Source organism: Bubalus bubalis, chromosome 4, assembly GCF_019923935.1.
Source record: "Bubalus bubalis isolate 160015118507 breed Murrah chromosome 4, NDDB_SH_1, whole genome shotgun sequence".
In the NCBI taxonomy this organism is placed as follows: domain Eukaryota; kingdom Metazoa; phylum Chordata; class Mammalia; order Artiodactyla; family Bovidae; genus Bubalus; species Bubalus bubalis.
In genome coordinates, this window is record NC_059160.1 from 13,950,998 (window position 1) to 14,023,086 (window position 72,089).

Consider the following 72,089-nt stretch of genomic DNA (forward strand, 5'->3'; position numbering starts at 1 on the left):
TTGTGTCAGTTTCCTGTGTACAGCTTCAGATTCTTACCCATTCTAGGTTATTATAAGATATTGACTAGAGTTCCATGTACTGTACAGTAAATCCTTGTTGTCTATCTAGCCTCTTGGGTTTCCATCATGTCTCCATGAAGGACCCAAGGCATCTAGGAGTACCACCAATTCATATGGAGAATATGAAATTCAGAGAGGTTGTAGGACTGCTTCCTCCGTGACATAAAGAGGACTGTGGTTTCAGGTTCATCTGAAGACATCTGAGAAGCCTTCTCCCATGCTATGGGGAGGGTCCAGCATCCCAAGAGAGAGTCTATGCCCTAACATGTGTGGTGTGTGTCAGTCGCTCAGTCATGTCCAACTCTTTGCAACCCTATGGACTGTAGCCCTCCAGGCTCCTCTGTCCCTGGGATTTCCCAGGGAAGAATACTGGAGTGGGTTGCCATTCCCTTCTGCAAGGGATCTTCCTGACCCAGGGATCAAACCCACATCTCCTGTGTCTCCTGCATTGCAGGTGGACTCTTTAGTCACTGAGCCATCAGGGAAGCCCTGAATCCCTGACAGTCTGAAGCAATGCAAGGAAGGCTGAGGGACCAACCACTCTTTCCCCTTCTCTGCCCTCTTCACACAAAAGCGTTCCTCCCACTTAGATGCCTGAAGTGATTCATTCCTTGGAGGAGTCCAACCACAGGTCCAAGGATGCTCCGGGGCTGGCTGCACAATGATGCCCCGGGAGGCATCTTTGTTCAACGCTCCCCACGTGGTCCACAGCCAGGTTTTAACTCAGTTTGCTTTGAGTCTTGCTTTCCTAGCTGTCCTAATCTGAAAAGGAAGGACACCTCAGAAGAATGAGCCCCAGGAGGCTGGAACCTTAATGCAAAACTGTCCTGGTTCTGAGAGATGGCCCTCGATGAAGGGGCTTCCTGATCAAATATGTGTGGCAGTGCTAACCACACTTTTCGCTTTCTTGCAGATTTGCTGTTCATATTAGTATGGGAAAAGCTCTCAGAATACTTTCTTTAAATGTTTATGTATTTATTTACTTGTCTGCACTGGGCTTTAGTTGGGGCATGCGGGAACCTTTCGTTAGGACACATGGACTCTCTAGTTACTGAACTCAGGCTCAGTAGCTCAGCAGTGCATGGGTTTAGTTTCTCCAGGTCTGCAGGATCTTAGTTCCTCAACCAGGGTTCGAACCTGAGTCCCCTGCATTGCAAGGTGGATTCTTAACGACTGGGCCACCAGGGAAGTTCCCAGAATTCTTAGTAAAACTGGGTCAGCACCATTTCCCAAATGGAGTTGATCCAGAAACCTCTGCTGTTTCTCCCCTAACACCTGTTAGTGTTCCATGGGACACACTTTGGGAAACATTGACTTTGTGTAAACTGCTTTCACAGCTTCCTCTGTGGGTAATCCAGAAAAGTGAAAGATTAAATACATGACCAAGTAAAAAGTTCAACAGCTTTATAGTTGTGCTTGGGACCAGCTTAAGGCCTGGTGCAAATATCATGCAGGAAAGATTCCCACAGACTTGGGTGCAAGTTTTCTATATTTTCCCTATAAAGTAAGTTTTTATGCATCAAAATTGTTTCCTATAAATATTGATATTATTTGTAGGCAGTTTTACAGTTTATGAAGTCCTTGATATGTTGATACAATATATGACTTGGAAGAAGAATATTAATATCTCCATTTTATGACAAGAATATTGACCTTCTATAAACAGGGAATACTCCTGAGGGTCCCTTGGACAGCAAAGAGATCAAACCAATCAATCCTAAAGGAAATCGACCCTGAATATTCATTGGAAGGACTGATGCTGAAGCTGAAGCTCCAATACTTTGGCCACCTTATAGGAAAACTTAACTCATTGGAAAAGACCCGGATTCTAAGAAAGATCAAGGGCAGGAGGAGAAGAGGGTGACAGGATGAGATGGTTGGATGGCATCACCAACTCAATGGACATGAATTTGAGCAAACTCCAGGAGATAGTGAAGGACGGGGAAGCCTGGCGTGCTGTAGTTCATGAGGTCGCAAAGAGTCAGACATGACTTAGCGACTGAACAACAACAAAGCATAAGCAACTCATTTGCTGGAAGCACTCAAAAATAATCTAGTCCAGTGTTCCTAAGCCCGATTCTGTGTCATGAATCCCCTGGAAAATCTCTTGCAATAGTTCCTGGGTGAGGACCAGGAGCTGTAGTTCTCAATGAGCCCAGGTGCTGCTGATGCTGTCTGCCTGTGGACCCACCTTTGGGTTTAATCCTCTCTTTCTTCATCAAGAAAACTGAGACCCAGAAAGATAAATGGAAGGATCCCAAATCACAGAGCCAGGACTCAAACATGGATTTTTCTCCTTCTAAGCGTACTGTTGTTGCTTCTGAATCCTTGATGCTTCACTTTGGAGCAGAGGAAGTCAGGGCCGACTGCGGTGGGTGAATCACAGTAGGCTGTGTAAGACACTCAGCACATCTGGGGATGAGAGGGAAAGGCACCTGGGGAGTGGGGGGTCAACTGCTCTTTGATAGGAATCCTATCTGTGCAAAATAGTTTTCTTAAATGAATAAAGTAAGATTTTCACATTCGACATTTAATTATTTTTCCCTTTAAAAGTGACTCGGGGACTTCCCTTGTGGTCCAGTTGGTTGAGAATCTACCTGCCAATGCAGGGAACACAAGTTCGATTCCTGGTCCAGGAAGATTCCACTGAGTTGCCTCGAGTCATCTTAGTTCGTGTGCCACAACTCCTGAAGCCTGTGCACCCTAGGGCCTGTGCTCTGCAACAAGAGAAGCCATCACAATGAGAAGTCCGTACATCACAACTAGAGACTAGCTCCCACTCACTGCAACCCAGGGCAGTCAAAAATAAATATATATATTTTTTAAATGTTTGCCAGTATCAAAAAAAAAAAGTGACTCAGCACAGACAGAACAGACTGGTGGCTGCCAAGGGGAGGGGTTGGGGGAGGAATGGATTGAAAGGTTGGGGTTAGGAGATATAAGCTTCTATATACAGAATGGATAAACAACCATGTCCTCCTATATAGCACAGAGAATTATATTCAATATATTGAGATGAGCCATAATGGAAAAGACTGTTTTAAAAGATTGTATATGCTGCTGCTACTGCTGCTGCTGCTGCTAAGTTACTTCAGTCGTGTCCGACTCTGTGCGACCCCATAGACGGCAGCCCACCAGGCTCCCCATCCCTGGGATTCTCCAGGCAAGAACACTGGAGTGGGTTGCCATTTCCTTCTCCAATGCATGAAAGGAAAAGTGAAAGTGAAGTCGCTCAGTCGTGTCCAACTCTGCGACCCCATGAACTGCAGCCTACCAGGCTCCTCCGTCCATGGGATTTTCCAGGTGAGAGTACTGGAGTGGGTTGCCATATATAATATATAAATGACTTTGCTACACAGCAGAAGTTAGTGCAACACAGTAAATCAGCTATACTTCAATAAAAAACTAAAAGGGAGAAAGAAAGAAAAGTGATTCAGGCTCTCAAAATCTGTCTCCACACTTCTGTCTTTCAGAAACCCTTCTTAGAATCCTACAACCCAACTCACAGCCCTGCCTTTGATCTCAGCCACTAGACATCCTACAGCCCTTGAAGACACACATTTGCTGACCTGTTGAATGCAAATACTCCCCAGACCTTTTCATGACCTGGGTTCGGCCGGAGGTAAAATCTGTCTTCCCACACCCTGAGTCCCCTCCGGGTCTATACCACGTTAAAGAACACCGTCAGTCAGGCGTGGAAGAAGGAAATAGCTGAGGGTCCGGAAGACTGGGTTGTCTGCCCGGCTTTGCCGCTAACTGGCTGGCTGCCCCCAGGCAGTTCCTTTCTCACTGAGTGCTTCGGTTCTCCTGTTAAAAAGCGAACACCTTGGACTTGATTAATATTTCCCAGGAGATGTTCTGAAGGACACTTCCTCAGGAGGTTAACGATTGTTACACGAGCACAGGCCCTCTGTGGTTAAGAACCTTTCAGAAACATCAGGACACGTGGGTCTCTACTGCAGGACACCTTGACCATGCCTCACAGGATGATGGCTTGTACAGAACCCTTGCTCAGGGGGCCATCCCGTGAGGTTAATGTTCTACAAAACTTTGGCTCGAGTCTGGAAGGATGAGCTCTGGGGTCCCTTCCAGGATGAACAGATGTGAAAAGAGGACTAAGAACTGGGCCAGAAGCCAGGAGACTTGGGTTCAAATCTCCTCCACTTACGAGTTGTGCGATGGCACCTGTCTGAGCCTGTGTTCTCCAGCACACCTCAGGAGGGCTGCGGTGAAATTATGCATGACACCTAACACCTGCCTAGGGATTCCCCGACGGCTCAGTGCTAAAGAATCTGCCTGCAATGCAGGAGACACAGGATTCATGGGTTCGATCCCTGGGTCAGAAAGATCCCCTGGAAAAGGGCATGGCAACACACTCCAGTATTTTTGCCTGGAGCATCCTATGGTCGGAGGAGCCTGGCGGGCTACAGTTCAGAGGACTGTAAAGAGTCGGACACGAATGTGCATGCACGTACACAGCACATGAAACACCGCCTGGGATGAAATAAAGGCTGGAATGTTACTGGGACTTGGCTTTCTCACCCAGGTCTTCGTCAACAGCTCCACGGGACTTCCTTCTGAAACCGTTCTATGCATCAGCCATAAAACTGCAGTTTTTTTAAGATTTTTTTTTTAATGTGGACTATTTTCAAAAGTCTTCATTGAATTTCTTACAATAGTGCTTCTGTTTTATGTTTTGGATTTTTGGCCACAAGGCACGTGGGACTTAGCTCCCCAACCAGGAATCGAACCTGTACCCCTTGCCTTGGAAGACAATGTCTTAACCACTGGACCACCAGGGAAGTCCCTGAAACTGCATATTTTCAAGAAGAGTTTGGAGATGACCCTGACCACTGACTCACCCACTCGAGGCCATGAGCTTCGCCTGTTCTCTGGAAGGGGGTATTATAAGCAAAGCTGGCATTGCACGTAGACAGGCATGTCATGTAACTCCAGGCTGGACAGTATATGCCCAAAGTGCCCGCAGCTCCTCTAGCCAAGCCAGGGGCCTTGGGGAGCTGGCAAGGATGCCCCGGTCACCTGACACAGGGTTCTCGGCAGGAGCAGGCCGGATTGCACTCGAGCCCCAGGAATGTTATCGCCTGGCCTCCCCGGAAGGCAGATGTTTGCCTAGGCTGACCCAGGGTCAGGCACACCTGGGCTGAAGACAGCCTGTCTTTCCCCAGGGCTGAGCCTCCACATTGTGACCGGGTCAGGGTCAGGGGGTCACTGGAGATAAAGGTTCAAGGGATGATGATGGTAGGGAGGAGGTGGATGTGGATGTTCAGTATATCTTGCATTCTGGGAAGACCCAGAAAAAGTGTCTCTGTTAACAGGTGTGTCAGCTCGGCTTGTCGAGAAGCAGGACCTCAGTAACTTAGGATCGAACGATGCTGTTCTGAGCACAGATGTTTTCATCGGGGTGGGCGAGCACAGCTGGGCACTATTCAGAGAGACTTATGTGAGCTCCGTCCTTCAAACCTCCTATTCTAGGAGGCAGCTTCTAACCTTTTCCTCTTTTGCTCATGCATAGAGAGGTTAAGTAACTTGCTCATGTTCCCGCAGCCATTTAGTGATGACTCAGGTGAATCTAAGAAGTGGGTTCTAAAACCTGAGAGCCCACCCACCTTGATAGCCTGCCTCTTGAAACTTAACGAGGGGCTCACTCTTTGAAGTCCAAAACGAGGCTGTAAAAAAGCATGTTTGTTCCAACTAGTATTTCACAGGGCAAGGTCCTGTGATGGGCCAAGAAAACAGAAAAGGGGACCTAAGGGTTAGCAGCCCAGTGAAGTCCATTCACCTAAACTGCCCCCCATGGCTTTACTTCCTGGACTTCCGTCCCCTGGGGCACTGCATCCTCAGCCAGGCTGCAAAGTCAACACCAACACCAGTTAAAGAGCTTAAGGGCTTCCCTGGTGGCTCAGACGGTAAAGCAGCTTCCTGCGATGCGGGAGATTTGGGTTCGATCCCTGGATTGGGAAGATCCTCTAGAAGATGGCACGGCAACCTACTCCAGTATTCTTGCCTGGAGAATTCTACAGGCAGAGGAGGCTGACGGGCAACAGGCCGTGGGGTCGCAAATAGTCAGACACGACTGAGCAACTAAGCGCATGGCACAGACAGCAAGCAGTGCAAGCATGAGACAACAAAAGGAGAGTGTTAAGTGTTCCAAAGGAATTTTAAAAAAGCTCCCTAGGACTTGGAAAAGGAGCACCCGACTGGGTAACTCCAGAACGCTTCCTGGAGGAAGTGAGATTGGAACATCTGCCATCACCAAGCAGCTGTTCTAAGCTCCAGAGCCAGTCACCAACCCTCCTGGAATTCCTGGCAGGATGCGTCACAAAGTTCCAGCTCCCAGCTGAGAAACAGCAGCCCCCAGGGGCTGAGGCAGCCCCGAGGAGCACCGGCCAGCCGCAGGCCCTGGCCACAACTCCCAGAGGCGTATCAGAACTTCCTGAAGCAACAGCTGCCCTAAAGCAGGGCATGAGGAAGAGCTCTGCAAGTTAATCCACCGCGCTTAGCCCACCTCTCCTCTGCACCCCACAGGCCCAGCCCCTAGGAGACAGCCTAACTGTGCAGGAAGTACAGTGCATGCCATCTGGAGACTGGACAGCGGGGAGGGAGACCAAGGGGCCTTCTCGGGCCTCACTGCCTTAGGCTGACTTGTCCAGTTCATTCTTCCTTCGTCATCCTCTTCTTCTGTTGCTGTTCCGTGGCTAAGTCATGTCTGACTCTCTGCCCGCTTGTGGACTGCAGCACACCAGTCTTCCTTGTCCTTCATTATCTCCCAGCGCTTGCTCAAACTCATGTCCATTGAGTCGGTGATGCCATCCAACCATCTCATCCTCTGTGTCCCTCTTCTCCTCCTGCCCTCTATCTTTCCCAGCATCTGCATCCTCTTCTTTCCCCCTCCCTCAACTCCGCTTATTCTAAAGGCCCCAGAAAGCTATGCAGTCATGTTCACATGAGATTGCTCAGGGAGGCTGCTGAAGGCAAATGCAATGAGGCCAAGTTCCAAGTTCTAGATCTTTGTAAGAAGACATGGAGATGGGGAATTGTGGAACTTCATGACTCAGACTGGGGACAGGGGGGTGGAGGCAGAGAAGGTAAGGGGCATGGCTAAGACCACATGGCACACTGGTACGCAGACCCCTGAGAAGTCCCCACACCCCACCAGCTCGAATAAGCACTGTTCCCATCCCTGATGGCTAACTTGACATTCGTCCGTTTCTCCATCCCACAGAAACCCATCCAGCACCTAACAAAATACAGACGCTACAACCAAGTCACGTTTTGTCAGGGGCCAGAGCCCTTTCCCAAATAGGAGTCTCCCTAAAACTAACTCAAAATAAAACAGAGCATTCTGGTACTTTTTAAAGCCCAAGTCCACTGTTTTAGGGTATTGTCTCAAGTTCAATGCCTCATGACCCAGGGATGCTTTAGAATCACGGAACTGGTTCAATCCCTGAGGACAGACATCCACGTGTATTTGCTGCCACTAGCGATGTGCTTCCTCATTTATTCACTTATTCCTTTGGAAAACATTTTTCACGTGTTTCATGCATTCAGTCTGGTGGAGAGGAGGACCAACACAGGCTGCAAAACAGAGAACGACTATCTTATTGTTCTCATTCGCATTGGACACCTGCCCTGCCCTGTGGGCCGCTCCCCCCAGCGCCAGGAGGGGCTGCTGGGGGCCTCTTTGTGCAGCTCAGAGGATCTGGGTACCTGGCCCAGGGTCCAGTGCTGCCAGTGACAGGCACCAGGGAAGAGACTCGCATGTGGACAAGCCCGGGAGCCACCCGCTGAGGAAGAAGGGGAGGAAGTGAAGACAGCTGCTTTCCCGAGTGGGCGGCCGTTCAAGGCCCTGGAGAGAAAGGCAGGAAGCCATTCGACTGGAGCAAGGAAGGAAGACCAGGATGATGCGGCCCTCACGAAGGTGTGCGCCTGACCTCTCGGTGGCTCTGCTCACCATCCTTGGAGGGAGACTTGCACAAACACTCAGAAGAAGGTAACTGGAGGCCGTAGGGCTCCCCAGAGCAGCCCCATCTCTTTCTTCTGTGTAACCAAAACAGTTTGGAGGAGGAAAGCCTTTGGAATAACTTTCATAAATGCCTCAAACCAAAGTATTTAGGTGAAGGGGATGAGGGGCTCACAGGGAGGGATAGTAGCCAGGGGGGAATAAAGAGGAAATAGACCCAGGCCTTGGCCTGTCCAGGTCCAGAAACCTCAAGGTCATCCCAGAGGTCTGCCCAGGGCCACACACAGGCGAGGCTCCCATTACTCATTAGCCAGCCCGGGCGCTGGTCCCCGGGGTCCCTGTCCTTGGCCACAAACAGAGATGAAAGCCGAGCCGCCAGCTCAGGGAGCAGTGGGCCTGATAGCTCAGTAGCTGTCTCAGCCACCGGCATTATCAGAGCCTGGGGCAGCCAAGCCCCCAGGGGTGGGGGAGGCTGGGCTCCCAAACACTCATCGCCTGCCCTTCAACCCGCCTCACCCAAACATACGGGCAAAACAGCCACCGGGAGTGGAGGGGGCATTGTAACAGACTCCTGGAGCCAGCTCTGTAAGGACTGATGACAGGGAAGAAATCCTTCCCACGTCCTCTCACCAGACACGCAGATGGAGGTCTCTCCTTTCACCCCCAGGCTGAGATAAAAGGCACCTGGATTCAGGTTCAGGGAGCAGCTGTGCCCATCCTGAAGCCCTGGTCCTGTCCAAGCTCTCTGCACACCATGCCTCCCCTCACTAAGCGGTGGGGGAAAGTGCCCGTGGGGCCATGCCCACCCACCGATGCCTCACCAGCTGAGACCACGGAAGTCCAGAAAGCAGCAGGTTGCTCCCACGACCTTGTCTGAGAGACGCAGCTGGCCCCATAAGCCCCCAACTACCCTCTGTCCGACTTGAAACTGGCATCAAGCACATGGCTGAGCTGCTGTCACGGCCCCATCAATGGAAACTGGAGGCTGATATTCTAGGCAGAGAAACCCAAGCAGAGAGCAGGAAGGGGTTCGATCCCTGGTCTGGGAAGATCCCACATGCCGAGGAGCAACTAAGCCAACACATTTGAGCCTGTGCTCTAGAATCCGGGAACTGCAACTACTGAGCCCAGAAACTGCAAGTAACTGAAGCCCAAGTACTCTAGAGCCTGTGCTCCACAAGAGAAGCCACGACAATGAGAAGCCTGTGCACCACAAGTAGAGAGGAGCCCCCACTCGCCACAACTAGAGAAAAGCCCGCACGGGAACGAAGACCCAGCACAGCCAACGATTACTTAATTAATTAGAAAGAAAAAAACAAGAATCTGCCTTCCAGTGCAGCGGACGGGGGTTTGATCCTTGGTCGGAAAACTAAGATCCCATATGCCTCAGAGCAACTAAGCTCGCTCCCCACAACTACTGGAGCCTCCAGAGCCCTGCACGCTGGGGCCTGTGTCACACAGCTGCAGAGGCCCATGCACCGCAACAAAAGATCCTGAGTGCGGCAACTAAGACCTGGAGCAGCCAGACAGATAGATCGATTAAAAATAGTAACAACGAATGACTGACGGGCCGGGTGTCGACTGGGGTTGATACAAAGATCCGATCCCTGATCTTGAGGAGGTCCTGAACTTGGGAAAGAACAGGTAACTAGACAGCACTCAGCACCACACGAGCTGCCCTTGGCTGAGCCCCAAGAAGGTGCTCTGCTTCTCCAGCATTACGTACCTTTCACAAAAGAGGATGTGAGCTCCGAGTGCCAGACACATGTCAGGGCTCCAAGTCACAGCCCAGCCTGGTGGCTGTGTCTTAGGTCGGAACCAGACAGGGTTGACGGAGGCAGTCCCCTGGGAACTGAATTTCTACCCTTCCCAGCCACCCACATAGTTTCTTTTCCATCTCCATTGCTTCTCTGACCTTTGTGACAAGACCTCTCTTGTCTTCTGTTACCCTTGTTGCTTAAATCCATTTCTAGGGTTTCAAGGATCAATTTTTGAAAGTATTTTTATTTATTTGTTTGGCTGCACTGGGTTTTCGTTGCAGCATGCAGGATCTTTCGCTGCAGCATGTGAGATCTAGTTCCCTGACCAGGGGTCAAACCCAGGCTGGCTGCATTGGGAAGCACAGTTTTAGCCACTGGATCACCAGGGAAGTCCGCTCAAGCATTACCTTCACTTGCCTTCTCCACACCTGAAGCTCCAGTTCACACCTCGCCTCATGCTCCAGACCCCCATTCTACCCCAAATCATTTCAGACACTTAACACCATCCTGCCATTCTTGGGCTACTCTGTTCTACATCTCTTTGGCCCATGCTGGAATTTCAACAACCTGAGTCTCCTGTTGTCATTTATTCTCTCCTCATCCCAAGACCCCTTACCAATGTCTTGTTGAGTTCTCACATCACTGTCTTATTCAAACACATTCCCTGGTCCCCTAACACCTACAGAACATGTCCTGGTGCCTCCAGAGCCTTGTGTGTTCTAGTGCCAACCTAGGCTCTGTTTTCTTCTTCTCAGATCCTAAACCCCAAGATTATACCTGAGCAGGACCCTGTGATCTTGAAAAATCCCATGGACAGAGGAGCCTGGTGAGCTACAGTCCATGGGGTCATGAAGAGTCAGATACAACTGAGCTTGCGCGCACACACACACAGGACACTATGGGGCCTTCCCAGGGCCAAATCCCTCCCCCATATCCTCTGCTGTAGCTCCTCTCTGAAGGACCTAGATAATAGTATCTGATGCACATTTCCTGAGTTTTTCTTATAAATACAAAAACCACCATCAAATGGAAGACAACTACTTGATGACCATGAGCACATAGCCCCCAGGCCTCCTGGAACTTAAGGCTTGATCATGTGAATGCCTTGTGACACTCTCCTGTCCCCTCACCATCAACAAGTCAGACAACAGTGCACTAGCTGATCACAGATCCCGGGATGCCCCTGCCTCACCTGGCCTTTAAAGATGCTGAACCCTATCAGGAAGTCTGAGTGGTTCAAACACTAACTACATGGACTCCTTGCTTGGCAACTGCAATAGACACTTCACTTTCCTTCCCCACAGCCTGGGGTCGGTAGATTGGCTTTACACAGGGGAGAGAACCCAAGTTTGGTTCAGTACTGTTGCAGGAAGGGGGAGCCCTCCCAGGGCCCGAGAGTGAGCTCTTGTCTAACACTCAGAAATGAATCGTCCGAGTAGACACATGTGCTGACAAAGAGAGAGACTTTATTGGGAAGGGACGCCTGGGCAGAGAGCAGTAGGGTAAGGGAACTCAGGAGGACTGCTCCGCCACGTGGCTTGCAGTCTCGGGTTTTAAGGTCATGGGATTAGTCTCCGCGTTGTCTTTGGCAAATCATTCTGACTCAGGGTCCTTCCTGGTGGCACACGCATTGCTTAGCCAAGATGGACACCAGCAAGAAGGATTCTGGGAGGTGGTTGGACACGTTTCGTCTCCTTTTGACTTTTTCCGAACTCTTGCAGTTGGTGGTAGCTTATTAGTTCTGTGTTCCTTATCAGACCTCCTATTGTAAAATAACTCATGCAAATGATAACCATGGTGCCTGGCCAGGGTGGACGGTTTCAATCAATGTGCTTCCCCTAACAGTTAATAGGATGACTCACTATTTCTTGGTCATCTCAGAGCTTCTACACCTCATGTCCTCCACCCCTCTGGGATGCAGTTCCTATCCCCACGGTGGGATAGAGGCCCTGCTTCCCAAGATTCCCCTGAATATGGTTATTTCACATCCTGGGGTACTTGGGTCCAGCCTTGTCTTGCACTTCGGTGCCAGGGAAGGAGTCTGGGCTGTGAACTTGGAATGGGTGTTAAATTCTGGCTCAACAATGTCCAAGTTGTATGACCTTGGACCCTTTAATAGGAACCTTTTCCCCCATCTGTGAAATTGGCACCAGAATACAACCTTGCTGTGAAAGTTAGAAATAATATACATAGAAACATCCCACACAAGCAAGTGATCCATGTGTGCTAAGTTGCTTCAGTCATGTCTGACTCCGTGACCCCATGGACTGTAGCCCACCAGGCTCCCACCAGGATTCTCCAGGCAAAAATACTGGACTGGGTTGCCATGCCTTCCTTCAGCGGATCTTCCTGACCCAGGGACCAGACCTGCGTCTCTCACGTCTCCTGCATTGGCAGGCAGGTTCTTTACCACTAGTACCACCTGGGAAGCACAGGTGATCCATAGGCAGTAATTATTAATATTATGATGCACTTGCTTATTTCCCACATAAATACCTGGAGTTTTAGACTGACCAAGCTCTATTTTCTTTTCCTTTTTTTTTGCATCAACCTCAGTCACCAACACAGAGACAGGATCACAGAACCCTTCCCAGCAATGCGATTTGAATCCTGACAAAACTGGAGGAATCAAGATTTCCTCTTGTCTCCTCTGCTGCTGTCCTGGCTGGGCCCCCTGGCGCCCTGGAGTCACAATTGTTCAGGATTACACTGCCCCCCCACCCACCCCACCGCCCCCACTGTCTGCCTCTGTTTCCCCAGTCCAAGTACCTCCATATCCACACCCCCTGGCCCCACGCCATACATATAAGATGCTGTGTAGGGTTCCTGCATGAAATAACTGAGTTGTAGGTGGAAAGGGAGAGCTTCTCAAAGGAACAGGAGTCATGAATCACTCTGAAGCTGGGAGGCAACCCCAGGAAGCCGTGCCATGCAAACCACAATTCCCCAAACCTTGGTAAGAAGTGGCCTCCAACCCCCCAGAGACCTGGCAGGAGAGACCTGGCAGGAGACTCCTTTCTCTCTGTTGCTTGGCACTTGGCCGTTGTCATTCTGGCCGAACCCCAGCAGCCCAGAGGCACAGAAAAACTGAAAGCCCCAACACCCCTGCCCTAGATGCAAAGCCAGCCTGGGCCCTGTCACTTTTTCGCCTTCATTCAAACCCAGAGGGTCTTCAGGTTGTGTGTGTGTGTGTGTGTGTGTGTGTGTGACTCAGTCATGTCCAATTCTTTGAGATCCCATGGACTGTAGCCCCCCAGGCTCCTCTGTCCATGGGATTTTCCAGGCAAGAATACTGGAGTGGGTTGCCATTTCCTTCTTCAGGGAATCTTCCAGATTCAGGGACCGTACCAGTGTCTCCTGCATTGGCAGACTCTTGACTGACTGAGCCACCAGGAAAGCCTGCGTCTTCAGGCTACAGACAGAGAAAGGTGGGCCGACAAGGCATCTTTATCCCAGCCTGTGGCTTTTCCTAGAATCAAGGCCCTGGATGGTTTGTATCTCAGGTGGGTGTCCTGGCTAGGGGTGATGCCGCAAACCCCAGTCCCTGGCTTCCCAGTCATGTTACGGAATGCTGGAGGCCAGGCCTTGGAGCCTGGGAGGAGAGAACACTGCTTGCAGATGCGAGCTTGCAAGAAGCTTTGATGTTCCGAGAGGGGTTGGGAGGCGTGGGAAGTGAGACTTCTGTTCCCCGGTGCTCCTGCCGGCAGAGGCTCCAGTTATCGGAAAGGCCCCAGCATAGCCTAAAGGTGCTGGCTACATACAGTCTGTCTTGGCCCAGAGTATATATCAGGGCCGGAACCAAAGAATGCGCTTGAATCAAAGTGGAAAATGAGCTGCTGTGCAACAGAAAGCACTCCTCTCCAAAATATATAGGCATCAAAGTGTACCCCTGTCTAGCTGGGACAGGAGCCATCAAAATGCAAATGCGGGTTTTGAGAATGCTAATGTTGAAATTGGAGAACAATACCGAGACAGACTTCTTGGGGCCGGGGAGAGGGCCCCGGGGCAGGATGTGGGAGCCGAGTAGGGGGCAGGGATGAAAGGGGCAAAGGAAGCCGAATGAGAGAGCCGGAGAGGAGAAAACAGCAGGAGTCAATTGAGGTTGAAAGACTGCTGGGCCGGCTGGGGAAAAGGGGAGTGCTGCAGGGGACGGGTCAGAGGACCTGACCGCTGACCACTGACCTGAGGCTGCGCGCCCAGGAAAGGGGAGGGGGCGGGTCGGAGCGGCAGGATGCGCCTGGAGTCTGGGCTTGGACTTGAGGTCAAGGCCTGGGGAAAGAGACAGAGGGACCCGTGTTTCTGAAAGGCCGGTGATGCCAGGAGACGTGCTCTGCTTGGGTGCAGCTGGCCTGCGAGGCGGAGAGCGAGGGGGCCTGGGAAGGGGCCCGAGAGCAGGGCGCAGGCCAGAGGCAGGCCTGGGGTGGGAGCGGCTTCCCAGGGTTGGAAGTCGGCTCCTGCCCCTATGGATGGCCTGCTTCCTCCCTGAGCCTCACTTTCTTATCTGGAAACCCGAGACCGGCCGTGTGAGAGGACCCAATAAGTCAAAACTGAGCGTTCCACAGGGAAATGGTTTGTGATGTTGGCTGTCAGCTTCGTAGGTTAAGAAACTGAGGCTCAGGACATCCCAGCCAGTCCATTGGTTAAGATTTCACCTTCCTTTGCAGGGGTTGAGGTTCGATCCCTGGTTGGGGAACTAAGATCTATATGCCTTGAGGCCAAAACACAAAGCAGAAGCAATATTTTAGCAGATTCAATAAAGACTTTGAAAATGGTCCACATTAAAAAAAAAAAAAGTCTTTTTTAAAAAGAGAAAGAAACTGAGGCTCAAGAAGGCTTGAGATCACATGCAATCAGACAGCAGGGGATGGGGGCATGGAAAATTCATCTCAACTCCAATGTCAGACCTGTGCCCACCTCTATGAAGAAAGCAGGCCACAGACATGGGCCGTGGGACCCCAGGGAGGCCGAAGAGTGGCCAAGACTTGAATCCCGTTGCTGGAATCAGTGAGGTCTGAGAAGGGCTCATCTGGACAGTGGAGTCCCCGGATGGTTGGAGGGCCTGTTTTCAGGCCATTCCTCAGCACGGTCACCGCCAGCCCTGCACAGTTACAGCTCAGGCCATCACTGTGCCACCGCTGACCCCCAGGCTGAATTCGAGAAGGCAAGGATCGTGTCCTGTGCCCACCTTGGTTCCTCCAGGGCCACGCATGGCATGGGGTGGATAGATGCCAAATGGGCTCACTCACTGAACAGGCACTGTGCTCCAAGGCAGGAATTCACAGATACATATAGCAGTGTGACCCTGCTTTTGCATAACTCCTTCCAGCCTGCTGAGTGGATGAAGGAAAGAATGAATGGAACCTTGGAAGGGCCAGGCTATCTTGCTTGCTGCTTTCTGATTGGGTCAAGCCTGTTTTCCCATTTTCTGATCAGAGTCATCCCACTGTCTCTGCAGCACAGACCAGAGCCATGCCCGCACCCTGCCTGTTGGTTAAGTGGCTGGTATAGGGGTCTCAGGGCTCTCAATCAGTGCTGCCTTTATCAAAAAGAGGATGCTTGCCCTTCTATACACACCGCAGGCAGGAGCGCCTAGAGCTGCTCACATCCTCTCCCTTAGACTCTCCCGGGACCAGGGACTGCCACGGCCCCAGGCAGCAGGAGGCCAGGGGAACCGGGATGATGTTCTCTGGTGTGGAGCTCCTGGTCCCCAAGGCGGTACGCTGGGACATCACTGGGACTCCCACAGGAGGAACTGAGGGCTTGGCTACCTTTTCAGGTGCTGTCAGAGGAAGGAATCCAAGAAAATGCTGACAAAAGGGGCAGCTTTGTGAAATACTCAGGAGCCAAGAACACACATATTTTCTCATGTTGTTATTGTTCAGTCACTCAGTCATGTCCAACTCTTTGTCCCCATGGACTGCAGCATACCAGACCACCCTGTCCTTCACTATTTTCCGGAGTTTGCTCAAACTCATGTCCATTGAGTCGATGATGTTATCCAACCATCTCATCCTCTGTCACCCTCTTCTCCTCCTGCCCTCAGTCTTTCCCAGAATCAGGGTCTTTTCCAATGAATGGGCTCTTCTCATCAGGTGGCCAAAGTATTGGAGCTTCAGCTTCAGCATCAGTCCTTCCAATGAATATTCAGGGTTGATTTCCTTTAGAATTGACTGGTTTGATCTCCTTGCTGTCCAAGGGGCTCTCAAGAGTCTTCTCCAGCGCCACAATTTGAAAGTATAAATTCTTTGGCGCTCAGCCTTCTTTATGTTCCAACTCTCACGTCCATACATGACTACTGGAATCTATACACAACCACTTGTCTCATGTAGAAAAGACTCATTTTGTACAGGATGAACAACAGGGAGCACTGATGTGTTTACCCTTCAGTGGAAATACCACAGCCTGAGGCTGTGTATGTGTTTGTGAGAGAGAGATAAAAAGAGAGGGAGAGAAAGGACTGGAAACTTAGAGTGCATCAGGCCAGGGGCCTTTCTGGGGCTCACAGGAAGGATGAACAGAAGGGAAAGATGGGCTGGAGCAGGGACTGACTGACTTCAGGGAAGCGGCTCTGTCCAGGGCCAAGTGTGACCGTGGAAACGGACCTGCTCGCCATGCCCTTCCCCACCAGCTCTGCCCACAGAGGAGTCCACTCGGCAGGCTCTCAACCTCCCCCGTGTTGCCTGCAGGAGTCAAAGATCAGTAGTGATACTTGTGCTGGAAGCCAGTCCAAGGGAAAGGAAGAGATTCCCCTCCCAAGGAGCCACAGGGGCCAGAATGCATGGTCACCACCCCACACCAGTTCACAGCCGAGGGGACAGTGAGAGAAGATACAGACACATTTGCAGATGTTCGGACCTAGGATCCACACTGGGTGTCCAGATTCAAGAGTGAATGGGAACCAGTGCGAGCACAAAAAGACCAAGTCTGATGCAATGTTAGGCATGGGAAGGGCTGCGTTTTACAATCTCACATGCAGTTTTTACTGGGAGAAAATGGAAAAAAAAAATAAAGAACTGGGCTTTGAAGAGTGACCAATGTTGATAGACTCTCTCCGATTTAACAGCTTCTTGTTCTTCCTCACCATCATCACCTCTTTCCCACCATCATCACCATCTCTTTTCTACCATCATCTCTTCCCCACATCATCTCTTCTCCATCCTCCTCATCACCTCTTCCCCACCATCATCACCTCTTCCCCACCATCATCACCTCTTCCCCACCATCATCACCTCTTCTCCATCATCACCATCTCTTCTCCACCATCATCATCATCTCTTCCCCACATCATCTCTTCTCCATCCTCCTCATTGCCTCTTCTCCACTATCATCACTTCTTCTCCACCATCATCTCTTCTCCATCCTCATCATCTCTTCTCCATCACCATCATCTCTTTCCCACCATCATCACCTCTTCTCCATCATCACCATCTCTTCTCCATCATCTCTTCTCCAACATCATCTCTTCTCCATCCTCATCATCTCTTCTCCACCACCATCATCATCTCTTCTCCACCATCATCTCTTCTCCATCCTCAACTCTTCACCATCATCACCTCTTCCTCATCATTATTTCTTCTCCATCCTCCTCCTCATCTCTTCTCCACTCTGCAGGAGCCTTCCTGTCACCTGGGTTGGTGCACACACTAATGTGATCACCCTGAGGCATTCGGTTCAGTTTTCTATGTGTGTGGTGGTTGTTTGATCAGTGACTGTTTAATTGATGGTTGGTACCCTCATTGGACCATAAACTCTCTGAGGACAGAGACTTTGGTTAGTTTTACTCCCTGTTGTAGTCCCCGTACTGGACAGAATGCCTGGTGTATGATTAATAAATGTTTACTGAATAAGTAAAAGAATAAAGTAATGGAGCCAGTTCATTTCATAGATGCCTCAGAGCTGGAAAGTGTTGGGATCAGAGGAGGAGCCTGGAGCTTGGAAGGGCAGACACTAGATAGAGGTCACATGGCTTGGCTATTGTGAGGAGCTGGGACTTGGCCTGAGTATTATCTCCTCTCCCCTTTATGTCATTTTGACTCAGCAATTTGGTGGCAGCAACAACAGTGCTGGCCGTGGCGGTGATGGTGGTGCTGATGCGTGTGTGTGTCTTAGGTGGAGACACAGAGCAGAGCCTGCTTCTAGAGCACAGTTAAGGGAATGGTATCCAGAAAAGTCTCTTGACATGTGTACACTTCTCTACTGTGGCATCTTTCTCCTTTAGAAATAACCATGGTTGGTCCCCAGACCTCACTGCCAATCCAAAGAAACAATAGGATTAATTTAAAAATATATATTCCAGGCATGGAGATGCATTTTTTAGGTAAATTAAAAATACAGGCTAATCCTACTGCATACTAGAACAGACACTGAGATCAACAAAATATCAGGAGAATATCCGAATTTTTTAATAAATGAACACAGTGGATTCTGCTCTTTAGTAGATAGCTTGTGGTCTCTTTAATAGACAGCTTGTGGTCTCAAAGTTCACACTTACCAGTAACTTCTGGATGGGAACTCTTCTGGTTACCCTTGTGCTACTGGGCTCATCATAACAGGTGTTCTACTCATATCTGTAGAATGAATGAGTGAATGGAACTTTCATTAGACTGGAAAGAGTCCTGGATAGCAGAAGGAAGACCACAGCACCCAAAGTGCTATACTTGTCTGTTATAGGATTTATTTGCTATCTCTTGGAAGGCCTATGCTTACATAATACCATGGCCTAACAGAAACAGAAGACCAGAAATAGGTTTGGTCACCTTTTGACTATTTGAATATAAGTAAGTAACCAAAGTGGAAAGTGAAAAAGTTGGCTTAAAGCTCAACATTCAGAAAGCTAAGATCATGGCATCTGGTCCCATCACTTCATGGGAAATAGATGGGGAAACAGTAGAAACAGTGTCAGACTTTATTTTTGGGGGCTCCAAAATCACTGCAGATGGTGACTGCAGCCATGAAATTAAAAAACGCTTACTCCTTGGAAGGAAAGTTATGACCAACCTAGATAGCATATTCAAAAGCACAGACATTACTTTGCCAACAAAGGTCCATCTAGTCAAGGCTATGTTTTTTCCTGTGGTCATGTATGGATGTGAGAGTTGGACTATGAAGAAGGCTGAGCGCCGAAGAATTAATGCCTTTGAACTGTGGTGTTGGAGAAAACTCTTGAGAGTCTCTTGGACTGCAAGGAGATCCAACCAGTCCATTCTGAAGGAGATAAACACTGGGATTTCTTTGGAAGGAATGATGCTAAAGCTGAAACTCCAGTACTTTGGCCACCTCAAGCTAAGAGTTGACTCATTGGAAAAGACTCTGATGCTGAGAGGGATTGAGGGCAGGAGGAGAAGGGGACGACAGAGGATGAGATGGCTGGATGGCATCACTGACTCGATGGACGTGAGTCTGGGTGAACTCTGGGAGTTGGTAATGGACAGGGAGGCCTGGTGTGCTGCGATTCATGGGGTCGCAAAGAGTCGGACACGACTGACCGACTGAACTGAACTGAAGTTACCAAAGCTGTCTGAGCTTCTACGGCCTCATCTGTCAAATGGGTACAAGAATTCTTTACTCTCCTAAGATAATTTTTAAATTGAGAGTGAAAGAGTTAGTCACTCAGTTGTATCCCACTCTTTGTGACCCCAGCGGCTATATAGCCTGCCAGGCTCCTCAGTCCATAAGATTCTCCAGGCAAGAAGAATGGAGTGGGTTGCCATTCCTTTCTCCAGGGGATCTTCCTAACCCAGGGATCAAACCCAGGTCTCCTGCATTGCAAGCAGACTCCTTGAATCTATTCAGCCTAACATTTACTGAGTGGCAGGCACTCTGGTAGACGGCAGGGATGTGGTACAAAAATGAACTCATCCCTGTTCTTTTTAGTGGAGGAGATATTCAGCAAATAAATACAAATACAAATAAAATTACAGTTTGCTGTGTGTGTTATGATGGAAAACCATTGCAGGGGGTGGGGGTGGGGGGCGGTGCGTAAGAGAGAAGAGCAGTGGTACCAATTCAGATCTGGGTGTCATGGATGAGTTAGGACATAGCCAAGGGAGAGGTGGGGTTTCCAAGACAGCTCTCTGATAAAGAATCCGCCTGCCAATGCCGGAATCACTGGTTGGATCCCTGGATTGGGAAGATCCCCTGGAGAAGGAAATAGCAATCCACTCCAGTGTTCTTGCCTGGGAAATCCCATGGACAGAGGAACCTGGCAGGCTATATATAGTCCAAGGGTAGCAAAAGAGTCCTCCTACAGGACTGAGCGACAAAACCTCGCCTAAGGGAGAGGTTGGGGCGGTGGCTAAGGAAATAGCAGTGCAAAGGCCCTGGAGGTATAGGAAAGAGATGGGCTGCGGGGGCGACGGGGACGGCGGGGGCTGGGCGATAAGGCGGGGTATGCAAAAGGTTTTAAGTGTGTGCTTGTGTGTGTGTTGGGGCGGGGAGCGTGACTATTCCACTCATGTGTTAAAAAACCCTTGCACTGCCTGGTGGAAATTGGTTTGGGCTCAATGCTCCTTTCGGTGTTGAGATAAGAACCAGAATCTTAAGAGGCGGCTGTGGGACTCCAAACCTCTCTTCTTTAAACATGGGGAAAAAACGAGAATCACATTTGTGGAGGCTCCGTCAGGCTCACACGTGTATTCAGCTGTGAACTGGAAGAGACCTCGGATGTCTGACATCTCTTTCCAGATATCTGGTGGGTCTGTGCCTCTTTTTGCTTTCTGAGATGGGGGAAAGATGACTGACGGGTGCTCAGGGGCTGTCGGGAATCGGACAGTCGGGGCTTCCAAGGATGGTTCCCAGGGATGCGCCAGCGCAGGCCATGGCAGCTCGCCGCAGCTCACGTGCTGCAGCGGGAACTTGGGGCTCAAGGTCTCCCTCCCTCCTAGGCGGCTTAGCCCCCTCTCTTCAGTTCCCTCCAGGGCCCTACCTGCCTAAACACACAGCTGGAGCCTCCCATTCCGCCCCCGCCCGCAGGACAGGAAGCGAGCGGGGACCGCCACCCGCCGTGCTTCCCTAGGACCCGGCGGTCCGGATAGCAACCGGCTGAGAGGCGCTGCGATTGGCTGGCCCGGCTAAGAGGCGCTGCGGTTGGCTGCACCGGGGCTAAGCGGCCCCGCGATTGGCTGGCCCGGCTAAGCGGCACCATGATTGGCTGGCCTCGCTTAGCAGCGCGGCGCTCGTCCAATCGCGGGCCGGGCCGGGCCGCCGCCGGGCCTGGCGGCGGGGCCGCGGGGAGCGGGGTGGGACATGCCTGTGGTATTTGCTCAGAGGGGCATGACCACTTTGGGCAAGTCTTTAAATGTGAGTCAGCTTTCGGCCGATCCCTGGGAAAAATTCCTTTGGTGTTGTCAGGCAGGGTTCTCTCACTGCAGCCTTTTTTTTTTTTTTTTAACAATTCAAAAGGGATAATCCCGCTGAATGGAGAAAGGCGTTCGGACTGGTCCCCGGCTTCCCGGACAGTGATGGGGACTAGGGCCCTCAACACCGACGGGCGCCCCTAATATGCCGGGGAACAACCTATGAGCTGGCCTTGTGCAGGATAGGGGCACCTTCCCCCGATCCCTGCGACCCCAGTCCCGTCTCCACGGGGCACACACTGGTGGGGCGAGGCGAACAGCGCCCCCTGGAGTTGTGCTGGCGCCTCCTGCCGCGTGGGAAAGACCTGGCCGTTCCTTCGCTGTCCTCCCATCTCACTGTGGGTCCAGGACTGGACCCCGAACTTAGTAGCTCTGGAATCACGGATAATCCCTCCATCTCTCTAAGCTTCAGGTTCCCCATCTGCAGAGCCAAAGGCAGCGGTCCAGGCAGTGAACTGGTCCGGGAGGAGGGCCACTTTTTTTGGGGGGGGGGGGGGGGGACGCTCTCCTAACTCGCATTCCTTAATTGCGAGGGCAAGACAGTTCTGCACTCCAGGCCTCCTGTTTTCCACAGCTTTGAGATGAGGGAGTTGTTCTATAAGAGTGCTTGAGGGGCTTCCCGGTTCTATGAGGGTCGTTGCGCCAGGCCATCCCTGTAACCCTCTCCCGCTGGCCAGCCGGCTCCAGCACTACCCTGTGGATGCTCCCCCAGTCAGCCCAGCTTCTCCCTGCCCGTGTGTCATCTCAGAGACTCGCAGTAGACAGGGTTAGGAGCACAGAGGGGGAAAAAAAGACCAAAAAAGGCCGAGGGCTGAGGGAAATGAGCAGAAACTAGAGGGATTTATGTGCAATTTGATTTTAAATGAACGTCTTGTGCAAAAGAAGAGGCAACTTGGCATGTGTTGCTGGTGAGTTAATAGCTTAGGCACTCTTGGTCATAGGGATAAGATGCTGTGAAGACCAGCCTAGCTCCTGTGGCAACAGATTTTAAGAGGGTTGGCTGGAGTGGGGGCTGTGGAATCTGTGCCTGGGAGTCTCGGAAAGCTCTGGAAGGCGCCAGGCTGCTTTATGGAGGGGTTTTGAAATGCCAGGCCTCCTAGAACCCCAAGAGCCCCAAGAGTCTACTGGGCATCTGTGTGTGTGTGTGTGTGTGTAGCAGGTTTGAGTAAACAGCATCCCATTCTGCTGCTAACTCAGAGGTGTGACCTTGGGCACATTGCTGGCCTGCTGCAGTATCCTTTTTTATTTACTGCCAGAGGATGGATAAGGCTAGTTGGCCTCTTAAAATCCCCTCCAGCTCTGACACCCCATAATGAAATGGAATAATGTGGGGATAATTGCTCTGAAAGCTACTGAGCACTGGGAGTCTCTTGTTTAAACTCTATGGGTGCCTGTGTGCGTGAGTGCTAAGTCGCTTCAATCATGTCTGACTCTGTGCGACCCCATGGACTGTAGCCTGCTAGGCTCCTCCGTCCATGGGTTTCTCCAGGCAAGAATACTGGATTGGGTTGCTGTGCCCTGCTCTAGGGGATCTTCCCGACCCAGGGATCAAACCGGTGTCTCTTATGTCTCCTGCATTGGCAGGCGGATTCTTTACCACTAGTGCCACCTGGGATGCTCCACTGCCTATATCTCAAAGACAGCCACAGTGACTTTGCTTGTCATCAGGGTTTGCTGTGGCCTGTGAATCAGCATTTATTTTGTGCCCCATGCCAGCTCCTAGCTTGATTGTGCATCTGTCTGCCAGTATTCTCACTCTGCCTTGATTTCTCCTTCTCATCTTGCCTTTTCCAATTTCCTGTCATCCAGATGGATTGTACTGTGTTTTTGCCAAGTTTGGATTCCCCGTCAGTCTGATGGAAGAGAAACCAGACTGGTTTGCCACCACTAATTTGACCATGCCTTTTTCTCCTTGTCTGATCTTCCCATTCTCCTGGTGGTGCTGAGTTTTGTGAAGATGGTGGGGCCAGAAGTAGGTGGAAGATAAAGAAAAAAGAAGGCAATGGCTAATCACAAAGGAAAGAAAAAGACAAAAGGTGTTCTTTTAAAATTATTTCTGTTGTTGTATAGTCATGTCCGACTCTTCTGCAACCCCATGGGCTGTAGCCAACCAACCTCCTCTGTCCATGGGATTTCCCAGGCAAGAATACTGGAGTGGGTTGCCATTCCCTTCTCCAGGGGATCTTCCTGACCCAAGGATCAAACCCAAGTCTCCTGCATTGCAGGCGGAGTCTTTACCACTGAGCCACCTGGGAAGCCCTAAAAATTATTTCTACCAATTCAAAAATAGAAAAGGCCAGTTCAGCTGTGATAAGGAGGGCCAGATGATCACCATATACTAAGAAAAAAGGAATTCCTCAAGACTGTGGGAGCCTAGTGGAGAGTCTGGTTCTGCTTGGGCAGGTCGGGGCAGTCTTCCGAGGAACTGACAGCTGGGATATTTCTTAAGGATGGAGAGGAATTTGTCCTGCAGCAAGAAGCGTGTCAAGGCTGAGGGTAGGGGACAAGCAAGGCAGAGAAATGGGAGAGTGCTGAGTGAGCTTGGGTCACCTTGGAGAGGCATGTGTCAGGTGTGTTGGGAGCATGAGATGCTCGGGTGAAGATGGCAGAACTGAAATGGAAGATGAGATCATATAAATGGTCTTATCTGTCCTGTTAAAGAATTTGCACTCTAGTTGAGAGGAAATGGAGAGAAATTGCATGCTGTCCCATCAATCGGTAAGATCAATGGTGAAGAACATAGTTCAAAGGTCAGGTCACACGGTGAAATTCAGGTCACGAACAGCTTAAAAGTGGAATGAATGAGTATAGAATGAAATAGAAAACATCAAAGTCCATGCACATAGTAAGCTCTGGATCGTGAAATATTAAGTGTCTTGGTGTGTATGCTGGTGTGTACGTTCTGGGTCATGATACATGTGGTCCTTGTTACTGTCAGTCTTGATCTTAAAAAGTCAAAACTCCATTGAATTTGCAGCCCCACTTCCCCCTAGGCTGTAACAAGGAAAGAGGAGAGTGGGCTGGAGGAGGCGACACAGGAAGTTCTTGCAAAGGACCTGCGACCTGCATTCTCTCCCACTTGTTCTTGAGAAAGAAATTGCTTAACTTTTGAAGACAGTTAGCTGATCTCTTCCAAGGCCTCCCCTGCAGGGGACAGAGGGGACAATTGGAATATTTGATGGCCTGCAGCATTGGCAGGGCATGTAACCGGGCCAGAAGCTGGAATTCCGTTCCTTCCAACCTCTGCCCCAGGCCCCCTGTGATTGAACATCCTGTGACTCGTTCAGTCACTCAGTTGTGTCCGACTCCTTGCGACCCCATGGACTGCAACACGCCAGGGTTCTCTGTCCTTCACTGTCTCCTGGAATTTGCTCAAACTCATGTCCATTGAGTCAGTGATGCTATCCAGCCATCTCATTCTCGGCCACCCTCTTCTCCTCCTGCCTTCAATCTTTCCCAGGATCAGGTTCTTTTCCAATGAGTCGGCTCTTCACATCAGGTTACCAAGGTGTTGGAGCTTCAGCTTCAGCATCAGTCCTTCCAATGAATATTCAGGGCTGACCCACATGACTCTGGTATGAATCCTGATGGGATGACTTAAAAACCATGGTATCTTCCCACTCTTCCGGTGAAGCATGACGCACTCGCTGTTGCCAGCACTAGGGGCCAACAGATGTGCCCAGTTCCCAGATAGTGTGTGATTGGTGTCCGGGTACCGGTTCAATAAAGATGGGAGTTACCTCCCTGCCACATGAGTTAACAACCTTATGTTTAAAGTGTTGAAGGAGATGATTTCACAATGTCTGGTCTGTAATACCAGTGTCTTAACAGACCTGAGTGCAGGGACGTCCTGTGGGGATAATATATGTCAGCTGAAAAAAAATGCACAACCTAAAAGTTTTCCCTGGGTTTTCTAAGATAGAAACTTGGCCATTTTTTATATTCAGCAAAATTCCGGAAGACATCATCCTCTTTTATAGAGAGAGACGCCGCGACTTGGATATTGATAAACATTTCGCATCTACTGAATGATCAAGTTGAGTGTCAAAACCAAGTTTCTCCATATGGTAAACCATGCTGTGACCCCTGAGACACACTGCATCTCCTGATTCTTTTCAAAATCATCCTTCCACGAGAGCTGGAAATATCCTCTCTCTCTCTCACCCCTTTCTACCTTAGAAGAACTGGGAAAACTCACCTACCTGCGTGAAAGAGAAGGTCTACGTGGAGTTTGGTCTTGCACTGGGACTCACACAGAGCAAGAATTTCCAAAAGTCGTGTGATCAGACTCCTCCCTCTTTATGAAGTTCCCTAGCTGTGAGAAAAAGGATTGTTCTTGGTGTCAGATAAAAGAAAATAGGAAAGGAAGGTGTTCTGAATCGCACAGTTCCTGATGTGATCAAACTTGAACTTTGAGGGGAGCATCGTTAGTGTCAGAAACACTGATCAGTCATTCCAAAAACAGTGGAGTGGATCTATAGCAACCATTTTTGATGCGCATAACCCTGCTCTTGGCTTAGAAGTAATTGTCTGAGGCTTAACCACCAGCTGATTGAGACGCCCAGGAATAAGATGAGAGGTGGCTGGATGCACAGCGATCCGATGATGTGGGAACGTGTAGATGTCACAACTGCCAGGTTGGAAAGCAGACCATCCTTTCCACCCACCTGACATAACAATGCTTTCCCGCTTGTCCCTTTCCTTGGAACAGAGAAGTACAGAATTTCCTGAGTTGGAAAGGTTCTTGTGGGTCACCCAACACTTCCCAGCTGATGCAGGAATCTGCAGTGTCACTTCCCTTCCATTGCTCATCCCACCTCTCCTGGAACACCCCTGGGATGAGCCAACTGCTGTTTTACTCTGTTTGGGGAAGCTTTCATGTTCAGCAGTTGAAGTAGCAAGTTGAGTAGCAAGCTTGATCTGATTCCCCAATTCTGCCACTCATGGGTCTACTTTCTACTCAGGGTGACAGGAGTCCTAATCTGTCTTCTGTATAATAGTCCTTCAAAATATTTGAAGGCTGCTGCTGCTGCTAAGTCGCTTCAGTCATGTCGGACTCTGTGCGACCCCAAAGATGACAGCCCACCAGGCTCCCCCGTCCCTGGGATTCTCCAGGCAAGAACACTGGAGTGGGTTGCCATTTCCTTCTCCAGTGCATGAAAGTGAAAAGTGAAAGTGAAGTCGCTCAGTCGTGTCTGACTCTGAGCGACCCCATAGACTGCGGCCTACCAGGCTCCTCCGTCCATGGGATTTTCCAGGCAAGAGTACTGGAGTGGGGTGCCATTGCCTTCTCCATATTTGAAGGCAGGATTATAGTATTCTTAGTCTTCTCTTCCTCAAGCCCCGTTTTGTAATTGTATTGCTGGTCTCCGTAATGTCAATTTCACGTGTGGGGTGGATTCAGATTCAGAGTAAATGAGTGAATCATGAGCTCTGACTACGTGCCCGATCCCTTCAAAGACAGGATCTCATTTAATTCTGCATCCAACCTTGGTGATAAAAACATTTTATCTCTTACAGAGGATGGAACTGTAGCTCATGAGGTTGGTTAGGGGTTTAGACCAAGGTCATATAGTTAGAAATGGACAGAACTGGACCTTGAACCTGAACCTTTGGCCAAACACATGCGCGTTATTTTTTTCCTTCATATACAAGTTTCACCAGGACAAAGGTGGTACCAGACAACCAAAACACAGCCCTGCTCATCCTTAACTATGTATAAACACTGAGCCGAGGTCGTAATGTCTCTCTGAAATGTCAGGTCTAACTTGCTGGATCCCTTTTCTCCCTCCCCTTCTTTCCCACCCGATTGTGGCCGTAGGTTGTAACAAGAGAAGAATAGAGAAGAGAGGTTGATGGTTTCTGACCACGTTGGCTCAGGGGCCCTGTTGTAATCGGAACTGAAATCCTCAACTCTCCAAGATGATTTTCTGTGTGCCGACACAGAAATGGCCAGTTCCACGTGTGCACGCTCGGAGTGGAAAATATTGGAGACGTTTGTCACTTTTCCATAATATTTTTGGAATACAGGAGCCCTCTGGTGGCCAAAAGAGCAGGAGGGTGTCCTCGGGAGAGGCGGGCTAAGATTTCCTGTGAGGACTCCTCTAAGTGATCTCAGGCTTCACTTTTGAGGTCATTCCTTTACTATTTAGCACTTCTCTTCCTATTTTCATGGAGGGTCATTTGCTTTTTATTTGCACATCCTCCCTCCTTCTTTCCCTCTCAAGTTCCTCTCTGCACCTTCCCTGCCAGCGCCAGCTGTTGCCCCCAACACCCCTGGAATCTCTCCTTCCTGCTGCCTCTGGCCTCAGAGGACCCTATCTGAAATCCAGCCAGTTCCCCTGTGGCAGGTGCCGCTCGACAGCTGCTGCCTCTGCTGCTGCTTCAGTCGTGTGGAATTCAAATCCCTGGTGGGTGTTCAGAGCCCACAGATGGATTAACTAATGATGCCTGCTCATCAGTGAGCATGTTCAGGGGATGCTCATCGTCACCCAGGACTCAGCCTTCTTAGACCAGCAGATGACCTTCCTCTCCCTTAGGTCCAAGGAGCTGACCGCACAGCGCCTGGTCCCTGAGGCTGACCAACGGTCCAGAGCTCGGCCATTCCAGGTTTCTGTGTTCATCTCTCTACTGCACAGAAGTCCACTTATAGTTTGTGCAGAATGGCCTGCCTTCTAGAAGTCCATGCCAGTGATACCGAGCAGGTTCTTGGCCTCCTTAATCAATAGAAATTGCCTAGAGGCCAGACAGTCCATGGAGTCGCAAAGAGTTGGAAGTGGCTGAGCACGTGCACGCCTGCACACAGACACACACACACACACACACACACACACACACAGGCCAGACAGGAAATTCAGGCAAGGCTTTACAGGGTCCCTGCTGCAGCAGGAGCAAGCGAGAACAAGTAACAGGTTCCCTTGCTTGCTCTGGAGCTAGCATGGATGCTCAATCTGTCTCCTTATGTGCAATGAGGGTAGGGGTGTGTCCAGAGGTCGGGCTGGAGGGGTGGCTTAGGTGGTTTGCCCACCCTTTGGTTGTGTTCAGTGCCGGCAGCATGCACAGCCCCCAGCCTTTGTCCCCAACACCCTGCTTTCCCCCTAACTCTTCAGAAGTGGAAGTTGTGTGTTTGGTCTTTCTGTATCTTGTTGTCCATAATTTGACCCAACTGTGTATGCACGCAGTTGTTTTTAGTCCTTTATGACCTCTTTTGTATTTTCATGCTCAAGGAGATATTTGTCCAGGTGCAAGCACTACAGCAAAGGTCCCAGCCTGTCTCAACGCAATAGCCAGCAGCAAATCAAGACCCACAAAAATAGCCATCCAGCATATAAAGGTAGTGGTGCCTTCAGTGGACTACGATGAACCACATAAAGGGAAAGGATGCTATGATAGGATGAGGCAGAGACTTCAGCTACGATTTTCATCACTATCACCCTGGCTTTTCCTGTAATAGGAGGATGGGGCGGTATAAAACTTAGAAAGCACTTTGGACTCTTGGGGAAAGGAACTCCTTTAAAATGAGCTGGTGACTTTATTACTTTACAACGCTTGACAATTAATGGCTTAATCTTAGGGCAGTGCGAGCAGCCAGTCCATGACCCTCACTCTGGAGACAGGAAGCCCCCAGGGGATCCAGAATATGCTGCAGGAGGTTGGCCAGGGTGGAACCTAGAAGCACTTTTCCTGGACTTGTAAGAAAGTGAAGCAAGAGGAGGGCTCTGGGAGGATCATGACATTTGGAAAGCTGGAGCTTTCTTTTTTTAAAAAACATTTTATTGGAGTATAGTTGCTTTACTTCGTTGTGTTAGTTTCTGCTGTACAGCAAAGTGAATCAACTATGGGTGCGTGGGTGCTCAGTCGTTCAGTTGTGTCTGATTCTTTTCAACCACGTGGACTGTAGCCTGCCAGGCTCCTCTGTCCATGGGATTTTCCCAGGCAAGAATACTGCAGTGGGTTGCCATTTCCTCTCCAGGGGATCTTCCTAACCTAGGAATGGAACCTGCGTCTCCAGCGCAGCTATACGCATACGTATACCCTCTCTTTCTTGGATTTCCTTCCCATGTAGGTCACCAAAGAGCGCAGAGTAGTGTTGCAGCTTTCTATAATCTGCAGAAGAAATGGCTGGAGGGGATGGAGAGGGGTACAGAGGGCATAGTTAATACGTTCCAACTCAAAGAGGGACGGTGCAATGGCCACAAAATGCAGCGAAATTTCTGCTTCTACTGGTGGTGAGTGGGAGTGGCCACTGGATGAAGCACAGTGAACTGAGGCTCCTGGGGATGAGGACTGAGGCAGTACTGGAGAGTGCAGAATTCTCAATTGAAAGTGTAGGTAAGTCTTATTCTAAAAGCCTATAGGTGCCTATGTTAGCCATTCTGGGGGAATATAATTGCTTTACAATGTTGTGTTAGTCTCTGCTGTACAATGAAGTGAAACAGCTATATGTATACATATATCCCCTCTCTCTTGGACCACCTCCCATCCCACCCCTCTAGGTCATCACAGAGCACTGAGCTGAGCTCCCTGTGCTATACAGAAGCTTCCCACTAGCTAGCTATTTTACACATGGTAGTGTATATATCGACAGATGAGTGGATAAAGAAGATGTGGTTCATACATACAATGGAATATTACTCAGCTGCCTAAAGGAAAAAAATAGAGTCATTTGTAGAGACATGGATGGACCTAGAGTCTGTCACATGGGAGCATGTGGGTGGAACCCTACCTTCCAGGATGGATGGGCTGACCTCTGGGGATGTATTCTGCCGTCATTCGAGAACCCCCTGGGTCTCCTGTTTCCCGGCATGTTACGGATATTTAAAGTGCTGACGTCTAGGGGTCGGGGGTGGAAGGGTGACGCTGGAGCATGTGCAGAATCTGGCATCGGGACCCCCTTGTCCCTCAAGAGGCTGCTCCCTCTTCCTCTGTCACCGCCCAATAAACCACAGCTACTCTCCCACCTCTCCGGTCTGACATGACTTACAGCAACCTTTTGGGCACCAGGGACTGGTTTCATGGGAGACAATTTTTCCACAGACCACAGCAGCAGGGAGATGGTTTCAGGATGATTCCAGTGCACTACACAGATTGTGCAATTTATGTCTATTATTATTACATTAGCTCCACCTCAGATCACAAGGCATCAGATCCAGAGGTTGGGAACCGTTAACTTACAGGATTCCCTAGAACATTGTCATCCCACTAGGAATGCCTGCAGTACAGCAGCTTGTGGTTGACCGCATTCCCCTTGATCCAGTGTACATGCTCTGACCACAGCGTCCTTCCCGACAGAGCCGCCAGGGGGGATGTGCTCAGCTCTCTGTCTTCCCATGAGACTTGGGGCCAAGGGCCTGGACCAGGTCTCTCTCAACTGTGCTTTGTTCAGCAGCTCCTTTCAAGGACAGGTGCTAAATCAATTATTATTATGTTTTTAATCACTGTCCTGATGATACAATGAAAAGTGCCTTGGATTGGAAGTCAGAAGCTCTGGTGGAGTCCCTGCCTGGCCCCAGTGACTTTGGTGTGACCTTGAATCAAGTCTTGCTTTGCTTCTCCAGGCCTCAGTCTCCAAGAGATTCAAGGAGGTTTAGACCAGAGCATCTTGAAGGGTACCTCCAGCTCTGACATCTTCTGCTTTCTCAGGGGTGCCCCCCTCCAGAAAGACTGTGAGTTCCTCGGGCAGGGGAGACCCTCACCTGCAGGGCTCCTGGAGTGCCCAGCCCTTGAAGGTGGGGGTGGAACGGTGGGAGATAGACCCACCCACCCAGTTGCCTTCCAGGAGAAAGCTGACGATGCTCTAGGAAGAAGAGGCCTCAGGAGAGGCTGGAGGGATTGCCAGCTCCTGTTTGCATGCCTACTGTGTACCCCATTCTTTATCTCCCTCCATAGGGAGCTGCTCAGTCCGAAACACCACCCAGGATCTGGAGGAGAAGGAACGAGACGCCAACCTGTTCTTCTCACGCCCCAAACCAAAAATTGGGGCTGAGCTGTGAAGACCTGTAGAAAAATTCTCCTTACCTCTCCAGGCACTGGGAGAACACTATTTTTTTCTCATGATGGGGCGAGATTTAGGCTTTTTCTACGAAAATGTTCATGTAAATAGAAAGAATAGGCTAGAAAGTTCGGGCATGGAGCCGAGCCTTTTGTGAAGGGTAGGATTCCTCAGCTGTCATAAATATCAGTGGAAGGGGAAACAGGTGGCGAATCCGGGCTTTCCTGACACAAATATTTTAAGTGAATCATAAACCCCTCTGTTCTTCCAACCAGTTAGTCCTCACTGGGTTTTCATGCTCACAGCTTAGAATACCAGGAGCTTATTTTTTACCCCAATCATAGCACATCACTCTGCTAGTGCCTGCTGGTGTTTGCGATAAATAGATTTTGGTTCGAGAAGGCGGGCTTGGGACCTAATTCTCTCACTTCGATGACCGACGATGAAGAAGCTGGCCCGACCTCCTGGGCTTGACGGACTGATGGTTTGTCGGTGGAAATGTGTCTCGTTTTCTTTCCAACACCCGAGCCCGAGCACACAGGAGTTATGTTCGCCAGACAGGCAAGGTGGGGAGTCTTGGCAGCAGCTCTGGGCGAAACCAGGAGGACGTGATGAGGCTGACTGAGAGAGGGCGTCGCTGGTTTCTGATGAGGGGGTGTATGTCAGGGGAGCAGCGCCTGAGGGAAGCCTTTTCTTGGAAGGGGGAGTGAGGTCCAAAGGGGATCCCATGACCTGTCCAGAGGAGGAAGATGCTCTGAGAGGTAGAAAGGGGTGTCAAGTGAGGAGACAGATTGTGGGAGGGTGTTTCAGAGTCATCAGATCTTGCTGAGAGAGGCAGATGGTAAAGCTCATTACGTCAGCATGCGAGGAGTCTGCTCACACCAGTCAGAGGGGAGAGAATTCTGGAACTTAAAGCTGCAAGGTCTCTTAAAAGTCTCTGGGTACTTTATTTTATACACAGCAATTTGTATCTACTGGGCTTCTCAGGAAACTCAGTGGTGAAGAACGTGCCTGCCAATGCAGGAGACGTGGCTTCAAACTCTGGGTCGGGAAGATCCCCTGGAGAAGGAAATGGCAACCCACTCCAGTATTCTTGTCTGGAGAATCCCATGGACAGATGAGCCTGGTGGGCTACATTCCATGGGGTCGCAGAGTCAGACAGAACTGAGCGACTAAACAACAAACAACAGTTTGTATCTACTATAAACTACTAATGTATAAAATAAACAACAAGTATATATTGTACACCACAGGGAAATAAAGCCATTATTTTGTAATAACTTTAGGGTATAATCTATAAAAATATTGAGCAATTATACTCCAACTAAGGGCTTCCCTGGTAGCTCAGTTGGTAAAGAATCCGCCTGCAGTGCAGGCAACCCTGGTTCGATTCCTGGGTCAGGAAGAGCCGATGGAGGAGGGATAGGCTACCCACTCCATATTCTTGGGTTTCCCTGGTGGCTCAGCTGGTAAACAATCTGCCTGTAATGCAGGAGATCTGGGTTCTATCCCTGGGTTGGGAAGATCCCCTGGAGAAGGGAACGGCTACCCACTCCAGTATTCTAGCCTGGAGAATTCCTGGAGAAGTCCATGGGGTCACAAAGTGTTGGACATGACTGAGTGACTTTCACTTTCATACTCCAATTAAATTAATTTTTAAAATAAAGTAAATAGAAATATTGAATCACTACATTTCACACCTAAAACTGACATAATGTCAATCAGTTATATTTCAATAAAAAATATTGCTTGCATTTTTCTTAGAAAACGTCTTTTGGACCAGTGCTTTCATTTGACAGGTGAAGAAACCAGAGTTTATTCCAGGAGTAACTGAGTGAACTTTTTCTAAGATAGGTGTGTTTAGTACAGCAGTGTGATTTGCGGGGGGAAAGCATGGAATCTTGTGTCAAACTGACTGGAGTGGGAATACCAGTACCTCAGTTACTAACTGTGATCTTGGAGGATGAAAATACCTGCATCTTGGGACTCTTGAGAGAAGTAAATAAGGAAATGTATGTGAAAGTCCCCCAAACTTGGCTTGTGCCTAACAGATTCCATCTAATGGATGGTCACAGCTCCTTTGTTGGGACTATGATGCCCTTTTCTAAATAATTTTTTTTTGGTGATTGCTATAATTTTTGGGATGGTTCATACATTTTCCAAATTCTTTTAAGTTTATAACTTTTATCTTTTTTTTCAATTGTGTACCATTCCGTATTGCATCTTTATTGCAAAAGTCAACACGCTTCTTAGAAATTCAGATTGTAATCAGTAAAACAAACATTATATATATGAATTTAAATGTAGAAACAGAAATTCCACAAGATCTCCTATTGTACTATTCCACAAGTACACAGTTCTGTAAACACTATAATACCGGTGCACTATACCTCTCATCGGAGAAGGCAATGGCACCCCACTCCAGTCCTCTTGCCTGGAAAATCCCATGGACAGAGGAGCCTGGTAGGCTGCAGTCCATGGGGTCGCTAAGAGTCAGGCACAACTAAGCGACTTCCCTTTCACTTTTCACTTTCATGCATTGGAGAAGGAAATGGCAACCCACTCCAGTATTCTTGCCTGGAGAATCCCAGGGACAGGGGAGCCTAGTGGGCTGCTGTCTATGGGGTCCCACAGAGTTGGACACGACTGAAGCGACTTAGCAGTAGCAGCACGCCTCTCATACCACGCTCCTCAAGGCCTGCAGCATTTCCCTGACCAGGGACTGAACCTGTGCCCCCTGCATTGGAAGCGTGGAGTCGAAACCACTGGACCCCCAGGGAAGTCCATGACTGTGATGCCCTTGGCTAACAGCGTTTACTATCTTGAGAGTGAATGAGCAAACTGTACCTGAGTTGCTGCTGTTTGTCAGGCACACTCTTGTTCTATTGTAGGCATTTCATTAGTCACTAAGATCATATTAGTCTAATGAGCCATTATGAAATGATTAGCCATCGTGCTAATAAATAAATAATAACCGCCGTGGTGGTGGCAGTGGGGACACTGACTGCTCTAGGTACTGCAGGTGAAATGAGGCCAGAAGGAGGGCTGCCTTGGGGACCTGGTACCTGAGTCAGCTCCAGATTTTGGCTGCAAGGGATCTGAGGATTAAGAACCTTCCACATCACCCGTTCATCAGGCAAACATTTACTGAGGACCTACTACATGCCAGTCGCCGTCCTAGGATTTGGCGACTTGGTGGTCGACAAAAACAAGATCCTTTCCCAAAGTGGAAAATCCTGAATGCAGCATCCCGGTATAGGCAGTAAACTGAGAAGGAAACAGATCTGTTGTGAGGTTGTGGTGAGAAGTATGAACACCTGGGACTTGCCTGGTGGTCCAGTGGTTAACAATCCACCTTCCAGTGCTAGGGATGCAGGTTTGATCCCTGATCAGGGAGCTAAGATCCTGCATACCTCAGAGCAATTAAGCCTTGAGTGAGTATTGCAACTACTAAGACCCAACACAGCAAAAAATAACTAAAATTTAAAGAAAAAGAAGTGTGAACATAAGTGGATCAGGGCAAGGGGACAGGATGGTAGAAGGGAAGGCTGCCTGGTGAGGGACTGATTCTCTGAGGAGGTGACAGCTGGGTAGAGTCCTGAATGAGGCGGGACACGGTCACGGGAACACCATGGGGTGGGGGCAGGGCGTGGACGCCAGGCCAGTGGAGATGCTCTGAGCCACAGGGAGACCACGTGTCTGGAATGTGCCTCCATCTGTGGCTAAAGGGAAAGCTTCTGCTCTAGCCTGGATGCAGGAAAATGAGCAACTCACTGTTAAGAGACTTCCTGCAGAACTTAAGAGACAGACCTGGGGCCGGGGGAGGCCTGCATGCATCTTGAGACTTTCCGAGAGATGAGGAGAGGCCATGAGGACTGCCCATGACATGGCAGGGAGACTGAGAAATAGCCGCTGGGTCAGAACACAGAGCCACGTGGCTCTGTCTCAATCTGGAGTCTGTCACCATCTGGCATCCGAGGCAGGGTTGGAGGAGGAAAAAATTGAACCTGGTATCAGCCTCTGAGAACTGGGAGCCTTCCCCAACTCCCCAGTTTTCCACTAAACTGCTTGGGATCATCAGGTATGACTTTCCAGTTGCCTTTAAAGATTTTCCCCAATAGCAAAAATTTCCCCCAATTTGTGTCTTAAAGTAGATCCAGGAGGGCAGGGGCCCTGTCCAATCATAGAATTCCCCTGGGGGAACTTCCCTAGTGGTCCAGTGACTAAAACTCCGAGTTCCCAATGCAGGGGACCCAGGTTTGATCCCTAGTCAGGGAACTAGATCCCACGTGCTGAAGCTAAAGATCCTGTGTGCCCCAACTAAGAACTGGTGCAGCCAAATAAATAAATATTAAAAAAAAAAAAAAAAAGAATTCCCCTGGGAAACAAACATTAGCACAGTGGGGCTGGGCGACTCTGCTATTTCTTCTCTAATAAGGCTCCGCAAGCTTACTTCCTGCTCACCTCATGAGTCCTGTCTTTTTCTTTGCTCCCCATTTTATCTCATTCAAGTTTCCAGGGCCTCCCTGGTGGTCCAGTGGCTAAGACTCCATGCTCCCAATGCAGGAGGTCTGGGTTAGATCCCGGGTCAGGGAACTAGATCCCGCATACTACCATTAAGATCTGGCATAGCCAAATAAATAAACAAAATAAGAAATAAAAAATCTCCCATGATTACCCTGAAAAGCAATCTAGAAGTTTGTGAAGGCAGAATGTTTTCACCAGTCATGGACCTTTGTGACTCTGTAAACTTGTCTTTATCCACAGCCTTCTCTCTGCCAGTGATGAATTCTTCCAGATCCATGGCATAGTGACAAAAGCACAGGGCCAGGGCCAATGTCTCTAATGTTTGCTAGCCATGCACCCGTATAGCACAATCTCTGGGAGCCTAAGTTTCACCCCTGAATTTTACAGGGTGCTGACTAGACATTAGGACAATCCAGTCAGTATTATACCCATTTTATAAGCCCTGAAGTGTACACTTTAGGGGGTTGCATTCACACCAGCAACATCTCCCACCAACCTGCTCCTGATCATTTGAATTGTCTCTTCCTGAACTTTCCATGTGAGAATTTTTACTTCTTTCAATGGACAAGTGAACCGTGGATTTGTCCTAAGAGGAAATATTTTCCCCCTCAATTCTGGTTTTGCCTTTCCTCCTCTCTTCCCTTCCTTTTAGGAATCCCTGGAGCCCACTGGGTTGAAAGCATCAGGGAATAATCTAGAAGGGTCCCTAGGTTCGCTCCAGGGATGTGAATATTCAGAGCCTATTTCCTGGACATTCGAATCATTTCAGCTCTGAACAGGAGCTCCGGGTCTGGGTTGTGCATTATAACTGGAGGCCATAGGAGTTGAAAGGTGAATGAGGGGCCATCCCCAAGCACAGGTGGAACGGGAGTGACGATGCACACATCACCCATCACTGGGAGACCTTGCACCGTCAAGCAGGCGGTGCTCCACCGGAGCAAAGTGCTGGGGGACCCGGAGGTGCGAGCCACCAGAATTGGCGGAGGGGATTCGGGTCCCCTCCTCAAGGTGGCCGTTTCCCGCCCCCCGCCTCCGCCTCCGCCTTTGCGTGCGGCTCCTCCGTTCTCTCTCCCGATAAAGCCTGATGGAATGGGCCAGGGGCCTTCCTTACCACCCAAGGAGAGGGTCTTATGGAGAAAAGGTACTCCATCCTGAGAGCAAGAGCCTCTGGACCAGTGGCTGGGGAGAGGCGGGGAGGTCAGGTCAGGGCTTGGAGGAAGGAATGAGCTTGGCCTGGCAGAGGTCTGCCCTGTTCCCAGACCTCTTGGGGTTTCACACCAAGACCTGCACCACGCCACTCGGCTTGCACGAGCCCTGGCGGGAGGCTCCACTCGCTGGGAGTGAGAGAGGCTGGACCCGTCATTAAGACCATCCAACGGAGCTCGCTGTCCTTTGTCAGGCCCTGGAGGCTCCGTGTCCTTACCCCGTCCCCCACCCCCTACCCCCCAGAGCACTGGCTCCCCTCCGGCCTCATTACGCAGTGCATTAGCTGTGGGAACTAAACCCATTACAGAAAGGAGGGGGAGATTGGCACACCAGAAAAGAAGGCTTCTCAGCTCCAGCTAACAACTTGTGCCTGTTAACTAAAGAAGATCATTAGAAAACTCTCATCTCCTCCTCTCCTCTCCCCTGCCTCCCCGATCGTTCCCCACCCCGTCGCCGGCCACATCCACGTCAGCGGGGAGGGGAGAGAGGGAGGCTCGCATTCCAAGATGGCTGTTTTTGGCTCGGTTGGAGGCACTGACCAAAATAAACGAAGTCCCGCTTCATAAACATTTTACAACAAAATAGACCAGGGGAGATGCTTTTATTTCCTCTTTTCCCCCTGTGATGAGCGTTTTTAATAGTTACGCCCTTAGCAACTTTCAAACTGACAATACAGTGTTATTACTCTAGTCACCGTAGCATACATCACACCTCATTTGTCTTCATTTCTCTGTGGAGAAATAAGCTTCAGTAAGTAATCGCCCAGTGTGCTTGACCACAGCAAAAGAGGATTTTAATTTAAGGAGAATTCTTTGGTTTTAGTTTAATTTTTTTGTATTGAACTTTAGTTGATTTACAACATCATGGTAGTTTCAGGTGTAAGCACAGTGATTTGGTTATACCTATATGTATATCTAGTCTTTTCAGGTTCTTTTCCCTCTTGTGTGTGTGTGTGTGTGTGTGTGTGTGTTAGTTGCTCAGTCGTGTCCAACCCTTTGCTACCCCATGGACTGTAGCTTGCCAGGCTCCTCTGTCCGTGGGATTCGCCAGCAAGAATACTGGAGTTGCAATTCCTTTCTCCAGGGGATCTTCCTGACCCAGAGATTGAACCTGGTCTCTTATACTGTAGGCAAATTCTTCACCAACTGAGCCACCAGGCAAGCCCTTCCTTTCCCTTACAGGTTATTAAAAAAAATACTGAGTGTAGTTCCCTGTGCTATACAATAGGTCCTTAATGGTGGGAAGCTTTTGTTTCTACGATTCAGTAATGTAAATATCAGAGCTGGAAAGTCACTTTGAAAGTCATCCATGTAAGCCTGTTTCTGCAGAGGAAGATACCAGCACCCAGAGGGAGTACACGACGTGTCCCACCCCTGGTGAGAGCCACATGTAAGTTGTTTGTAAACCTGGGGTCTTTCCTTTCCAACAAGCTTTCTCCAGTTTGCTCATCTTCTCTCTCGATTTTCCTCCCTCCTTGGCTGTGTTCTCAGCTAGGAACTGGACAGTGTCTTCCAAGACATTCAGTGAAGCGCCTTGGACATCTGGCCACATGGGACATGAAGCCTCAGCTGTGGCCTTGCCACTTGCTCTTCTTCTCTCCCACATTAAAAAGCAAAAACCCAATAACCACCCCAAAACCCTCTGCAAAATATGGTTCAAATCACAGGTCTCAGGGCAAAGGTCCGCCTGAACTTTCTCTGTGTATTCCCCACCCGGAACAAGCTCATGGCTCCAGGGCTACCTGGGCGCCTCCCCCCACTCCCTTTCCAGTTCCTGTGGCAGCCCCTGCCCAGACTTGGAGCTGGCGAACGTGTCTTCCAATGTACATGCACTTCTCCCCCTCTGAATGTTCAAGCTCTGTCTGAAACTACGCAGTGAAAGAGAGAGCTGCAGAGAAGACAAGCGATGCATGGCTATCCCCTGGGGGCTCCTCAAGTCATTGGAGGAAACCCCAAGACCTACTAGTGATGTAGGATGCTGAGAAAAGAGATGTTTCTCCTTAAATCAGAGCCCCCTTTTAATTTGTGTGCATGTGTGTGAGTGGGTGCGTGCATGCATGTGTGTGTGTGTGTTTACTGTACTCTCTAAAAAGGTCTGATTAGCATTTCCTTTTCAGTTGGTCCTTCTCTGTCCCAGCTGCACCAATTGTGGTCAGGAAAACAGAATTGGTGCAACAGCCATTCAGGAAAGCAGCTGAAAGGGAAAGAGTGGAGAACGGACAAGGGGGTGAGTTGTCTTACAGCTTGAAGAGACTCCTCCAATTAAAAACACACGGAGAGAAGAGATGCGATGAGTTATTTGGGGGGAGTAGACAAATGATGCCCAAGATGCAGGAACCTGAATTAAAGCATAAAGGAGGGGAAAAGTGACCTCGACTACCTATGAGAAAAAAAATGAAAAAAATATATAGAAAAATGCAAAAATTTTTTTCAGAGCAATGGGACAGAAAAGGTATGTGTTTTGAGAAATGAAAAAGTAGAGATGGAAATTTCCTTTCCCTGTTCTTTTTCTTTTTAAATGGATGCTTCCTTTAATATATTTTTTCTAATAGAGGGAAATGAAATTGTCTGGTCTTCAGCCCCAAAAGAGAAGTGACTTCGTGTGTGTGCGTGTGTGTGTTTGTGCTCAGTCGCTCAGTTGTATCCAAGTCTTGGCGACCCCATGGATTGTAGTCTGCCAGGCTCCTCTGTCCATAGCATTCTCCAGGCAAGAATACTGGAACGGGTTGCCATTTCCTTCTCCAGGGGACCTTCCCAACCCAGGGGTCGAACCCAAATGTCCTGTTACTCCTGAACTGGCAGGCAGATTCTTTACCACTGAGCCACCTGTACTGAAGAGTTTTAGACCTTGAGTTAAATAGACCTGTGTATGAGTTTCAGCTCCACCACTTACTGACTGAGCAAACTTGAGCACATTACTGCCTTCTCTAAGTGACTTTAATTTAAAAATGAGGAGATTTGTTTTTACTTACAAAACAGATACTTACAGACTTAGAGAACGAACTTCTGATGGTTGCCAGGGGTAGGGGGAAGAATGGGAGGGTGTAGTTAGGGAGTTTGGAATAGACATGTACAGATTGCTATATTTAAAATGAATAATCAACAAGGACCTACTGTATAGCACAGAGAACTCTGCTCAATGTTATGTGGCAGCCTGATGGGAGGGGGGTTTGGAGGAGAATGGATACGTGTGTATGTCCAGCTGAGTCCCTTTGCTGGTTACCTGAGACTGTCACAACATTGCTAATTGGCTATACCCCGATACAAAATAAAAAGTTTAAAAAATGAGGAGGCATTCTTTGCTACAAAGAATGGCTGAGATGATTGTTAAAATACATATTCAGTACCTACTTTGCAATAAGCTCTCAATGAATTCTATGAATATTACATAATGGACAGACCAGGAGATGGGAGATCTGGTGTTGAAATATGCACAAGTCCAAAGCTGGCTCTGTCACTTTCCAGCTCTGTGGGCCAGGATAAGTTAACCTTTCAATGCCTTGGTCTCCTCATCCATAAAATGTGGGTAAAATATCTACCTCATTATGTGGCCAAATTAGATAATTTGTATGAAGAGGATGAGCCATGTCAGGTAGCTACTACATGACAGTGAAAAGTGAAGGGTTAGTCTGCTCAGTCATATCTGACTCTTTGCCACCCCATGTCATGGCCCAGCAGGCTCCTCTGTTCATGGGATTTCCCAGGCAAGAATACTGGGAAGGGTTGCCATTCCCTTCTCCAGGGGATCTTCCCCACCCAGGGATGGAACCCAGGTCTCCAGCATTGCAGGCAGATTCTTTACTTTCTGAGCCACCAGGGACGCCCTCCGATACTACATGGTGATGAGAGTGCTTCTGTTTATTTCCTAAGACTCCGGTGTTCTGCCTGCCACCAACTATGTAGATGACCTTTAAGATGTTGTGTAGTTTTCAATGGCCTCAGTTTATCTGTCTATAAACAGAGTTAGAGCTCTTCGTTCATTCCAACTCTGTGATTACATAAGCTTCCTGCTTTTATGACTTTTCTGTTTCAAAAATGCCTAGCAAGTAGCTGATTGAGTTTCTAGAGCTGCTTCCAGGATAACCTATAGCAGCCCCTTCTCCGTGACCCTCGGTCCCCCAGCTCTTTATTTGTTTTTGACTGTGCGGGTCTCGGTTGCTCTGAGTGGGCTTTCTCTAGTCGCGGTGCTCAGGCTTCTCAGGTCTTCGTGTTGTGGAGCATTAACTCTGGCGTTCAGGCTTTAGCAGTTGCAGCAGGTGGGCTCAGTAGCTGCGGCCCCCCAGCTCCAGAGGGCAGGCTCAGTAGCTGTGGTGCACGGGCTTAGTTGCTTCATGGCATGTGGGATCTTCCTGGATCAGGTGTGGAACCTGTGTCCCCCACATTGGCAGGTGGATTCTTAAACATTGGACCACCAGGAAGTCCTGTCTGCTCCCCTTACCTCTCTGACTCACTGACCCGGGCTTACACAAAAAGCAGAGACTCCTCAGAAGAAGAAATCTTCCTAGATGTGGTGACCTACAGTGTACTGAAGACAGAGGATGGCTAGAGATGCAAGAAAAAGGCAGGGGTTCAAAGCAGATCCATCAGTTCGAATAAAGCTGATTATAGAGAACTGGGATGAAGATCAAGGGCTCTGAAGTTCAAGCCTGGTGACGGGTTCGCATTCTGGCTCCAACCCTGACGACAGCTGGGCTGACTCCTTAACCGTTGACAGAATCTTGCTTTCCCCTTCTAATACAGCAAGGCTTTTAAAAATGGAATCGTTCTCGGGAGGATTAAGTAACCTGATCCATATAAGATGCTGGCAGGCACACTGGCTGGTATTTCTGAGCCCTGGTAATATTTCCTATTACGATTATTAATATTGCTGCTGTTATTATCATAGATAACTGGAAGAGCCTCACAGAAGAGACATGCCATGAACTGGGTTTTGAAGGTGCGGATGGGGAGCCCACGAGGGAGGGATCAGGGAAGTGGTCAGTGTCATGTGGAACGTCCATATGACCCTCCTTAGAGAAAGCCAACAGCTTAGGTCTTATTTCCTTATTTATTTTTGACTGTGCTGGGTCTTTGTTGCTGTGTGGGCTTTTCTCTAGTTGCGGCAACTGGGGGCTACTCTCTGATTGGAGTGTGCAGGCTCCTCATTGTGGCGGCTTCCTCTTATTGTGGAGCACAGGCTCAATAGTTGTGGCGCACAGGCTTAGTTGTTCTGCGACATGGGGGATCTTCCCGAACCAGGGATCGAACCCATGTCTCCTACATTGGCAGGCAGAGCCTTTACCACTGAGCCACCAGGGAAGCCCAACAGTTGTAGGTTTGAAAAGCTTCCCAGGTTTACATATGTCCCCTCACCTCCCACCTCCCGCCCCATCCCACGCGTCTAGGATGTCTATGGCTGACTCGTGTTGTGTGTGGCAGAAACCAACACAATATTGTAAAGCAATTATCCTTCAATTAAAAATAGAGCAATTAAAAAAAAAAAAAAGCTTCCCAGGTAATTCTGACACCAAGCCAGGACTGATTTGGAGCAACACAGTCCCAGGAGATTCATTAGTTGTGAACTCCCAGACAAGGAACTGAAATTCCTGGCCTCTGCCCCTAAGGAGCTGCCTGGCATGGGCAACCACACCTCATGAGATTCCAGTTCCTTCCTTTGTAAAACAAGGCATCTCTCGGTCTCCTCCCAGCTCTCTCCTGTTCAAGCGTAACTTAAATGGCTTTACTTGGCTGAGTGAGAATCCATGTCCAGGAGGTATTCGTGTTACTCACCCCTCCCATCTGTCTTTTGGATGCTTTTCTCAAGCTGACAGGCTCTTAGTGAGCCCTCTGGGTCTTCCCACCACACCCCTCCTAGGACACCACGTGGCTTCTCTTAGTTCATTTCCAGTCTGATGAGCTGCTACCTGGTACCATATTGAAAGGCAGTGTGCAGGAACTTGGGTGACAATCCAGGGACCAGCTTGCTAAATGACTTGGAACTTGGTAATTGTATAACTTGGGGCTTCCTGATAACACATTTTCTTGAACATTTAGGATGTGCCAAGCACTGCCCTAAGAACTTTGACTCTATTACATGGCTTAATCCTCACGATAGCAGGATGATGTCAACATGCTTCTTCCCAGTTTACAGCTATAGATGTACACTCTGAGGCTTAAAGAGATTAAATAACTTGCCCAAGATCACAGAACCGGTGTGTGGTGCAGGCAGGGACACGCCCCAGGCTCCGACATCAAGACTTTCCTTGGGCAGACCACGTGACCTCTTGCAAACCACAAGTCACAGTTTCTTTGTGCCAACGAGTGGATCACGCAAGAGGGGTGCAGGCTTGCTTCGCATATAAGGCGCTGCATTTGTTACCTTCGGTCCAGAGGAGTCTCTAGAAGCCATATACTTGTTCACCTTCCCAAGGAATCTTCCCCAACCTGCTCCAGCTCATCTTCTCCATCCTGGCTGCCTCTGACCACTGTGGTTTATTCGAATTGAGAATGTGCTCTAAGTATAAAGCACTCATCAGATTTCAAAGACTCACTAATAAAAAATATCTAATAGCACATTCATAATTTGTATGTTGACGACATGTTGAAATGATTATACTTTAGAAATGTGGATTAAATAAAATATTATTAAACTGTTCCCCTTTTATTCCTTTTTAGGTTTCCTGCTTCAAATTCAAGATTTAAAATTATGTGCGTGGCTGACATCTGTAGCTCACATTATATTTCTCGGGCCTGAAATAAAACCACCTGCGTTTGAAACTCCACTCTGCCACATCCTGTCTGTGTGACCTCGGGCAAGTTCACGAATCCCCGTGGGCTTCAATTTCCCCATCTGGAAAATGGGGGTAAGAATGAGGCCAACCTCAACGTAAGGTTGTTGTGAGCATTTAACGACTTAAATTTCCTCTCTTGGAAGCCGTTCCACTTCCTCCTCACTTCTTAGGGTTCTGCATCTTCCAAAACAGCACAGTTTCTCGGAACTCCTGGGAACTTCACATCGTCCTTGACTTTCTTGCCTTTTAAGCGGACAGTTCAGTACGCATGCCTGAAGCAGCATTCAAAGCAGTCTGTGAGTTCCTTGAAATCAGGTCCCGTGTTTTCATCTCTGTGTTTTCTTTCCTGTTAAGTCTCCCAGGGATTTAATACAGGGCCTGCCCGAAGTGGTGTTGCATAAATGCTTATTAATGGACTAATTGATTAATATGCCTGCCCTGCCCCCATGCCAGGAAGTCAGTTGTGCAGAAAAGGAAGTGATCACCTTTCCTCTGGTCCCTCTCAAGCCATCTCCCCTGGTTCTTCTCTGCAGCATGGAACAACTCCATCTTTTTCATTCTAATCACCCTGCCACTTCTTAGGCTTTCAGAATGGATGGTGGCTCCCGCCGCCCCCCACCACCCCCCCTCCCCGCCACCCCGCCCAACCCCCGCCAGCACGTGAATATTAAGATCAGCTATAATTTGAACCCTTGAAAGAAGTGGCTGGGTTCATTAAACTCTAATTGCGCTGATGGTTAGGCAAGATAGTTGCTTTAATTAAGGAAGCCCTCCCTTGGCTCTTGCTGTGGTTCTGGTGGTACTAGGGAGGGTGCTGCCAGTGCTGCTGGGAGGCTGGCTATTTACATGGTGTTGAAGGGAGGAATTCAGAAGCCCAGGGCCCACCCTCTGGCAGCCCTGTCTCCATGTCTGCCAAGCATCTCAAGTCTGTCATTACCCTTTTGGGAACTTACCCGGGGGGAGGAAACTTCTCCTAGCTTTGGATCCCACTCGGAGTTCAGGGAACATGTCTTCCAGGGAAAGAAAATCCCCCCAGACAGCATACTTTCATACCAGAAAGTCCCCCCAGACTTTCCCTTTGAGGGACAGTATGCTGGCTTGGATGTCTCTCTAACAATATAGTCTTCCCTGGGCCTGGGCAAAGAGACCTCCAACACTGATAGCGAAATTGCACCGCTAATGGCCCTCTCCTTTGTATTAAACACGCCTTCCCTCAGAAACACCTTGAAAATTCTCCTTGACATTTAGAAGATGGCAACCTAGTGAGTTCTGAGCCCTTAGTATGGATTCATGCTGAGATACCAAAGCTCCATGATGCTAGAAGGAGAAGCGGATGTATAGGATGCTGGGGAGGAATGTGAGGGGCACCATGGGAAAATCCTGCCAGGTTTCCCAAGGCCAGTCCAAGAGCAGACTCTAGATAAGCTTTGAAGTGCCTGACAGGCCAGTGCAGGAGATGCTGTATTGCACTGCCCTGCTATCTGTTCTAGACTAAAGGATTAATTCCCATCCCCGGCAGGGGATGCAGCCATCTCCAAACTTGTCCTTGCTGAGGAGAGATGCCTCTTTCATGGACAGGCTCCCTTCTGAGGCAACAAGAATATAAGATGTGGCCCCGTGACCCAGCCCAAGTCAACCCTGAAGGACGTGTCTGCTGTAACTGATGGACTGGCTGAGACTTTGGGACTGCATTGCAGCCCAGCCCACCGTCTGCTCCTACCTGTTTCCTTCTCTTACCTCGTAGGAGTTGATCTGAGGAGCACTTCCCAATGAATGTCCTTCACACTACTCTTCATTTCAGAATCTGCTTCCTGGGAAGTCTGACCTTCAACAGGGGGTCCCCTTCTTGACAACCAGGCGACTTTGTGCTGGTGTCCAACACCCTTGCTACCCATCCACCAGCAAGTGGTCTACATTTGCTACTCAGCCACTGCCAGGCGGTCTACACTCACGACCCGTCCACTGCTGGGCGGTCTACACTCACGACCCGTCCACTGCTGGGCGGTCTACACTCACGACCCGTCCACTGCCAGGCGGTCTACACTCACCTTTCTGCTGCCAGGTGACTTTCAGGATCCGTGTCTACTCTTGCACTTGGTTTCCTGCATGGGTGGGCTGACATCACATCTGCAGCTCTACACACCAACTGTGAGTTGAGTTTGCACCTTAACAGATAAGCATGTGCTGTTGGATCTCCAAGCCCTCTTACTCCATGGCCAGCTGGGACCACGGTCCCCTCCTCCACCAAGGAAGAGGAATGCGTCTCCTATGCTCAATGTATCTCCCCAATGAACTCAGTTGCAGACCCATTCTTTGGGGCAATAATTGGTGCTGCCTGTCAAGCCTGCTTCCAGAACCCTCTGGGACTCAGTGATGCCCTGAGCCATCACCAAAGCAAGATTCGGCTGTCAGTTTCTGAGGATGTTTCATCCACTTCTCACTGTCACAGGAGTTGTCCTGGGCATCCTTGAAAAGCAGCTGTACTTTATTTGGCTTTTAAATACAAAAAAATCAATGTATGTGTATGGTTGATTCACTTTGCTATACAACATTATAAACCAACTATACTCCAATAAAATTTAATTAAAATTTTTTTAATTAAAAGAATCAAGAATAGTCCAGATGTCATCTTGACTCACTGCCCAGCATGGGTCCTGAACCAATCCTGGCATTTTTGCATCTGTCATTAATCCCAAGCAGAGCAGCTTAGAGAGGTTAAGCCCACTGATAAGAACATTCAGGCAGCCAAATTGTAAGATGGAATTAGAATAAAAGGCCAAATACAGTGTATTTTGGTTTGCTTATCTAGAAGTAAACTTTTTGTTGTTCTTGTTGAAGTCGTATCCAACTCTTTTTGACCTCATGGACTGTAGCCCACCAGCCTCCTCTGTTCTCCATTATCTCCTGGAGTTCTCTCAGATTCATGTCCATTGAGTCGGTGAGGCTATCAAACTATCTCATCTTCTGTTGCCCTCTTCTTCTTTTGCCTTCAATCTTTCTGAGTATCAGGGTCTTTTCCAATGAGTCGGCTTTTCATATCAGGTGACCAAAGTATTGGAGCTTCTGCTTCAGCATCAGTCCTTCCCATGAATATTCAGGGTTGATTTTCTTTAGGATGAAAATGCACATCTAAATCCCACGTACCCTGGCAAATGCGGACCAATCCTCCACCGACCAGCTCCAGCATCATCTGCTTAAGCCTACAATCCCAGGAGCAGCTATGTTTATTCTTTAGACTTCAGTAGCTTCCTCTGACTCCCTGGCCACGCTTGTTCGTGCCTTTCCACCCAGATGGACAGGTGGGAAGTTCCTTCTGTTCTCCAACCCAAATCCTCCGACTTCCTGCAACACCTGCCCTCCACGAAGGGCAGGGAAGAGTGTGTCCTTCATTCCTCACGGACCTGCCTGCACTTGAAATGTCAGTCCTTCCAGGGAAGTGGCTCTGCTGGTGGGTGCCTCTGTGTCCACAGCACCATTCCCCAGGGCCAAGTGCCAAGTGACGAAAGTGTCGGGGCTTTTGAAATTGTCAGAGAAACTGATTTCCTTGTCAAGTCTCGTCCTGTAGAGTTGGAGGGCCAAATTCTACTTTCGTGTCAGCTGCCACGCAGATCAAAGGCTGCTGACAAGGAGCTGAAGCGTTCGTGCCTGGCCTGCTTCAACCTTTCCTCGGCCCAGCCTGCGGAATGCTCCTGGCTTTCGGCTCCCTTGAACTCTCTTATCGATCCCCCTTTGTGGGCCAACATATGAAGGGCCTGGGAAATCATTTTGAGGGACATAACTCAGGGAGCACATTCTTACATTGGTACCAGGCGGAGGCCCTTTTCAGATGCTGTGAACTCCATCAGATAGAAATCCCAAATATCCGTGTTTTTGTTTGTTTGTTTGTTTGTTTGTTTTTAATTTCTAGGTCTCTCTTGAGGATTTCTTGGTAGGTATTTAATAGTTACTAAACCTCCCAAAGGTTGGTTATAAAAAAAACTGAAAGTCTCCAAGATAGTCACTTGGCTGGGTAGGCACAATCTCTGCCATTCATTATTACTGTTGCCTTTATCATTGTTTTAACAAAGTATTAATAAAATTTTGGAGCTTCCCTGGTGGCTCAGTCAGTAAAGAATCTGCTTGCATTGCAAGAGACCTGGGTTCAATCCCTGGGTTGGGAAGATCCCCTGAGGAGGGCATGGCAACCCACTCCAGTATTCTTGCCTGGAGACTCCCCATGGACAGAGGAGCCTGGGGGGCTGCAGTTCATGGGGTCGAGTTGGACAGACTGAGCAACTAGACATACACATTAATAACATTTATGGTCAGGTGGTGCAGTGGTAAAGAATCTGCCTGCCAATGCAGGAGACACAGATTTAATCCCTGGGTTGGGAAGATCCCTTGGAGAAGGAAATGGCAACCCACTCCAGTATTCTTGCCTGGAAAATCCTATGGTCAGAGGAGCCTAGTGGGCTACAGTCTATGGGCCACAAAGAATCAGACACAACTGAGTGACTAACACACATACACACACAAACTGCTCTAAACAATAAAGTCTATTTTATAAACATCAACCAGGAGATTGGGGCCAAAAAAATTTAAAAAATTACAGCAGGAGGGAGGCCAGTGTAAATTGGAGATGAGAGTGGAGAGGGGCAGAGTCAGCCATGCCTTGGGAAACACAGGCATATTAGGAGTCCAGAACCGGGGGCCCAACTTCAGCAGCAGTATTGGAGGAGGACATGGGGTGAGACCCCCACAGGTTTCACAAAGCAAGGGCAAGTCTTCCCACTGCTCATTGTTGGGTAGGACACAAAGGAGATAACTTCTGAAGCCCCTTCCTGCAACACGTTTATCCCAAGACCATGAGGTGAGCGAGTGATGGACACGTTCACATTATCAGTAATCCCAGATGTACCTGAAAGTATATAAAAGTCAAGGTTAAGAGAATAGATGGGGTGCAGATGAGCAGCTGTAGAAAGCATCCAGGTGTCTCAGGAAGAGGCATGCCAGACAACTGAGACTGTGGAGCACGGTATCAGGACCATGTGCTTCTGGACTCAAGAGGGACCACCATTGGCTTCTTGATTCAAGCTTTCTCTTTGGTCTTTTTTTTCAATTGGCCATGCTGGATTTGTGTTGTTGCGCGGGGGCTTTCTCTAGGTCTGGTTCAAGGACTTCTCATTATGGTGGCTTCTCTTCTTGTGGAGCACAGGCTCTAGGGCGCCCAGGCTTCAGTACTTGTGTTGCAGGGGCTTAGTTGCTCCACAGCATATAGGATCTCCCAGACCAGGGATAGAACCCATGTCCTCTGAATTAGTAGGCAAACTCCCAACCACTGGACCACCAGGGAAGTCCCTCTCTTCGGTCTTTTGGAGAGTGCTAAGCATCATCCCTTGATTGCCCTCTCACCTATCCCTACTTCTCCCAAATATCCTCAATTTTTCTGACCAGTCACCATCAAGCTGCAGGACTCAACTGAACCAGACAGGGGAGATTCTTGGCCTTTTCTTTGAAACCACATTCAGGCACTACTGGAGACAACAAAATCTCAAAAAAAAAAAAAAATCTCCAGCAGAGATTCAGCACAGCATTGAGACTCTTCACTCAGAAAACTTCCTTTTTACATAGCTTGACTCTGGGAACTGTATTTTTTTTTTTTTTTAAATATGGAACGCTTCACGAATTTGCGTGTCATCCTTGCGCAGGGGCCATGCTAATCTTCTTTGTATCGTTCCAATTTTAGTACATGTGCTGCCGAAGCGAGCACTCTGGGGACTGTAAAATCCACGGCCGGGAACCCTTATTCCTCTTGGTGGTCGTTTCTTCCTGCTCATTCTCAACTCATTCTCCTCCACAGCACTCACAAGAGTGCGCTTTCCCAGTCTATTAATTCTTGAGTCTTAACAAGAGGTTGGACAGTAAATCTGTATACAGAGGAGTCCTACATTATCTTAATCTATTTTGTTTCTGAATTTCAGGTAGCAGGTAGTGAGAATCCAGGCAGCAAGGTAAGATCTAAAAATTCATCTGAATCTCATAAGCTCTTAAGTTTGGGTAGCAACGTTTGCTTACACCTTTGCTTATTTCCGTAAAAGTGTCTCTCACTCGACAGCGGGTTTCTTGTGGGCAGACACCAGATTTCTCTTTGTTTCTGCCTGGCACGTCATGTACTAAGTACCTGATAAATAAATTCTACAAAAAGGGTAGAAAACACGAGCTAGACATTCGGATGAATGAACTTGATCAGATGGGATCGGACACAAGAGTAGGAAAAGCACTGGAAAAGATTCAGAATGTGAAACAAAGTTTTCAGTCCCAGCTGTCTGTAAGAATTATCCGGGGAACTTGTAAAACACACTCATGGTTGGGCTCCATCCTGGATCAATTAAACCAGAATGGAGCTTTTGAGAGTTCAAAGGTGATTCCAAAGGGAATTCAAGGTTGAGAACTATCGATTTTTCCTAACTTGCTGCTTCACTTGGAAAGCTCCACAGTGTGTCTCTCCTACTGGCACTAAGTTTAGCCTCTACCGGTTGACACATGTTGGGAAAATCTTTCCATTCACAGACATTTGTTTATTTGCATGGAGCCAGACAGGCAGCACCCAAGTTTGGTGAAGCATCTGGGCCATTGAGAATGTCAATATCACTCGATGACTGTCTCCATTTCATGAGGATTTACTAAGCCCAGCAGAATACTAGGTGCAGCTTATGAAAGGATCTAAGGCAGAGTGCCCTGTTTCCGGGAAAGAAACAAGGCTAGGGCGGGACCTGCAAGCCTTTACAATGTGATGCGTCAGCAATCACATGCCAAAGTGGGGATCAAGATGACAACGGGAGTTCAGAGGACGCCGTGAGTTACACCAGGTGGTCGGTCTTGAGCTAGACTTTGAAGGATGAGTAGGGTATTTTTTTTTTTACTTGTAGTATTTTTGCTTTACAATGTTGTGTGAGTTTCTGCTGTACAATAACGTGAATCAGCTACATGTATACATATATCCTCTCCCTTTTGGGCCTCCCTCCCTCCCCACCCCCACCCCACTCATCTAGATCACCCAAAGCACCGAGCTGAGCTGAGTTTCCTGTGCTTTATAGCAGGTTCCCACCGCCTCTCTATTTTACACATGACAGAGTGTATATGTCAATGCTACACTCTTCGTTTGTCTCACCCCCTCTTTCCCCACTGTGTCAGTAAATCCGGGACTGGACTGCATCTCCAGTCCCGCCCTGCAGATAGGTTAATCAGTACCATTTTTCTAGATTCCTCATATATGCTTTAATATATGATATTTGTATTTCTTTTTCTGACTTACTTCCCTCTGTATAACAGACTCTAGGTTCATCCACATCTCTTCAAATGACCCAGTTTCATTTCTTTTTATGGCTGAGTAATATTCCATTGTCGATATGTACTACATCTTCGTTATCCACTCATCTGTCCGTGGACATCTAGGTTGCTTCCAAGTCCTGGCTATTGTAAATATTGCTGCAATGAACACTTCAGTGCATATGTCTTTTTGAATTATGGTTTTCTCATATGGTATATGCCCAATAGTGGGATTGCCGGATTGGATGAATAGGATCTGAAGAGGTGGAAGGGAGGGACAAAAATACTTCTGATTCCAGGACTGGTAGTGTAGGACTTGAGAATGATGAATTTCTTTGACTCCCTCTGGCCCTTGGGATGCATCCAGTTCTCACTGATTCTAGATGAAAGTCAAACAAGAATGCAATATCTTTTTTTTCCCCGTGAGCTTATGTTTATTTTATTTTGAAAAATTCATTTACTGTAATTGAAGGATAATTGCTTTACAAATTATCCTTACCAAATATTACCCTCACCAAATGTTGTGTTGGTTTCTGCCATAGATCAACATAAATCAGACAGGCACACATATGCCCCCTCCCTGATGAGCCTCCCTCCCCACTCCCAGCCCTCCAGGCTGTCACAGAGCACAGGAAGGATGCAGTATCTTTCAGAGTCCCTTCCTTTTGTCCTCTCATCAGCTCCCCAGTGTTCTCACTTCCTGGTCCTTCAGGTCTGGGTCTGAAACTCCCCCGGTCCCTGTGAGTCAATAACAGATCTAGACTCCTTGATCTAAGGGTGAGATGCTTGGCTCTTCACTTTTTTCCTTCAGCATCTTTGAGTTTGTTAACTGAGAGATACTCTCTCTTATGAGTGGCTCCTGGACCTCTCTCCAGCCGGGCTAGTCCAGCCTTCTGTCCTCCCCACCAGCTGTACCCCAGAATTCTAAGACATTGTCTCAGCCAGGGCCATGAGGAAGGTAACAGTCAAAGACCAACCCTAAAGAGCGCCTCTCAACCTCCCTCAGCATCGAGGAATGCGTGGAAAAGATGCGACAGTCACACAGTAAGTGGAGCTTCCTGCTCTCTGCTGTCTTGCGGAGGTGACTGGCCCTGAGGGGATGGCTATTTGCTCCCTGCAACTGAGCTGTTGAACACCAAGCCATGTCCCAAGCAATTCTGTTGCCAGCTGATGCCCTGACCTGTGCCAACCTCCAGACCATTACAACTGAGAAGTTAGGTATCCCCCACCTTTGGGGAAAAAAAGAGGCAAACTTTAAAGAGATACAAACTTTAAAGCCAAAAATGAGACATTTTGGCTTCAAGAACTAGGCTTTGATCGTTTGGTAGGACACAGAAAACTGGTTCAGACTTGACCGAGAATGTACATCTTGTCACAGTTCAGAGAAAAGATGGAAATCCAAAGGGTGCCCCAAACGTTGCTTCTTCCAGATGGGGCAAGATCCTTCTCTTGCTAAGCTGATATGTTGTCCAGCCACTTTCAGCTGGACCCTCTTGGCAGCCATGGAGGAAATGTGATCAGGAAGTGGGAGCAAGATGGGACGGAGGCAGGGGCCCAGCGCTGCTGCTCGGAGGTTCCATCTGGAGGACACACCAGTGTTCAGGCGTCCGTACAAAAGTTCACTGGGGTCCAGGCAGAAAGTGGGCACAAGCACCTAAGTTGACACAGTAGGATGTTCCAAGGATGGACACAGTATCCCAACAGGTGAGGGAGAAAGGCAGCAAGCAGCTCTAGAAACTTGATGTTCACCCAGGAGAGTGACTAGTGAGCACTGACTGTCAGACCCCTGAACCTCCAAGGCTAAGAATTAGTAAGGATACAGGAATTCCGTCTTCTCCCCTATGCTACTGTCATGCTGGGGACAGCCCAATGAGGGGGATCCCAAAGCCAAAGAGAATCACATCACCAGCCAGGCAGTCTGGATGGACCAGCCAGAGAGAGAGAGAGAGAGAGAAGCCTGGAATTGGAGAAGCAGGGAAAATCTAAGCTAGGGTACCAAATGGGCTTAAAAGTAAAGCAAAGAAACAGTCAAGAGTAATTGCATTGAAGTTTGGGGTCATGTGTTAAGTATCTCTGTGTTCGTATACTAGCACAGAGCTGCATGCGGCTGAGTTTACTTTTTGTAATGAAGGGATGAATATAGAGCTGAGCCCAAGGTCATAAGGATCAAATGTCTAGAGGCACAGAATCAAGGGCTGCAGGGGCTGGGAAATCAAGTCAGGTCGACTTGCTATGTACTAGAAGCCTGCCCAGGTCATCTGGAAGCAAGCTGGGCTGGCGGCAAGGAGGGCATCACCAGTCTAGAGAGAACCAGGGCACAGGTACCGATGACAACACCACCTTATGGGATTCTGGGGTGCTTTATGGTTCACAGAGGACACTCAGGACCTTACCCGGAGCATCCAACCTGCACAGCGGCCTGCTCAGCATATCCAAGAGTGGGTGAGAACTGCTCCCCATCTTCCCACCCGATTTTACTTCCTTGAGTGCCAGCCAGTCAGATGGCTTGGATGCCAGTGGCTTGTTTACCGACAACACATGTGGAGTGGGAAGTCAGGAGGTGGGTAGGAGGGACCTTGGCTTCATCCGAAAGCCAACTGTGCAGGGAGTCCTGGTGGACAAGGCACAGGGGAGCCAGAATAAATATTGAACTTTCACTTTGAAACTCTGCGCCGCTGGGGCAGTCGCTGTTGTGATGGGCAAGCCAAGAGGGCTAAATATTTACACTTTCTGATTGTTCCCACCAACCTGCTGCATGCTCTCACTCTGCTGAAAGTTATCTATTTGGTCATTCATTCATTCACCTACCTTCTTATTTTTAAAATGTGTTTGTTCATTTGGGAAAAGAGATTGGGAGGGGTGAGGCGGCCAACTGAAGGTGAGTCAAGATTCTCTTCCATCTCAGAGAAAGGAAATAAAACCACAGATGGAAAGTCAAGGTAGAGAAAGTGCTGACTGACTTCCACATCATTTACTTGCAGTTCTTTTTTTTTTTTAATTTTTTTATTTTGGGATAATTTTAGACTTATCAAAATATTGCAAAGACAATAGAGTTCCTGTATGTCTTTCAGCCAGTTTCCCCTCAAGTTAGCATCTTATTTAATCAAGCTACTCGTGTCAAAAGTGAGACAGTGACACAGGGGCCACACTGTTACCTAAACTCGGTGTCATCGGTTCCCCCATTTCTGCCCTTTTGCTGTTCCCGGAGCCAATCTAGGACCCCGTGTTACTTTTAATCATCATAGCTCCTTAAGCATCCTTTGATCTGGGTCAATTTCCCAGGCTTCTCTTGTTTCTTATGGGGCTTCCCAGATCGTAAAAAATTCGCTTGCAATGCAGGCGACCTGGGTTCGATCCCTAGATTGGGAAGATCCCCTGAAGAAGGAAATGGCAACTCCAGTATTCTTCCCTGGGAAATCCCATTGACAGGACCCTGGCAGGCTACAGTCCACAGGCTCGCAAAAGAATCAGCCACCACTGAGAGACTAAACAGCAACAGTGAACATAAATTTGAGGGGACACAAGTCAACTCAGTACAATCCATATGGACTCAAAGGTTTATTCTCTGGATTAGAATCTGTTTACTTCCTCAAATTGTTCCAGCTTTGTCCTTGGGGAGCTCTTCCAGCTTAGTGCTGGCATCTTTTTCATAAGTCTCCATCTTGCCTTCTCTTTTCTTCTATTTTCCTTCCTCTTTTCTGTCTTTTTCAGTCTCTGTCTGTCTCTGTGTATTTTGCTTACTTCCTAAGACTAAAAGATACTCCAGGCTCATTTTATATCGTCCCTGTCCCACCCCTGGAAGCAGCCATTTCTTTATACAGCCCCGATTCCTTTTATGGGGAATGTTACTTAGAAAGATCCAAGCGCAGGGGGTGTTTGTTGCTTAAGAATGTGGCCGCTTCTAGGCCTCTTGATAGAATTAGGAAACACGTATATGTGCCAAGTGATGTACACATGCCTATCTATGTGTACTTTTTTTTTTTTAAACTTTACAAAATTGTATTCGTTTTGCCAAATATCAAAATGAATCCGCCACAGGTATACATGTGTTCCCCATCCTGAACCCTCCTCCCTCCTCCCTCCCCATACCATCCTTCTGGGTCATCCCAGTGCACTAGCCCCAAGCATCCAGTATCGTGCATCAAACCTGGACTGGCAACTCGTTTCATACATGATACTATACATGTTTCAATGCCATTCTCCCAAATCTTCCCACCCTCTCCCTCTCCCACAGAGTCCATAAGACTGTTCTATACATCAGTGTCTCTTTTGCTGTCTCGTACGCAGGGTTATTATCTATGTGTACTTCTGTATCTCTAAATCTCTACAGGTACTGAAATAAATACGTTCTTTCTGCGGTCTGCAGCTGTAACCCAGCACCCAGGACTCTAGCCTTCCCGCCAATGAAATTGTAACTTCTTTTTCTGATGGTGAGAAATCTGGCTCCTTTTATCCACAGTTTATTTACTTATTTGTTCAGCCCCATATCTACACAGAAAGTAGTTTCAGAATTGCTAACCTGTACCCCTGTGAGAAACAAGCTTTCCAACGAGAACGCAGCGTTTTCTACAGTGCCTTTGTCTATAGCCTTACAGTTTCCAGTTAAAGCACCATTTCCCACAGTTACTCAGGTCAGCTCCTTCCCCATCCCCCCACCCACCCCACCGAACCCCCTTACCCCTGGCTGCACCCCCCACCCTCCTTCATGAGGTCAGGTCCATACCTCTGCAATACAGTTACATTTATTTGTCAAAGTCTCCATGACATTCTGGGATCCCCCAACCTCTCGGTTGATTTTTTTTTTTTTTAAATAGACGTTATGGTTTAGAGCAGCTTTAGGTTCACAGGAAAGACTGAGCAGAAGACACTGCGATTTCCCATGTTGTCTCGCTCCCACACAGGCACAGCCTCCCCGCTAGCAACCTCTGCTGGTACAATTTTTATGACTGGGGAACATGCACTGACACATCACAATCACCCCAAGTCCGTAGTTTGCATTAGGGTTTACTCTGGGATTTGGACTAATGTATAACGACATTTACCCATCATTATAGAGTCATACAGAGTACTTTTTAGATAATGCAGAAAGCTGGGGGTGAATTTCTGGTTCGGGAAGATCCCCTGCAGAAGGGAAGGGGCAACCCACTCCAATATTCTTGCTTGGAGAATCCCATGGACAGAGGAGCCTGGCAGGCTATAGTCCATGGGATCACAAAGAGTCGGATATAACGGACTAACACTTTCACGCTATGGACTTGGGCAATCTTATTGAAGCATGATTACATAAAGTACACTGCACTCATTTTGACAAATGTATAACCTACTAGATAACTACTACAATCAAGATACAGAACATTCTACTACCTTCCAAAGTTTTCTCATGCCCCTTTGCAGTAATTATCCATCCATTTCCATCTCCAGGCAATCGCAGATCTTTCTTTCACTATTTATTCCTTTGGCCTGTTTTAGATTTCAGTATAAATTAAACTATATGGTCTATGCTCTGTGTGTGGCTGCTTTCTTATCGCACAGTGTTTCTGAGACTCATTCATGCTGTTACATGTATCAATAGTCTGTTTCTTTTGTATTACTGGGTAACATTCCATTTTATGAATATACTGCATTTTTTAACCTATTCATCTGTTGATGGACATTTAGGGTGTTTCCAGTCTTGGTTATTATGAATAGATCTGATATGAGTGTATGAGTCTCTTTATGGAAAAATGTTTTCATTTCTCTTGGAGTAGAATTGCTGAATTGTATCGTAGGTGAATATTTAACTTTATGAGAAACGGCCAAACTGTTTTTCAGAGTGGGTGTACTCCTGCATTCCCACGAGAGTTTCTGTTTCACGTACTTTTCAACACTTGGCTTTGTCCATGTTTTTTTTTTTAATTAAAAAATTTTTTTTATTGAAGGATAATTGCTTTACAGAATTTTGTGATTTTCTGTCATACATCAACAGGAATCAGCCGTGGGTACACCCATGTCCCCTCCCTCCCGAAACTCCCTCCCATCTCCTCACATCCCACCCTTCTAGATTGTCACAGAGCCCCTGTTTGAGTTCCCTGCGTCATACAGCAAATCCCCATTGGCTATCTGTTTAACATGTGGTATTGTAAATTCCCATGTTACTGTCTCCATGCATCTCACTGTCTCCCTCCTCCCCTCCCCCGAGTCCACAGGTCTGTTCTCTAGGTCTGTTTTTCCATTGCTGCCCTGAAAATAAATTAATCAGTACCATTTTTTAGATTCTATATATACGTGTCAGTATACAATATTTATATTTCTCTTTCAGCTAGAACATGGAAGCAACCTACATGTCCATCGACAGATGAATGGATAAACAAACTGTGGTACATATACACAGTGGAATATTCAGTTCAGTTTAGTTCAGTCGCTCAGTCGTGTCCAACTCTTTGCAACCCCATGGACTGCAGCATGCCAGGCCTCCTGGTCCATCACCAACTCCCAGAGTTTACCCAAACTCATGTCCATTGAGTTGGTGATGCCATCCAACCATCTCATCCTCTGTCGTCCCCTTCTCCTCCAGCCTTCAATCTTTCCCAGCATCAGGGTCTTTTCTAATGAATCAGTTCTTCACATCAGGTGGCCAAAGTATTGGAGTTTCCCCTTCAACATCAGTCCTTCCAATGAGTATTCAGGACTGATTTCTTTTAGGATGGACTCGTTGGATCTCCTTGCAGTCCAAGAGACTCTTGAGAGAGTATTGAGAGAGACTCTTCTCCAACATCACAGTTCGAAAGCATCAATTCTTCAGTGCTCAGCTTTCTTTATAGTCCAACTCTCACATCCATACATGACTATAGGAAAAACCATAGCTTTGACTAGTTGGACCTTTGTTGGCAAAGTAATATCTCTGCTTTTTAATATGCTGTCTAGGTTGGTCATAACTTTCCTTCCAAGGAGTAAGTGTCTTTTAATTTCATGGCTGCAATCACCATCTGCAGTGATTTTGGAGCCCAAAAATATAAAGTCAGCCACTGTTTCCACTGTTTCCCGATCTATTTCCCATGAAGTGATGGGACCAGATGCCATGATCTTAGTTTTCTGAATGTTGAGCATTAAGCCAACATTTTCACCCTCCTTTTTCACTTTTATCAAGAGGCTCTTTAGTTCTTCACTTTCATCTGCATATCTGAGGTTATTGATATTTCTCCCAGCAATCTTGATTCCAGCTTGTGCTTCATCCAGCCCAGCATTTCTCATGATGTACTCTGCATATAAGTTCAATAAGCAGTGTGACAATATCCAGCCTTGACGTACCCCTTCCCTGATTTGGAACCAGTCTGTTGTTCCATGTCTAGAAATGCGTTTGAGTCAGTTTTAATGAGGAGGACGAACCTAGAGCCTATTATACAGAGTGAAGTATGTCCATGATTTTAATGCTAGCCATTCTAGAGGGTCCAAAATGATATCTTCCTGAAGTTTTAATATGTACTTCTTGATGACAAATAAAATTTTGAGTATCCTTTCATGGATTTATTGACCTTTCATACATCTTCTTTTGTGAAGTGTCTGTTTAAATCTTTTGATCCTTTTTTATTGGCTACTTGTCATTTTATTATATGGTCATATATGCTAGATATCAATCCTTTGATATATTGATTGCAAATATGTTCCCTGAATTGATAGATTTTTATATACTTGCTGTATTTCAGTCCACTGTAGTCATTATTCTTTTCAATGTTCAAATGGTTCGATTCTTGACAAAGTTTTTTTTTAAAAAAAGAACACGTATTTAAACCATTTTGTATGGGAATTCGTGAAATGCATCCCTGTGGTTTTAAGCAAAATCTACCGAGCCCACAGATTTTGATTAATCATGAGTGTCATAAATACTCATGATTTCCTTTAGGTCTGATGAGGGAGAAGATACTGAGCGTCTCTTTGATAAATGATGCCACATCACCATGGAATATGATTCTAAGGAAATAAAGTTGGGTTTATAACAAACATGCCAGAACTTCCCAAACAAAACATGACTTGTTCTGCATACGACCGGAGAGACGACCAACCTATTCCAAAGACAGTGATTGACGCAACTCAGCACATTTTTGAACCCTTCTTTGGATGACCTTCAGATTCCATTTGAGTGTCTCACAAGAAAATCCTCTCGTGCCCTTCAACTATAACTAAAAGATCCTTAAATATGAGACTTGACTCTGGGCCAGGCACAGAACTAGAGGCTTCTCATCTACTGTCATACTTAATCTTACACAAATCCTGGGAGATGGGTATAATTAGCTCTGTTCTACAGATTGTGAAACCGACATGGATGGAGATGAAGTTACACGCCTGAGGCCACACCATCACTGGGTGGCAGAGAGCGATGCATTCAAACCTGGTTCTTGGCACACCCAAGGCTCTGCCTATCACGGCATAGGACGCATCCCAGCGGTTTTTTTTTTTTTTTTTAACTGGTTTCAGAAAAATAAAATTCACCTTAGATGGCAGAGGGTTGGTGAAGAATAGCTTGTTACACACTGTGGACTCCAAGGTGTGTTTGGACCAGATCTCAAATCTCTTCTTAGCAGTGGCGGCTCCCAGAGGAAGTGAACAGTCTCCCAGAGCGACCACTTGAGAAGGACCAAGAGCAAGTGGTTCCCAGGATCACTGCCTTATTATTTTCACACCAGCTCTTCCACTTCCTTCCTGTTCTATTACCTGTCGATTTTGACTCCTGCCAATGTTTCCTGGTATTTCTAATCTCGTGTTTTAGTTTTTCTTATTGCAGGGAGAAGGTTTGAGCAGTTACAGATGCTAGGGTCTCTGTGATCCCTGTTGACACTGAGAGAGTCTACGTTGTCTATTGCCTGATTTTGAAAGTGCCTCAGGTTGCGACGTTCACGTTTTATTTTGTAGTTTTTATTTTGAGATAACTGCAGATTCACCTAATCCAGGGAAATCCGGTGTGCTTTTTACCCAGCTTCCCCTGGTGGTGACATCGTTCAGCGTCATAGTACAATATCCCAACCAAGGTTGGACAGTGAGGCTGTCATGACATTTCCACTCCCACAAGGATTCTTCCTGTTGCCCTTTCTGAGCCATACCCACTTCCTTCCCTACCCCTCCCATCCCCAGTCCCTGACAACTTCTCATCTGTTCTCCATTTCTATGATTTTGTCACTTAAAGAATACATAGACCATGTAACGCTTTGGGATTGGATGTTTCCACTCCAATTCACTCCAATGAATTCCAGTATTCATTCACATGTTCTGTGTATCACTCGTTTGTTTTCTTTTTGTTGCTGAGTTACAGTTGATGCAAGCTTCCCAGGTGGCTGAGTGGTAAAGTATCTTCCTGCCAATGCAGGAGACGCAGGTTCCATCCTCTGGTTGGAAAGTTCCCCTGGAGGAGGGAATACCTACCCACTCCAGTATTCCTTTTGTGGGAAATCCCATGGACAGAGAAGTCTGGCGGGCTACAGTCCATGGAGTCACATACAGTCGGACAGGACTGAGTGACTGAGCACGCACACACACACATATTCCATGAATGGACCACGGTTTTAAACAAGCTTAGTTAAACACCATCCGCACAATGGAACACACCTAGCTTGTTTCCAGCTGGGAGCTATTACAAAGAATGCCTTGATAAATATTCACACACAAGTTTCTGTGTGAATGTAAGCTTTGGTTTCTTTGGTGTAAACGCCCAGCAGTGCAACTTCTGGGTCACGTAGTGGCTGCATGTTTAATGTTTCAAGAAACTGTCAAACTGCCTTTCACAGTGGCGTGTCATTTTACATGTGCTGTATGCTGTGCTGAGTTGTGTCCCACTCTTTGTGACCCCATGGACTGGATATCACCAGGCTCCTCTGTCCACGGGATTTCCCAGGCATGAATACTGGATTGGGTTACCATTTCCTTTTCTGGGAGCAGTCGGGAAAGAGGGGATCTTCCCGACCCAGGAATTGAACCTGGGTCTCCTGCATTGAGGGCAGATTCTTTACCAACTGAGCTACAAGGAATCTAGTTTCTCTGCACTTTTTCACACGTTATTTTTAAAAATACACTTTTAATGTTAGAATTGAGTCAGATAGACAGAAAAGTTGCAAGGAAAGCACAGAGAGGTCCAGGTACCCTCACCCCGTTCCCTCGTGGTTAACATCTCAAGTTTGTGGGGTACCCTTTTCACAGCTGAGAAAACCACGTTGATACATGGCTTTAAACTCCACAGTTCATTCGTATTTTGCTCGTCTCTGCCCTACTATCCTCTTTCTGTTGGAGGATTCCATCCAGGGAACCACATCACCTTTCTCTGTCACGTCTCCTTAGCCTTTCCTGATCTCTGACAGTTTCTCAGACTTTCCTTGTTTTTGATGACCTGAACAGTTTTGAGGCATGTTGGCCAAGTATTTTATAGCATATCCGTCAGTTGAGGTTTGTTTTGTTTTTCTCCTGGTTAGACCAGCTTAATGGATTTTGGGGGAGGACAGTCACCAAGGTGAAGTGCCATTCTCATTGCTTCACATGGAAGATGCATGCAATCACTGTGATGGATGAGGTTAACCTTAACCATCCGGCTGAGGAAGGGTTTGCCTGGGGTCGCCACTGTCAGGCTACCTCCTCTGTACTTTACCCTTTGAAAGCAAATCTTCAGCACAGCTCACACGTATAGGGCTGGGAGTCAAGTTCCACCACTATGAGAAGGAAGTATCTATGTAAATTATTGGTGATTCTTCTGCATTATTTTTTATTTTTGCCATTCTGAAAAGGATTCTATGATACCTCATTTTTAAATAATAAATACTAGAGTCTTTAATAAATGATACCAAGGCAACTATATGGAAAAAACTATACAAAATTAGTGAATACAAACTATAGGCTTTTGGGAGATAAGATAGAAGAAGATCTTTATTAATTTGCAGATGCAGAAAGATATCTTAGACAAGACAAAAATGTCTACATGTTAAAGAAAATGATAAATCCAAAGACAGTAAAATTCAGTGTTTCTGAATGTCTCGTGATTTCAATTTGCATTACCCTAATGGCTAATGCTATTGAACATCTTTTCATATATTTAGTTACCATCCATAATCCTCCTTGATAAAATGTCTCTTGCCCATTTTTCTAATTGGTTGTTTTCGTTTTGGCTTTTTTTGTTTTGTTTTGTTTTGTTTTACTGTTGAGTCCAGGGAGGTTGTTTTTATACATTCTAGATACGAGACTATTTTCAGATATGAAGTTTGCAAGTATGTTTGCCCAGTCTGCAGCTTGTCTTTTCATTCTCTGAACAGGATTTTTCACAGAGCAAAAAAAAATTTTGTTTTAATTTTGATTCAGTCTAATTTATCAGTTTTTTCTTTGGTGCATCGTACTTTTTCAATGCCAAGTCTAAGAACTCTCAGCCTAGCCCTGGGTTGTAAAGATTTTCTCCTATTTTTTCCTACAAGTTTTGTAAAAGACTTACGTTTAAGTCTGTGATCCATTTTGAGTTAATTTTTTGTAGAGCATGTAAGACTTACTTTGAGGTTCATTTTTATGTCTGTGGATAACCAATAGTTTCAGTACCTTTTCTTGAGAAGACTATCTTTCCACCAATTGAATTTCTTCTTCATCTTAATTAAAGAAGTTGGACCAACTTTTGTGGGTTTACTTCTTGATTTTCCATTCTGTTTCATTTATCTCTGTGTCTATCTTTCTGCCAGTAACACGTAGTTTTGATTACTCTAGCTGTATAATGTCTTAAAATTGAAAAGATTGATCCTCCCACTTATTCTTCTTTTTCAGAATGATTTCAGCTTTTCTAGCTTCTTTGCTTTTCTGTAAGTTTTAGCATAATACTGTGAATATACAACAAACGCCTTGCTGGGGATTTTATATATCTGTATACTGATCTGGGAAGAACTGACATCTTTACTGTGTACAATCTTCTAACCCATAAATATAGTGCATTTCTCCATTGATTTAGATCTTCTTTGATTTCTTCCATCAGCGTTTTGTAGTTTTCAGCATAGAACCCTATATATGTCTTGCTAGACTTACACCTAAGTATTTAATTTTTTTAGTAATTGTGAATAGCATTGTGTTTTTAATTTGGTGTCTACATCTTCATTGCTATTACATAGAAATGCAATTGATTTTCATGTGCTTCTCTTATGTCCTGTACTTTGGTTAAACTCATTTGTTAGCGTAGAATTTTTTTGTAGATTGCTTTGGATTTTCTTTATAAGCAGAATTATGTCATCTGCAAATGTGGGCAGTTTTCCTTCTTTCTTTGTAATCACGTCCCCTTTACTTCCTTTTCCCGTCTCATTGCACTAGTTGCAACATCAGGACCACGTCGTGTGAACATCTTTGTCTTGTTCCTGCTCTCAGGGAAAAGGCATTCCCATCTCTCATTATTAATAATAACATTAGCTGTCAGTTTTTCATAGATGTTTTTTATGAAGATGAGAAGTTTCATTCTCTTTTACCGCCCCCATGGGAATTTTTTTTTAAAACATGAATGGGTATTCAATTTTGTATTATACTTTTCTACATTGTTTGATAGGGTTGTGTCATTTTTTTTCTTTTGCATGTTAATATGGTGAGTTGACTAGTTTTCAAATATTAAATTAGCTTTGCATCCCTAGAATAAACCCCATTTGGCTATGGAGCATATTTCCTTTTATGTATTGTTGAACCTTTTTGGCTAATATTTTTTAAGGATTATATGTTGGAATATTGGTCTGTAGTTCTTTTTTATTTTGTAATGTTTTGCCTGGTTTTCTGATCAGTAATACCAGGTTCATAACATGGATTGGGAAGTTTCTTCCTCTTTTATTTTCTGGAAAAGATTGTGTAGAATGCATGTCAATTTTTCTGTAAATGTTTGGTAGAATGCTCCAGTGAAACCATCTGGCTCGGGAGATTTTTTTGGGGGGAGTTAAAAAATAATTATGAATCAATTATCTTAATAGTCGCAAGCCAGTTCAGAATTTGAATTTCATATTGGGTGAGTTGTGGTTTGTATTTTTTTTTCTGTTTTTTGGCCGCATACCATGGCATGTGAGATCTTACTTCCCCAGCCAGCGATGGAGCCCAAGCCCCATCCTCTGGAAGCACAGAGTCTTAACCACTGGACCTTCAGGGAAGTCCTGTATTATCCTCTTGAAGTGTGTTGCTGCTGCTGCTAAGTCGCTTCAGTCGTGTCTGACTCTGCATTGGGCCTGTTTCATTCTTGGTGCCCTGTTACAGCTCTGAGAGAATAGGAGCCTCTCCAAGGCTCCCCACTAGGTTCTCTACTCAGCCTTTGCTAGCCTGGGTGGAGATGGGGCCAGTGTCTTTCTGTGGCTTTCGCTAGAATAGAGCAGTTATTGTCTGAAAGTTTTCTGTCCTGTTACATGGCCCCTTTCCTGGTCCCTTGGGTAGAGAGAAGAAGTTTTATAGGGGCTCTGCCTGTGTCCATTGATGTTTCCAGGTTGCCAGCTTCTTCAGTTCCAGGTCTATGATATTGAAGCAAATAATAATAATAACACCACCAATAAGAGCCAGCACCCAGGAAGCTCACCACCGTGCCATTCCTTGGGTCCAAGGTCCCTAACAGACCTGCCTCCTCTGCACTTTTCAGAATCTTCTCACGCTTGTTTTACACGTGATGTCCAGGGGTTTCCATTGTACTTAGTGAGAGAAATAGAGAATACTATGTCTCTTCCATTTTTGTGAACACAGAAGTCAAGACTTTTCACTGTTAAGTAACCAGACTGGTGTCTCCTAGAATCTCTTACATTAAAAAAGTTTATAGTTAAGTCAAGGAAATGCGATTAACACCTAGGAACAAGGGATCCATATAAGACCAAGTTTAATTTAGGACTAACTTGGGCTTCCCGGGTGGCACTAGTGGTAAAGAACCTGTCTGCCAATGTAGGAGATGTAAGAGACACGAGTTTGATCCCTGAGTTGGGAAGATCCCCTGGAGGAGGAAATGGCAACCCACGCCAGTATTCTTGCCTGGGAAAACACACGGACAGAGGAGCCTGATGGGCTAGAGTCCAAGGGGTTGCAAAGAGTTGGATACGGCTGAGCAACTGAGCACAAAGCATGCATGATAAATCATATTTTAAGGAGGAAAGTGGGAGGGAGGCTCAAGAAGGAGGGGACATATGTGTGTGTGTGTGTGTGTGTGTGTGTGTATATATAGCTGGTTCATGTCGTTGTACAGCAGAAACTAACACAACATTGTAAAGTGATTATACTCCAATAAAACGATTTTTAATAAAAATAAAAAAGAATGTTTATATACGTATAACTGATTCACTTCACTGTACAGAAGAAATTAACAGAACACTGTAAATCAATTATACTTCAATTTTTAAAAAATGAATTCACTCCAAGCAAAAATATTCTCAAGCGGCCAGGCTACGGGGAAAGTCCAGGGATCCAAGTGGCTGAAATCAAGGGCAGAAAATATTGGCTGTTATTTCTCTTGTTGCTTCTCTACAAGCTCCCATTGGTCATCTGAGCTGGTTCAGCCCTAGATATGTTCTCTAACACTGTGAAGCCAGGACCCTAGCGCAGTTCAATTCACAAAGCTGTTTCCTAGTCGTGACCCCACTGTGGGCCCCAGAGAGGTCGGGGTAAAAGGCTTTCCCACCACTTTTCAGGTGAAGTGGAGCAGACACGGCTGGAACACGCCTGCCTGTGGCCACACCGTTGGGGGGCCAGGACCCCCGACCTTCTGACCCCAACCTCATACTCCTTCCCCAACACCAGCTACCTAGACAAGTGACGTCCTTGTAAGTTTCGTAATGTAACGCGCACGCGTCTGCCTCTGTTGTCTCGTGTGGTCCTGTCACAGACACTATTAGCTGTGAACTCTGCGATGGGATGCGGCGCAGAGCTGGAGGCCAGCGGGCAGACCATGATGAGACCTTTATATTGGGCTGTATTGAGGCCCATCACACATTCACACCGCGATCCAGCTGCAGGGTGCTCTGTGGAGATGAAACCCAGGCCGCCTCGGGCTGCTGGGCTGGGAGAACCAGTGGGTATTCCCTGTTGCTCTACTTCCCTCCACCCACCCACAGGGCCTGGAGGCCCCTCCCGCCCACCGTGGGACCACAGGCACCCCCAGCAGCCCCGACGTAAATCACAAGGAGGAACAGAAAGTTTCCCGTGGGATTGCCCCAAGAAGTGTTGTCTTTTCCCAGGAAATATATTTGACAGCAGATAAAGGGCTGTACTGAAAACAAACTTCCCGATGCCGCGTTTGCTGTCACTGCTTGCAAGGTCCCTCTCTGCTCCCCCGACTCCCTCCCCACCCCCCACACTCGTGCATCTGAAGACACCACACTGGAAAACTCCCTTTGGGGGAGACTGGCTTTATGGAAAGCCTCCCTCTCTGGAACTACCTTCCCCCCTCTGATTACCTTCTGGGCTCAGCATCCCCAGACCCCACTACCCCTCCCAATGGACCAAAGCCCTAGCCTTGCTCACAAGTGTCCCAGGGAGGGACATCTCTTGAGACAAGCCGCCTTTGGAGACTTCCTGCGAATAGTGACCCGATGCCTAAGAATGTGGGGCCAATCCTTAACTCCTGGCCCAGATGCAGCCAGTGTCAAGGGCAACAGAAGTAGCAGCCAGCCTCCTCCTGGCCCTCGTGGAAGGAGCTCGCCAAGCAGGCCGCCCAGGCCCCCAGCATCCCAGCAGGGTTGGGGCAGAGACTCCATCTCGCCTGCCCTTTCCCATCCCAAGATGTGGACGAGTGTCAGAATATAAACACCCAGCTTCTAGAAGAGTTCCACTGGGACCTCAGAATAACCAGTTGGAGCATTCTGTGGCAAGTGGGACAAGAGAGTCCATCTCTGCTTTTTTCCAAGAAGCCCTCCTTGGTCTGCCCACTTCACAGTGAACATCTCTCTTTACGTTTGGGATGTTTGTCTCCTGCGTCACTCATACATGACGCCTGGGGACATTCGCTTGTTGATGACATACTTGCATTTGCCTGGCAATGTGCTGGGTATTTTGTACATATGCTTTTATTTTAATGTTCCCTACATCCCATTACGGGCTTCCCTAATAGCTCAGTGGTAAAGAATCTGCCTGCCAACGTGGGAGACTCAGGTTCGATCCTTGGGTAAGGAAGATCCCCTGGAGGAAGAAATGGCAACCCGCTCCAGTATACCTGCCTGGGAAATCTCTTGGACACAGGAGCCTGGTGGGCCGTAGTCCATAGGGCCACAGAAGAGTCAGACACAACTTAGCATCTAAACAACAACAACATCCCAAGAAGGAGGTTTTATCCTCCATCCCCATCCCCACTTCAAAGATGAGCAAAGCTAAGGTTCATGATCATTTGGTTTCCCAGTGACACACACACTAAGATTTGAGCCCAAGTCAGTGATGCAAGGTTTGGGGCCAGCAGTGTGGGTTCTTCGGCTCTGCCAAGGGAGTGGGGTCCTCACTCCTGCAGTGACTCCCTTCTGCTTCCCAGATCTGGGCTGTTCTTCCTGCTGAAGAGGGGTACAAGGACCAGAGTGACTCCTTTGGTCTATAAACCTTGCCGTGAGCAAACTGCGCAGCCAGCAGGTGACTGGTGAAGACCCTAGTCCTCGCTCTGCACCAGGGCCCCACCTCTTCCTCCTCCAGGCAGCCCTCCCATGTCTGAGCTGGGACAGCTAGTAAAATGCAGTTCCCCTCCATTCATGAAAAGGGCCCCAGCTGAGTCCTAACAGAGACCCAGGATGGCTGTCCAAGAGGGCTTACAACACTCTCTGGATCCCTTCCGTGCTGAGAAACCCAGCTGGCTGACATTCTTCTCCCAGTGCTCATAAAGTACAACAATCAAGAGGAAAGGGCCTGGCACCCACTGCGGGCTTGGGGTGGAGCACAGCCCAGCTCTGCAGACACTGCCCAAGGCCCGTGGCGACCTCCCCACTCTGCCCCCCTGCACCCCTTTGCCCCAGATGACAGGGCTCCTCCCCCTACTTCCCAGTTCAGTGCCAAAATGCTGTGGGGCAGTGGTTGGGACCTTGGCTGGTTTTGGTTTCATTTTTGCAATCTTACAAAAGAAGTAGTAGAATTTTAAAAAAAAAAAAATAGAAAAACTGGGTTTGGGAGGTGCAGATTTAACCCCGGGTGAATGAATGGTTTTGCTGGTTTCAAATCCCACCTCGATTTCCGAATCTGTCAAAGAGAGGGAAAGCCCAGCTCTGAACCTCACAGCATGTTACAAGGCAAAGTGAACAGTAGGGTGATGGCCATCTGTGAGCCCCAAGTTTCTGGTTTCCTGTGAGCCCCGAGAGTCAGCGTGTGAATCAGAGCCCTGGCCTGCTTCCCCACCCACAAGCGGGAGGGCACTTAGGAATCGGAGGTTATAAAATTACCCTGAGGAAACCATAATTAGGAAGACAGATCTGCTCTGAAGATACACATCGTCAATGTTCAGGGCTCAGGGGAACCTGAACTTCATTTAATAAAATGATATCAAAAGTAAACAGAAATTGTGTTCAGGGGTTTTCCATTCCTTTAGCACCTAGAGTAGGGCTTCCCTCATAGCTCAATTGGTAAAGAATCTGCCTGTAATGCCAGGAGACCTAGGTTTGATTCCTGGGTTGGGAAGATCCCCTGGAGAGGGAAAGGCTACCCAGTCCAGTATTCTGGCCTGAAGAATTCCATAGACTGCATAGCCCATGGGGTGGCAAAGAGTCAGACACAACTGAGTGACTTTCATTTCATTTTTAGCACCCGGAGTGAGGATCTGACCAGGGCACAGCATCACAGCAACCTCCTCTCCCTGAGGACCACCCTTCATAAGGATCAAAATATTGTCCCATAAGACCTCTGTGGAGGAGAAGGGAGGCAGGATCCTTATCCTAATTTTTGCAGACTTGGAAACTGGGGACAGAAAGACAGTAAACGGCTTTGCCAAAGTCACACAGGAAAAGGAACGTGGAACCGAAATCCCGTTCAGGTTCTCTTGACCCCTGATAGGGAGTCATGTGCCTCAATTACAGTGAGCTCAGAACTGTAACAGTCCCCATGTCTAAATAGGATACAGGATCTGCTTGTCACAAAGCATAATTAGAACAGGAAAAGGGCCCCTAAAAATAGCTCCTGGGATTTTGCAGTAAATAGTAAAAAAAAAAAAAAAAAGATGAAAAATTATGCTACAGATTATGAAAGTATGCACTGAAGAAAATGAAATGGGTGTTGTGGTTGTCACTACATGTAAAATCACAGAATAAGTAGTGAGTAAAAAATTGATTTGCTTGGACATCATTTTTCTTGCATGATTTTATAATGGCACCATGAAAAATTCATTTCAGTTAACTTTTGCCTTTCAAAATGAAGCTGTACGGAGAGCCCCTTCATTGCTTATCTCAAGGGCTCTTCCTTCATTCTTTGATATGCAAAGCTTTCTCTTTGGAAGCTCAGCCCTCTCTTTGTGGGTGGCCCCTTGGTACCGGCTCACTGGCTAACTCAGTCATGTCCTCTCCCCATGGTGTCTCTACCTGGGATCTGAGTGGTTCTCCAACATCCCTGTAGTTAACCTGATTGAATTCATCATCTTTTGTGAGATTTGTTGTTTTATTTTGTGAAAATATATTTGTATTAAATAGGGGTGTTGGTATACCTGAGACTAACACAGTATTGAAACTCAACTATACTTTAATTTTAAAAATAAAGTAAGATAGAATAAAATAAAATTTAAAACAGAAGGGATGCTTGGAGATGGATTAACGTGAAAAGAGATCATTTGTGTTTTTGTGCTAGGGTGATTCTCCTCGTTTGTCTAACTCAAGGCTGGTGGAGTAGGCAGGACAGTCTTTTCAGATGACAAGGGCTGTTCCTCGATGTGCCTTCTCATTCCTGGCCAACCCCAGGGAGGTCTGGTTGGTTGGCTTATTTTTGACATGGGCCGTATGAGCTTGTCCATGAAGCCACGTGAGCCACGTGGGCTTCCACATCCACAGTGGCTCTGCTTTGGAGACCAAACAATTGGGCTAGATTCTCTGCAGGAGCAAAGTCCTTGGAACACCTGCTTTCTTTGCCCTGGACATCACTTCCAGGCTGAAAGTCTATGTTCCCTTGGTACCACTGATGTTTTCAACGGTCATCCCCTTTCGGCCGTTAGGCCAGGTGAGGACTAGGGCCACACAGGTAGAGAGAGGGAAGATGGAGTCTTGAAATTGCAGGCCAGTGGGTAATGCCCCCTCTCCACCACTTCATCCATTCATCCACTCATTCATTCACATGTTCCCTCATTCATTCAATGAATATTGCTTGAGTGACCTGGAAGGAAGCAAATGGTTCCCCTAAGTCAGGTAGCACTTCATCCTTCATCCATTCATGTATTCAAGTCAATACCCATTCGAGAAACATGTATTGAACAGCTAGGAAGCAGTAAGCATCATTCTCAGTGATGCAAGGATAGAGATGAGTGTGGCATAGTCCTTATGGCCATTGAATTTAAATTTGGGAGGCGGATGATGGTAAGAGCTGCACAACAGTGTGAATGTACCTAGTACCTCTGAACCGTGCAGTGAAATAGGTTAAAACAGTATGTTTGTATGTTATGTGACTTTTACCACAATTAAAAAAAATTCAGAAGGAGACAAGATATATACACAAGACGCTAATTGTTACTATTAGTAGTTGCAAGTCGTTGCATAATGTATTATTATGTATAAGTATTTCCTTTTGTCTCCCAGTCATTCTGCAAGGTGAGTTTGGTTCGAATGAAAATCACTTGATTTATAGACAAGAAAACCGAGGTTCAGAGTAACTCCCTTGCATTTGGCAGAGGCAGGTGCCTCCTCCTTGACTCCAGCGATCTTTATAGAACAAGTGTTAACCTTTATAAAAATACCAGAGTCGTTAGTCAGCCATAAAAAGAACGAAGGATCGATACCTGCTAGAACACGCATGGACCTTAACACGATGCTGAGTGAAGGAAGCCAATCACCAAAGGTCACGTGTTGGGTGACGCTGAGTGTGTGGAATACCTGAAAAAGCAATTCCATAGAAACAGAGAGCAGATTGACCGTTGCCAGGGGCTGGGGCCGGGGAGGAGTGGGCAAGGACTGCTTAATGATACCTGGATTTACTTGGGGTGATGAAACCGTTCTGGAACTAGAGCGAGCTGTGTGGCAACATGAGGCGGATGAACTAAATGGTCACTGCATTGTTCACTTCTCCGGTGGCTCAGACGTTAAAGAATCTGCCTGCAATTCAGGAGACTCGGGTTCCATTCCTGGGCGGGAAGATCCCCTGGAGAAAGGAATGGCAACCCACTCCAGTATTCTTGCCTGAAGAATTCTATGGAGAGAGAAGCCTGGCGGGCTACAGTCCATGGGATCACAAAGAACTGGACACAACTGAGTGACTAACACACACATCATTCACTTAAAAATGGTTACGTGTATCTTCTGTGACGTTCACTTCAATTTAAAAAAGATGTCAAGGATGCTGTGGAAGAGATGATAGGAGCCAGGTCTCAGCAGGGCCAATAGCCAGGGGCAAAGCCCCAACTGTGCATGTCACGGTGACTTTCCTATGATGACCAACTTCCCCTGTGATGGAGGACCTAGGTTGGGTGTTCCAAGTTGCTTCTTCCCAGATTCTCACGACCTCCGGGTTTCCTCCTTTGTGACACCGACTATGTTGGACTGCGTAATTTTTTTTTAATCCCTTGGTCTTAATTGAAGGAATTAAGCTATAAATGCTGGTGGATAAGATAGTTTTGCTAACCTTGGTACCCTGGCTACCTGAGGATGGCTCTGCTTTTGAGAAGCTGAACCTGTGCCAATGGATAGCTTCTTTTGCCTTTTAAATAATGTTCTTTTAAAAATGAACTTGCTCTCCTATGCATGTTTATGGTCTCTTTGGGTGGGGAAAAAGGAACTCCCCAGACTTTAAACTTTGTCATGGAGGCAATTTTTTAAAATCAAGTTTTACATATCTGGAAAAAAAAAAAAAAGTAGTTAGATGTCTGTCTTCCCTCTTCACTGCTAAGCTTCATGAAGGCGGGACTATCTTTCTCAGCACCCATCACCACAGTACCTGGTACAGAGCAATGACTAAGCAGCTCTGGTTCCAGCATCTTCCATCCCTTATTGGTTGTGTTTCTTCATCTCTCTGGACCTCAACTCCAGCTTCAGCCCTTCGGTCAGTGGTATTCCTC

At 47.5% G+C, this 72,089-nt stretch overlaps 1 non-coding gene across 1 annotated transcript; it reads right to left on the reverse strand.

The window, feature by feature from the left end:
* Positions 1–49,290: 49,290 nt before the first annotated feature.
* Positions 49,291–49,397, reverse strand: LOC112584868. Its single transcript, XR_003109252.1, has one exon. It is a non-coding gene; the product is annotated as a U6 spliceosomal RNA (small nuclear RNA).
* Between the last annotated feature and the right edge of the window lie 22,692 nt (positions 49,398–72,089).